Source organism: Musca vetustissima, unplaced genomic scaffold, assembly GCF_032173495.1.
Source record: "Musca vetustissima isolate MV318-11 ecotype Yass unplaced genomic scaffold, APGP_CSIRO_Mvet_v1 utg74704, whole genome shotgun sequence".
NCBI classification, from domain to species: domain Eukaryota; kingdom Metazoa; phylum Arthropoda; class Insecta; order Diptera; family Muscidae; genus Musca; species Musca vetustissima.
Window position 1 is genome coordinate 22637 of NW_026888410.1, and position 72089 is coordinate 94725.

A 72089-nucleotide genomic window follows, 5' to 3' on the forward strand; every position below is an offset into this window, starting at 1 on the left:
ATATCGTTTTGACACATTGAAATTTCCGTATGTTTCACATGACGAGTTCGATTTCCATCATGGTATAATAATAGAAGGTAACAGCAAGTGTTGTTGTACAACAAACGATACAACAACCACATGGAAATTTGTTTTTGTAAGTTATACTAGTGTCAACGTCGTTTGACAGAAAAATGTAAACAAACAAATAAATTATATTTATTTTGAAAATAAAATATTTTCGAATCCTCAAAATAAATTTTGAAAAACATGAATGAAAATCTATCAAATTCATATTTCTATCGCTTCCACAACTTTCTTATAATTGATCTATTGCCACTTATATGTGTAACACATATGAAAATGCAGGGAATTGCGAGTTATTCAATGAACAAGGATTTGCTTCCTTAAACTTTCCCAACAGGCATATTGAGTAAAATGAATACGTGAGGACATTTAATAAAGAACAATTTCGAATTGTATGCGTTCCCAATTTTCCTGTTGGGTGATTTTTAAAAACATAATTTGTCAAATTCATATTGACACTAGTATTACGTTGGAATCAAATCAGCTGGGACTTGCTGTTACCTTTTATAATTGTACCATGGATTTCCATATGTAAAAATGTGACAGCACATATGTAAAATACATATCGTGTAGAAACACCATAAATTAGAAAATAATTCCTTATTTTTTTAGGCAAGTTTCCGATAGAGGGCAATGTATTGATGCAGGAAGCTTAAATGTTCCCGGGGAACATACCAAATCATTTTTTCTTTTATTATACATTTTATTTTTAATATTAAATGCAATACACATAATTGTGTTCGTCCTTTGTTTGTTGTTTATTTAGGCGCAAATCAAATGTTTTCTTGAATCAGCTGTTTATTTGCTAAATCTTACTAAATGTTGTCTGTTTACTTTTCTCAGTATTATCGCAATCAGTATTTCGCTTATACGAATTTCCAATTAACCGGATTTTCTTTTAAGCGAATTATAGTGTTTGAAAATTCAACCGAAATATTAGTTTATAAGTTTTAGTTTCAATTAACCGTTCGCTTATCCGAATTCGACTGTATATTTTCTCCCGATTTTAAGTAAATGATGCGCAAAGAACTCATATCATATTGAGGCCAATATGCACAAAACATACTGAAATTAATATAACGTAACCTGTGACAAGTTTCTATGAGATTGGTTTAGATTTCAATATAGCTTTCATATATATTGTCGTCCGATTTAAAGTGGTGCACCAAACTCCTCATGTTTTTCAGATATGTATCCAAATTATCAACGGATGTCCGATTGATATTTTTGATTTACATTATTTTGTCCCATTGTAAGAAGCAACTCTATATCTTACCAAATGAAAAATTTAGTATGGGGTGCAAATGAGGGTCTAATTTCATGTAAATGACCCTTCAATAATGCGACATCTGTATAGATTAATCTGTTGAATATGCCCAATGTGGTGAAGGTTATCATGTAGTTGGCCCAATCCGACTTTACTACTTTCCTTACTAGTTAATTATGGAATACCCCATACTTTCCCCACCAGTTTGGATCTATGCATGGTATAATTATTACAAGGTAGGGCACAGCTACCAACTGATTACAATTTTTTCTCAAGGTGGCTTGTTCCATCAAATCAAAATACCTATTTTTTATGTGTGTACTATTTTGAATACTATGTCAAATAAATTCAAAATAAATTGAAATATATTCAAATTTAATTGAAATGAAAGTTTTGTTTTTAACATGTTCGTCTGGAAGTAATTACACCTAATTCTGTTTTTACACGAATTTGAAATAACACGAGTAAATACGAAAAAATATTTCTATTTTTACACGACATAATTTGAAATAACACGAATATAAAAAAAAAAAAAAAAAAACAAAATTAATTTTTTTACATGAACTATTTATTTATTGAAGAAAATTCTGGAATGCTTTTGCTCAAACATCCCTGCCTTAATTAGAGTAACAACCCTGCATGGCATGAATTTCTGATATGGCAACATTTTATATAATTCTGGTGTGTGTTCTGAGTTATGTCTATGTATGCGTAATTTCTGTTTTACGGGAAATAATAAGTTAACGCGAAATAAAACTCAATCTAAGATAATTGATTTCGTTCAAAAATCTACTGATGTCCCAACACAGTCGGCTAGAAATGATAATGATCAACAAAATCATTCCTGTGATGGCAGTGATATTGTAGTCTTTCGCAAACGTTTACGTTTATTATCAGACAGTGACAATAAATAAAATTGTTTAATGTTTAAATTTTTCTTATGGTTGTATTTTAAGCTATTTAAGATTTTTGGCAATGAATTTCTGGTATTATTTTTTTATGAAATCTAAATCTTAATTTATTTTATTATAATTTAGTTTATTTAATAAATTAAAACGAAAATAAATTCTTAAAATAAGTACAACAATATTTTTTTATATTATTTAGTCTAATTTTAACTTATTGAGGTTATAGAACCTCACCTTAAATATATATATAATTATATTTAATAAATAGCTCAAGGGTTTGCAGTAATTCATGTCAAAGCAATCCAACTTATAGTACGTTTACATTTAACCGGATTTCGTTAACCCAGTGGGTTTCAATTGTCAATTCCTTTGCATATATGTCAAATAAATCTCCATAAAGTAGGTTAACCCGGTAAAAAGTTCTAATGTATATGCCGTTTTAAACTTTAATTACAATTTTAAGCAATTGAAAAAATAATCAAATAAATATTCGCCGATTCTATAATATGAACTCCATTTTTTTAATCTCTTCTTATTTTGTTTCAGGATTCACAGACGGACATTTTATTTGAAATGTATATATGTGAATATATTCCAAATCCACTGCCAAGTTTAACCAAAATTTCTGAGTTTGTCTTCTGCTATGAACTTTATAAATGTACCACTGTAAAAATCCCCCTAGTGATTGGCAACTCTATACGAAATTCCCCCGTATTTCCATTACAACTGCAGCTAACTTCATATAGTATTTTTTAACATATGATATTATATTCACCATTGACAGCTGTCAATGGTGTCAAATTCACCTCTTCCAGAGAGCAAATATTTTGACACCGTGCAAAAGAGCGAGAGGGCAAGAACAAGAGAGAATTGTGTGTGAATGATTTGATTTTTTTCGAAGCAGAATCATTCATTGAAGATTTTTAAGCCGCAAGTGGTTTGCATTTGGATAGGGGCTGTGTTAAATAATACCCACAGAAAACAAATAATGCAATAGAGGCCGATAAAATCGACAAAGAATTAATCTGAAAAATACATATTTTCTGTTAAAACAATAGAAAAAGAGTCTTCATCATCAGCAAGAACGAGCAGTGTGAAAAGACAACGTGGTGGAAAGCGAACTTCTATACACAAAACAAAGATTTTTTTTGCAAATTTGTCGTGGGCCTTTTGTTTTGTCTTTCGGTGTGTGAACACTACGAAAATAAAATGCAAATTTGCCAATGAGAAACCTGTAATTGAATACAAATTTACAATAATTCTGAAATTATTCTAAAAACCAGCAAGATAATTATGTCTAGTGAAGCGCAACAACAACCACAAGATGCGGGGAATGAGGTAAGTGAAGAGAAAGTACAAAAAATTTTTAAGTCAAATGAAAAAATATAGAACTTGGTTAGAATGTGCATGGAATGATGTTAAGGTCAATGTAATCGTCAATATGAACACGTACGTAGTCGTCGCCTGATATTTTATGTCATAAAACAAATGGAACAGACGTGGAGATATTTTTCGTGGTTGGGCTATGCGGGCGGGCTGGCGTTCGCATCAACTCAAGTCATAATTAGAAGATTTAAATGGAGATTTCAAATGTAGAACAGTATAGGAGGCGAAGTCACAGTCATGCTGCAGCTGACTTTAGAAAATTCATTAGCATGTCATGTGCGCCATCGAACAACCGACTCATTGAATTGCTGAGAATAATTTTTTTATTGTGATCATGGCAATTTTTCACGTTCAATTTAATGTTCTTTTTGAAAACTTGATTATGATTATTATGGAGTAGCGATTTAAGGGTATGTTGTCATGAAATATGATTCTTTAGAATAATATTACTTATCCATGGAATTGTGCATTTTAATATTTAGATATTTCAAGTAGTTCCAATATATCCACAAAATAAGCAAGTAAAAAATCGATCCCAGTTTGTAGCTACCACGTATACGGTAGGTAAACAATGTTTTAAGATTTATTTCTTTAATAACATTTTATCTGCTTCTAGGGTTCTTTACATTACAAATATTGGAAATAAAATCTATATTAAGAGCAGTGTTCGCAAAAAAACGGTACACTATCGTAGTGTACCGTACCAGGAACACAAACACTAAAAAAATTTTAGCGTTAGTGTTCCGGTACACAAACATTAAAAATATTTTAGTGTTACTGTTCCGGAGCACAACGAAATTCGTAGTGTACCGCTGTCGGAGCACTAAAAATCGTAGTGTACCGCGGTCGGAGCACTAAAAATCGTAGTGTACCGCGGTCGGAACACTAAAAAATCGTAGTGTACCGCGGTCGGAACACTAAAAAATTGTAGCGTACCGCGGTCGGAACACTAAAAATCGTAGTGTTCCATTTGGCGGAACACTAAAAATCGTAGTGATCCACTTGGCGGAACACCTAAAATAATAGTGTTCCATTTGTCGAAAAACAAAATGATGTATTTATCTTTTTTTTTAGTATGAATAAAATTTATATTTTTATTGCTTTTCAATATACTTAATAAATACAATATTATTTTATATTTGTATTTGTTTATATTTTATTAAAAAATAGTAATATTATATTAACATCAACAGTTTACCATAATAACTATTTTGTAACTAAAAAAGGGCGTCTAGTGCCAACTCATAACTGAAAATTCCATTGAATTGCATTTTGGGTTATAATCGATTGCGCTCATCGGAAATATGAAATTCGACTTTTATATGGTACCTGTATGTGGTCTTGTAATATTTATCCCAAAATCATAAAACTACTTTTTTCATATCCGCGTAACTTGTACACTTCTTTTCATGAATAAGCAGGTAATAATTATGTTGATTGTGTGCCAATCATCAAATTTTGAATATTTTTGATAAAATTTCCTAAAAGTATGAATCATAGATGCAGGTATAATTTTTTTAAGAAAAAAATTTTCATACCAACATTTTACAAGGAGATCTCCTAATTTTATGGGAAAAATCGTGTTCGTTCTGTAAATTAATGACAATTTTATCCAAAGCTGTATAATTTTGTCACAAAAACTGGCCAAAATACCTAAATTTTGTAATTGCCAATAAAGTTATATTCATTTTTATTTTTTTATTATTTGATCTCATTTTACCTCAAAAAACAAAACAGACGTGTATGGTACACTACCAGTACAGTTCAAGTAAGTGAAACGCTACGATTTGTATTGTTCCGACCAGTGGATCACTACGATTTTTAGTGTTCCGAACAGTGGAACACTAACATTTTTAGTGTTCCGACCAGTGAACACAACGATTTTTAATGTACCGCAGTCGGTACACTACGATTTTTTAGTGTACCGCAGTCGGTACACTACGATTTTTTAGTGTACCACTGCCGGTACACTACGATTTTTAGTGTACCGCTGTCGGTACACTACGATTTTTTAGTGTACCGCAGTTGGTACGCTAAGATTTTCGTTGTGCTCCGGAACAGTAACGCTAAAAATATTTTTAGTGTTTGTGTACCGGTACAGTACGTTATTTTAGTGTACCTATCCACCTTGGTACGGTACAGAACACTATGGAACGGTACCATAATGTTTATTTTCGAACGCTGATTAAGAGACCGGTTGAAATCATTTTGAATATTTTACCATGGGTGACTTTTGGTGTACAGAATATATTTTTTCTTGTGAAAGACCACACTTCTCGAAATTTAAATTTAACATGATCAAATGAAACCAGTAAGGAAAGAAGTAAAGTCGGTCTATGCCGACTACATGATACCCTTCACAACTTTGGGTATATTCTACATAGGTATCATAACAATTTGAATTATAATTTTCAATTTCATGTCAATGCTCTGTCGATGTGATCTTTATCTATAAGTTAACCGGCTAACATCAGTCCATACACATGCCTTTCTGCAACCTATGCTAAATTTCATTTCATTCGTGCAGATTTGGAGTCGTTGGAGCTATGTATAAATCTGAACCGATTTTCACAAAACTTCGCACACATCATTCTAAACTTAGCACAGTACGCTATACCAAATTTCGTGGAAATCGAAAGATATATTGCGACCTTCGTGCACCATTTACCTTAAATCGGACGAAAATATATATGGGAGCTATATTTAAATCTGAACCGATTTTTACGAAACCTAACACACATCATTCCAGACTCAATACAGTACGCTATGCCAAATTTCGTGCAAATCGAAAGATATATAGGAAGTTTGGTGCACCATTTACATTAAATCTAACGAAAATATATATTGGAGCTATATCTAAATCTGAAGCGATTTCAACAAAACTTCACAGAGGTCAAACTGGACCCAACTCAGTACGCTGTGTAAAATTTTGTCTCAATCGGACAAATATTGAGAGTTTGGTGCACCATTTACAAAAAATCGGACGAAGCTATATATGGGAGCTATATATAAATCTAAACCGATTTCAGCGAACTGGACCCATAAAAAGTGGATCTATATTTATAATTTTTAGTGGAAATAATTGGTACCCAATAAGAACCCTTTGTACCATATATTAATGAATTCGATTAAAAACGCGCTCAAACCTCCAAAATAACGACATATTCAGGGTATCTTTATATGGGGGCTAACCGGAAAAAATGGACCAATATCAATAATTTTTAGGGGAGAGATTTGGTATCACCTAAGAGCCTAATGTACCAAATAAAAGTCAATTCGTTCGAGAAACGCGTCTAAATCCTAAAAAAATTGTAGTAGATTTCTGAGAGGAAAATATAGTAAAATAAGAAATCCTGACATTTAGTAAAAATTGTCTGGTAGAGCAAACATTATATTCTAACAATTATAATCCTTTCTCTTTAATCATCTTTTTCCCTTTCTTCATCTTTTATAGGTCGCCCCAGCAAATGGTGAGGCTCCCGTCGAGGGACAAGCCCAAGGTCAACAACAGCCACAGCAACCTCAATCAAAAATGGAATCATTCTTTGCAATGACAAAATCTTTAATTCTACGTGCCCTTATCATTTATTTTGTATCGTCGTTCTTTAGACGAGGTCAACCCGTTGCCAATCCCAATGCTAACGATAAATCACCAGCTGCCTCAGGACCTAAGCTGCATGCATGGAACTTCTTTGAAAATGGTACCCTCTACGATTTACATGTTTGGCTATCCGAAGATCCAGATCAAGTAAATTTTCAACAAAAATCAAATTTACTTTGGCTGCAGGAAGATCTAACATATGGCGATTGGAAATCGGGACCAAATCGTGATGGTCTCTATTATCATCATGTCAATGTTAAGGCGACACCACAACTAATGAATAACGGTTCGATTTATTTACATGCATTTGTCACGAAACAGGGTGAATCGCCCGATCCGAATGCGGCAAATTTTGCCCGCAATGGTGTGTTTGGTTATCAAACGAAACGACTGAATAAATTCAAAAAGATACGTGTCAATCGTAACTATAATCTGTTGGCAAGTGAAAAAGAGAAAATCGCCCAAGAAATTGCCCAGGCTAATTTGAAAGATACCATTGTATCGCATTGGCATCAAAATTTAACTGTCAACTTGGTGGTGGATCAAACAAATTGGGCTCAAGGTACGGTGCCACCACCATTGGATGAATATGTTAAATTTGTAGATGGTGGTAAAACATATTTGCCCATTGTTTTCATCAATGATTATTGGAATTTGCAACGTGATTATTATCCCATTAATGAAACAACACCAGAGCTGCCTTTACATTTGACATTCCAACCGATTGGTATGTTCAAATGGCAATTGTATGCGGCCCAGCAAATGAAAAATAAATTTGCCGGTAATATGTTGGGTGAACTAATGGCTTCGGGTGGTGCTGAGGTGAGTAAATTTGTCTTTAAAAATCCATTCCTTGAAAAATTATTCTTAAAAAAACCCACGCCTTGTTTGAGTCCTTAAAAAATTATTCGTTAAAAATCCACGAATCTGTTTGAGTCCTTAAAAAATATTCTTCAAAAATCCACGCCCTGTTTGAGTCCTTAAAAAAATTCTTTAAAAATCCACGCCTTGTTTGAGTTTTCCAAAAAAAATATTCTTAAAAAAATCCACGCCTTGTGTAAGTCCTCCAAAAAAATATTCTTTAAAAAATCCACGCTTTGTTTAGGTGTGAAAAATATTCTTTAAAAATTCACGCCTTGTTTAGGTGTGGAAAAAATATTCTTTAAAAAATCCAAGCCTTGTTTGAGTCCTTAAAAAAATATTCTTTAAAAAATCCACGCCTTGTTTGAGTCATTTAAAAAATATTGTTTAAAAAATCCAGGCCTTGTTTAGTCTTTCGAAAAAATATTCTTAAAAAAATCCTCTAAATAAAAAAATATTTGTATTTTTATTATTATTTTAAATTTATTTATTTCGTTTATTAATAAATTTTAATTTCCTCTTTTTCTTCCAGGAATCCGATGAAGATCAAGATTCTCTTAAGGAAACAATGTTGGAAACCAATATCTATTTATTGGGTCTCACCATTGCCGTCTCATTGCTGCATTCCGTCTTCGAACTGTTGGCCTTTAAAAATGACATACAATTTTGGAATAATCGTCAATCGTTGGAAGGTCTGTCGGTGCGTTCCGTTTTCTTTGGTGTATTCCAGGCTCTGATTGTGCTCCTCTACGTTTTGGATAATGATACTAATTTCATGATTCGTGTATCCTGTTTCATTGGCCTTGGCATCGAAGTGTGGAAAATACACAAAGTTGTGGACATCAATTATAGCAGCGACCAGAAGATATTGGGCATTTTCCCAAAAATTTCCTTCAACGATAAGGGTTCATATTCGGAAAGTTCCACCAAAGAATATGATAATTTAGCATTTAAATATTTAAGTTGGGTATGTTTCCCATTGCTGATCGGATATTTTGTTTATTCGCTGGTCTACAATGAACACAAGGGCTGGTACTCGTTTGTGTTGAATATGCTCTACAGCTATTTGTTGACATTCGGTTTCATTATGATGACACCTCAACTGTTTATTAACTATAAAATGAAATCGGTCGCTCATATGCCATGGCGCATGATGACCTATAAATTCCTCAATACCTTTATCGATGACATCTTTGCATTTGTTATAAAAATGCCCACAATGTATCGGCTGGGTTGCTTCCGTGATGATATCGTCTTCTTTGTTTTCCTCTATCAACGCTGGCAATATCGTGTTGATCTGAAACGTGTTAATGAGTTTGGTTTCTCCGGCGAAATGGTCGAAGAGGCTGCCCAAAAGAAACTCGAGGGCACAACGCCAGCTGTCAAAGATACTCCAAAATCTGCACAAGAAAAGAAAAAAGATTAATGTAAAAAATATCGAAGAAAAAAATGTTTGTGTGCGTTTTTTAATTTAATTTTTATTGCAAATTACTTGCGATATTTTTTTTAGCATTTTATTATTATAGAAAATGTAAATTTCTAGGAGATTTTAAATGAATTGCATCTGTATAGAATTTTATTAACAGCATGATGATGTCAGTTCATAGTTTTATTTAAACGAAAAAAAAACCAACAACAAAAAACAAAAGTGTATTTTTGGATAACTTATTAAAAACAAATTGTTGACCGACCTACATACATACAAAACGAAATAAAAAATAACAGCTTTGTTTTTTATGTTTATTCACAATTTAAAGAAAGAAAAAAAGAATTTAAAATAAGTTATATTCTATTTTTTGTTTTCTGTTCTATTCCAAACTGCATTAAAATGCGCATATCATAAATACAACAATAACTCAATAGTTAAATTTATTTTGTTTTATTTTTTATTTGATTTATTTGTTTTTTCTTGTAACTCACTTCTTGTGTAATTTTTGTTTTAGTTATCTGTTCTCATATGGAATTTACAAGTATTTATATACCTACATATAGATTTAATAAAAAAAGAAATGCTGCCCCAAAAAAGCAACAACAACCAAAACCCTAGGAAATTACCCAACAACAAGAATATACAAGAAAGCATACTTACAAATACATGAAGAAATGAAGAAAAAAATAAATAAAAGAACAAAATCAAAAATTAAAGATTGAGTCTTATCTTTATTGCTGTTTTTCTATTTAATCAACAGTTGTGAGATCTATGATAAGCAGGTAAAAGACATTTAATTGTTACTAAGTAAGTCATGGACCTAATCTTTTTCTTCATTTATTTATTCGAAATACCGTGAGTATGTATGTTGATGGATTTTCAACGGAGTCCATAAGATCATGGTTGACCTACTTAATTGAAATGAGTAATTGTTTTTGGAAAACAAATACAAATGAAATTAATTGCAAATGTAGGGAATTAGGACTAAATAATCCCAGCAAGCATTTTCTATCCAAAAAATATCCAAAAAGTTACTACCAGGCGATGAAAACACTCGTAGGCGATATCGTATTTTTAACAAATAAGTTATACCGTTTGGGAAGAAATGAACCACGTACTCGTTACCTTTAAACATGATCTTCTTCGTCACAGTTTGAAGTTAATAAAGCGACACTCCAAAATGACACTGTTTTGTTACCTTAATTATTATCGCCTTAGTTTCAGTTTTATCTTCGCCGTCATATTCACTTTCACTATTTTCCGAACTGCCATTCACATTAAAATCAATTGCCTTTTTTGATGTAGAGCTCTTGTTTGCACTGAATGATGAATGTTCCAAATGATTCTTCTGTACTTATAACCAATGAGTTATACATCCATGACCTTAAATCTATATTTTTCCGCGCCTCACTATATTATTTGATACAGCAATGAAAACGGTTTCAGGCCAAAGATTTTTTATAATGAAAATGTATCCACAAATTTTTATTCGATGACAAATATTTATAGAACGACAGTTAAATTATGAAACTATCGAATTTCCATCTTCATTCATTTAACTAAGTAGTTACTACAGACGACCGAAATTGGATAACAATTCATTTGTTATTGTAAAATTACGAACTATCACCCTTTTACAAAAAATAAGTGTTGAAGTAGATAATTATTTGAAGATGGAGTTAGAAACTCACTTCCAAATGCTTGCAGGGAATCTACTTGGTTTTTTCTCAACAACTGAACCTGCTCTAATCTTAATTAGAAAACTAAAGTGGTTGGGAAAGTGCAACCTTGACACGTAATATATCTTCTGTCCGATCTCTGTAGCCATCGATACAATTTCAAACTTACATTCTTATATTTTCTTGTAAGCTTTTCATCTCTCTTTATCTCCCCCTTCTTCACTCCCCTATAGATCTCTACTTATCTCTTTTTCATTTCATGGATGATCACAATACGTGACTGAACATCCCCAAACCTAACCTAATTGAAATAAGTAATAGTTTTTGGAAAAAATATGGAAATGAAATCAATTACAAATGTAGGGAATTAGGACAAAATAATCTACTTAGTATTAGTAGAAAATATTCTACAGATGAAGAAGGTAATACCGCTTGTAATCTGAACCGATTTCAACGAAACTTGCTAGAGATTAAAATATATTAACTTCAGTATATTGTACAAAATTGTGTGTCAATCGTACAAACTTTGGGTCTTAAGTGCACAATTTACATAAAATCGGAAGAAATTATAAGTGGAGCAATATCTAAATCTGAACCGATTTTTAAGAAAATTAACACACATCATTCTAGTCTTAATTCAGTACGCTATGCCAAATTTCTTGCAATTCGTAACTTATATAGGGATTTTGGTGCTCAATTAACATAAAATCGGACGAAAATATATATGGGAGATATATCTAAATCTGAACCGATCTCCATGAATCTTAGCACACATTCTAGACTCAATTTAATATATTATGCCAAATTTCTTGCAAATCGTAAGTTATATAGGGACTTTGGTGCACCATTTACCTAAAATCGGAAGAAATATATATGGGAGCTATATCTAAATTTGAGCCAATTTCCAGGAAACTTAACACACGTCATTCTAGAATTAATTCAGTGCGACATACCAAATTTCGTGTAAATCGAAATATATATAGGCTACTTGGTGAACCATTTACATAAAATCAGACGAAAATATATATGGGAGCTAAATCTAAATCTGAACCGATTTTCACGGAACTAAGAACACATCATTCTAGACTTAATTTTGTACGCTATGCCAAAATTCGAATGATTTTCAGGATTTGGTGTACCATTTACCTAAAATCGGACGAAAATATATATGGGAGCTATATCTAAATCTGAACAGATTTTTTCCCAATTTCAATAGGGTTCGTCCTTGGGCCAAATAAATGAGCTGTACCAAATCTCATTCAAATGGGATTACAAATGCGACCTGTACTTTGTTTACAATTTAACATCAAGAGACGGACGCACATTCATAAATCGACTCAGCAAGTGATTCAATGCATATTGTCAAAAGGAACCATTGGTCTGTTTCCGTACTATAACAGTACCATGGTACAATTATAAAAGGTAACAGCAAGTCCCAGTTGATTTGATTCCAACGCAATACTAGTGTCAATATGAAATTGACAAATTATGTTTTTAAAAATTACCCAACAGGAAAATTGGGAACGCATACAATTTGAAATTGTTCTTTATTAAATGTGCTCCGTATTCAATTTACACAATCTGCCTGCTGGGAAAGTTTGAGGAAGAAAATCGTTCTTCATGGAATAACTCGCAATTCCCTGCATTTTCATATGTGTTACACATATAAGTGGTAGTGGCTCAATTATAGGAAAGATGTGGAAGCGATAAAAATATAAATTTGATAGATTTTCATTCATGTTTTTCAAATTTTATTTTGAGGATTCGAAAATATTTCATTTTCAAAATTTATATAATTTGTTTGTTTGTTTACATTTTTCTGTCAAATGATGTTGACACTAGCATAACTTACAAAAACAAATTTCCATGTGGTTGTTGTATCGTTTGTTGTACAACAACACTTGCTGTTACCTTTATTATTATACCATGTAACAGTACGAGAACACACCATATGTGTCCATGGCATAATTATAGTACGTTTACATTTAACCGGATTTCATTAACCCAGTGGATTTCAATTGTCAATTCGGTTGGTTAACCCGGTAAAAAGTTCTAATGTATATGCCGTATTATACAAGGTAGTCTCATGTTATGTGTTTCCATTTTTTTTTCAAAAATTTGCTTTTGACAACATTCAGCTTTCAAAATTTAAATGAAAATATCTTTCCTCGAATTGTACGCATATCATATGTTCAGTGCAAAATTGCTGTCAACTGTCAAACCAAGTTCTATTGATACCCAGCTAGCGGAAGTCAGCTCTTTTTTCTCATGTCAAATGTTGGCCTTTGTTTACGTTTTCATTATGGAAGTAAATTCTCAATAATGTATTTTGACAGCATACTTGAGAAGCAGCAGATATCAAGCTGTTCTCCCTGGACGACCTTATTTATAGACCTGGTGTCAAACTAGCTCTCGGGTTTCGCTCTCTTTTAATGAACTTTGGAGTAACATAAAGTAACATTTGGTAACAATTGTTACCGACCATAAATCTTTTTCCACTCATAACTCCACAATTTCACTGATCTTGTTGCGGAGACCATTGCACGGAACAGCTGTATATGATGTTATTTGCTGCGTGTTTTGCTGTTGAGGGCACTGCTGGGTGTCTCGATTTCCTACGCGTAGGAAATCTTCCTACAAAATTAACAACTTTATTAACGGTCGTTATTTAATGGAATTGGCTGTAATTTGATACTTTAAGTTCCCATTGGGTAGATATATCCCTACCAAAAATGATCTATATGGGTCCACTTTTTAGGATGTGTTGGCTGTCGGTAATTGGGACACATGTTTTAATTGAATTGGCTCTAATTTGGGCGCCAAATCTTCCTACCAACAATTTAGCATGGGACAGCCCGCCATTTATGAGAGATTATTGGTATTTTAAACTTCAATGTTCTCTTAGTAAGTTTCGGCCTGGTCTAGTGATCATAGCACCGATAAACATTTTTTATGATAGTAGAAAATCAAGTCTAATTTGCTTAACTTAACCTTTAGTTTTCATGATGTCTGTCTAAGGTAAGTGCTTCGGCTAGCGTTGGGATTACCATTACTGTCAGCGTTAACACGATTTGGAGTTTGTAACCCATTAATCGGTCATCAAAATTATTCTTTAGGCCGTGGACTGTAACTCTTTCTCACAGGAGCATCCATGTAGTTAGTAATGTTCCGAATCGAATCGAATGAAACTAAATTTTAAACATACCTCAATCGGAATACTATTCAGACCTGCTCGATAGGCATTTTTTATATCTTCGGATCTTCTTCTGACACGCCTGGGGGAGTTTTATCCACTAAATGACGGTCACCCTAATCATTGTTGATGATCTGCAACCCAAGGCTTCGGGGGTTTTTTAAATAATAGGCGGGGGTTTTTTAAATAATAACTTTTTCGACGCCTATCAAAATATGCGTGTGGTTTTAAAAAATATTTCTTTCGATGCCTATCAAAATAGAAGAGGCGTTTTTTTTTTAAATAATATTTATTAGAGGCCTTTTGTAAATAATATTTTTTTGAGGCCTATCAAAATAGACGTGGGTTTTTTAAATAATATTTTTTTACTACGTTAACGAATGTTCCTTTATGATATTGAAAAAAATAGTAAAATCTAGATTCTTGCTGTGCGGGTACAGACACAAAAAGACGATCTTTCTTTAAGGCCTATCCAAATAGGTATGGTTTCTTTTTAAAATCAAAGTAGGACCAAATGATTCTTTAAACGAATATTTTTCAAGATCTACAAAAAAATTAAAATTCATGTTTACGACGCACTGACTAAAATCGTACCATTGTTTAGTACACAACACAGTTTGCTATCCCTATCCATACTACCACACAATACAACTGTGAAACATTTGACGTTTACAAGTGGGTGCAGAAAAACTAGAAAATTGTGCGTATATTTTACAGACGGAGTTTATTTTATAAAAATATGTAGAAAATTGTGCAAAAATCTTAATAAAATTAAGTGAAAAGTAAACTACAAACAACAAATTTCCAAAATTGAATAAAATACTCTACGAAAATATGAAATAAAGCCGTAAAAAAGCAAAACAAAATTGTTAAAATTAATGAATGTGAAGAAAAAAAAATTTCAGTGTGTATGAATGTTTTCTCTCTGTCTCGCTCTCTTCACAGATGAAATAGAGTAGAGTTCCCCCCACCCCTTCGTTTGATTTATGTCAGTGGATTGTTATTATAATATATCTTTACAATAGTACCGCTATAAACAGAGAGTGTGAGGACACATTTGCAAAATATAAACAAACCACAACAAAAAAGAGTATTGTGAGAGTGAGAGAAAATCATATGAAGCATAGAAGTAGTGCTGCCAGTGGAATTGATTTGATTTCCAAAACTATTCTTGTTCATTAAAAAGCCAATTGAATCTATTAATGCATCAAAATGTATGGCGAATGGGTATCATTGTCCGCACATATAACCGCAAACAGTTGTGCGGCCCAAAGTTGCAGTGTTCTAAATAAATTTCCAGCCAGCTCGGGTCGTGAAGTGACTGTATCGGTGGTTAAACAATTGGCCACAAACTTGGGTATTACTCAGAATGCCGAACCAAGTCATTTGGTTAAAGATGAAGAGGTAAGGTGTTGTCATGAATATTAATTGAAGAAGATATTGTATTTGTAATGGATTTTATTGTTGTAGATATGTATTATTTGATGGTTGTCATTTTTGGCTATTGTGGAGTGTTGTAAGGGAGGGTCTGTTATGGAGAAGGTGCCCAACAAACCAAAAGTTTTGAGAATAATATATTAAGCTTACTAACACAAGCATTAAGCTTGAAAGTCTTGAGAAAATCTTGAGAAATGTTTATTAATAATTGTAGAAAAATCAAAACGGAACCCTTATGATACAATTACTTGTGTAATATTACTAAAAGCTTATTCTTCAAATGGGAAACATTTGTGTACAACAATAGTTTCTCAATCATAGTTGAAAACTGTTTGTGAATTCACATTTTAACAATATTTTTTAATATTACTAAAAAAAGCTTAAGAACAACTATTATTATAAGCTTGTTCTCATGTGGTATTGAGATTTGATTACTGAATGGTATGTTGGGTGGCTATAACTCATGGTTTTTAAATTCATACAATAACCTTAATTAAGTCTATATCGGCATCAATTTAAAACAGTTGAAGTCCTTATATACTTAAGGGCCTTGTTCAATGAATAGCAATTGTCTGCTATTGTATAGTTATATAGCTAGTTACTATGTTCACTAGTTACTTTATATCCAAAAGTGACACACAAAATAGATAATTGACTTCATTTCTTGATTGAAAAAGCTATCTAATTCTGTAGTTACTGGTAATGCAAAAAGTATTGAATCGACAAACAAAACAAAAAAAAAATTGTCATTTCCTTCAGACTTTTTACAATTTTCAGAATTGTGAAAGCAATTTTTTTAAAAAATATTCTTTTAATCATATATAAGTCATATATATCCACGATATACAAGATGAAGTGCTATTGAATTAAAAATCTCGGAATCTTAAAAATACATATGATGAATCTTGGGTAAGTTTTGATATTGCAACACAATAAATACATATGTATGTAATATTTCAACATTATTATCTTACAGATTTTCAATAGATGTCACTCCAGAAGCATCCAACAGATTGAGAAAACAATTAAAAGTTTTTAATAGGTAAATATTCTCCAAAAAGATCCATATCTTTATTTATGTACATATATTTTGTAATTTCTATTTCAGATGCTTCAATATTTCAATTATTTCGTAGAAAACGGATGTTAAAAGCGGCCAAGAAACAAAAGAAATGCAAATGTCAATATGGCGGCGTAAAAATTCTGATAAAATTAAATGAAACATAAACTATGTAAAATATAAATTATGAAATAAATAAAAAATACAATTTCCGTATAACATTTATATTTTCAATTTTCCAAACTGTTATAATAGCCAATTTGCTATATATTTGTAACTAGTGACAATACTTAAAAATGGTATCCACCCAAATGACTGGTTACTGGTAATGCAGGCAGGGGACAATTGACTTCCCCAATGACATACCCATGTTAAATTAAACAGTCTAGGGCATGATGTGGTAACTAGTGGTAGTTACAGGTAATTAGTAAAATAACTAGTTCATAACCAGTTACTCGAACTACTGGGAATGCATGAAGAAAATCAAAATAGTTTTGATTTTGAAAATGAACCCCTATCAATCTGGTGAATAATATTCATTTTGAAAGTTGTCAGCAAATAATTTTGTGTACAAAAATAATAAAATTGTGACGGAATAAATAAACAACTGAATTTACGACTCAAAATGCAATTTTTGGAACAAAAATCTATTTTTTGGAATAGTGATTGAAGAGTTTGCCATACACTAGTCAATCTCACATATACAAAAAGGGGTTCATCGGCATGACGGCATGATTTATAGTGTATGGGGCCCTTAAATCATGCCGTCATGCCGATGAACCCCTTTCTGCAATTTTTACTACAGGTAGAGCTCGTCTTCCTGATCACGAAAATTTATTACATTCATGGGGAAGTCCATACTTCCAGATATATGAACCTGTTAAGTCATATGCTCATAAGACTTAACTTCGTCATTTATTGATCGATTATTGTAATATTGGCAGCTATTTAGAAAAGTTTTATATTCCCGGCAGAAAGCCGTCTATATATAAAAGGAAATTTTAATCGCGTAGACCAATTTTCCACCTGCCCACAGGAGAAAGAAATAATTTATACCATTGTAATCAGAGCCTCAAGACTACCTATTGTAAACATTTCAAAAAAATCCTCGTCCGGACCTAAACTAATTTCTTCCGGTTCTCTTGTCCAAACACCTACAGAGGAATAAAGTCTCAACCGGTTGTTGGGCCAACGATTTTTACAAATAGATACATAAAAATTATATAATTGGAATACTAGTTTGAGTTCTACTGAAATCAGAACTAGACTAGGCTGCAAACATAGAAGGAAAATACTGAAATAATTATCGCAATTAAATGCAAATACTTCTGCTGGTGGTGCCTTTGTCAATTCAATTTTTGGGCGAAGAATTTGAGGATTACGGAATACCGGATGACTTGCCCGTAAACTGAACAATAATTGTTGCAAACCGGAATTTTCAGCTATGCATAGCTGAAACACAGAACAAAAACACATAGCAGGACCAGAAATATGCAGCGATGAGTACAACGTAGAACACCGTTCCCACCACGATCGAATCGAAACGACCCAGATAAAGCTCGGTCAAGTATACTCAAGAACCATATCATTTTCCCCAGGTGAGCAAACCATGTCCGTTGATTTGCTCAATATCCTATTAATAATGGCTGGCATCGAGCAGAACCCGGGTCCCACTTCCACCGAGGTCACTTTAAGTTCAGTGGGTCATAACCGCATAACGTGCAATCTTGTCCAGGTGAAATGCAACCTAGGTGTCATCTAAAACGTTTCTCTGGATTAGCCAGACGTAGAGACTGGTCAAATAACTTTGTGGCGAGCTGTTGTCCCACAAACAGTTCAACATCCCTAAATACTGGGTGTAGTTTCTGATAATCTGCCAAGCACCAAGCACGCTGCTTATGTCAAAGGGAAAGTCCTCAGCAAAAATAAGGTCCTAAAAACTCTGACAGGTACCTATTCCTGGGGAAAAGATAAAGAGACTCTCATCATGACGTACAAAGCCATTAGTCTCTCTGTACTGAGCTATGCCAGCCACGTTTGGACTTCATTCCTAAGTGACACCCAATGGCACAACCTTTAAACGATCCAGAAGCAACATAATGTGTTGCTTGCCAGACAGTTCCTTCTGTCCTGCCATCTGTTACAACAACAACATAGAACAAAAGCACATATCCTTTTTACGGATGAGTTGAAAATTAGGTCCATTAGGTTTTCTAACTTACAGAACTCCATCAGGTTTTCTCATAGTGTCCCATTAGAAGATCATTATATAATTACGTAATTAGGTCTTAGAGTAAAATAAAGTTAGTTTACAAAAATAGCGCTTGTGGTAGATGACCATTACAATTTCTAGAATTTACTCCTATTTTAGATGGTTCTATTATCTCTTGTATTGTTTTTAAAATTCTTTCGAAATATATATATATATATTTTTCATTACAGGTCAATTGGTGTATGGATGTAATATGTTTTGGCCTCTCACTACCCCTGCAGGAGCATGAAACAATCAAAGATTGTGTCAACATCTATTGTGAATGGATGACTGCGTTGCATCCGCAACCTAAAATAAGTGTACCCAAACCAATATGTGAAGATGCTAATATGTATTGTCGTAAAATTATAAATCATTTTCATAATTTGTTTGTGCCTCGCCAGGGTGAAAGTAAGTATATTGACATTAGCAATTCTAAAACTCCATAGATACACTCTGTAATATAATTCCCCTGATGTAGCAACAGCTCGGCAAATAGTAATTGAGAACAAATTTTTTATATCATATAATCACAATATATCTCTCGTATATATAACACTTAACACTGTTTTTCCACTCATTTTCCTTTCAAGTCTTACCATTTATTTATCAAAAAGAGCTTGGTAGGTGTTGCAATGCTGCTAGTAAATCGTTTTTAATTTATTTTCAGTTTTCACTTTTATAAAAAATATAAATAATTACTTGAATTCTTTTTCATTAAATTTTAAAGGTGTTGATACAATGAGTCGTCAAGCGGTGTTGTGTCATCGTGTCCTGCGAACACTTCAACAAACTGCACAAATATCCCAAACTATGGATAGAGAGACATGGGAATCATTATTGCTCTTCCTCTTGGCAATAAATGAGACATTGCTGGCACCACCCACAATTAAAGATGATGTTGGCGATCAATTGTGTGAGAGGCTGTTGCAAGTCCTATTCGAAGTATGGTTATTGGCATGTGTACGTTGTTTCCCCTCACCATCGTTGTGGAAAACCCTACAAGAGTCGTGTGCAATGTGGCGACATCGTGTGGCTTTGGTCGACCAATGGAATCGTGTGAATATGGCATTAACAGCAAGGCTGTTGGAATTCACCTATGGTCCAGCATTTCCGGAATTGAAAATTTGTGAGTAATTCGTTATCTTTTCATAATTTAAAAAAATTAAAATCTTTTTATTATCTATTTCAGCTGACGAAGATGCCCAATTAATTCCCCTGGGAATGACCAATGATTGTGTGGCCCAAACATGGTATCGTTTCTTACGTACCATTGGTAATCCCATAGCATTATGTTCACCACACATTATAAGTAAATCATCACATTTTGTACAATGGGCTCTGACGCACGATAAAGGTGCCGAAACCTATCAACATCCCTGCCTGCAAGCACTTCCTTTGATATTCCTTAAAGCCATAAAGGGTATATCAAATCAAGTTGATGCTTTCTTAGGTAAGTTATTTTTTTCCAACATTTGTTTTCTTCCTTAGTTTCGACAAATTGTTTTGTTGTGGAAGGCGATAATTGAGTTCAGTGTGTAATTTAGGGCATTTCGATTTTTCTTTAGAATGGTTTATGGTCTATTTTGTAAATACATACATATATTTAATTAGTTGTTATTGTATAGTTTTCCAAATAATCTCGAGAAGTAAAAGAAAATTATATTTTTTACTGTAATTCGTATTTATAGCTATTTAGATTGTTAAGAGAACATTTTATTGTTAATTTTTTTAGAAGTTAAATTTTTAAATTTAAAAGGCAAAATTGAGGTTGGAAGATTAAGACATGTGACTATTTCAGATCCATAGGAATGGACTTATACTCTTACTTACATCACCGTTCCGAACCCAAAACTATCATGTCTATTTCGGTAGCGAAAGTTCTTCAGTAAATGGTGTACCATCCCTTATAGACCCACATTGAAGTTACCACCAAGCACGGAATCTACAACCGTTCCTTGATCCCTGTCAGAACCATAGGTTAGCTTTCAGTTTTTGGTTGATTCCTTTAGTCTCATTGATATTCTAGCTGCTTGAAATCTGACTTGTAAATCAAGGGACATTAGATTTATTACCGCATTTAAAGCAGCTTGAGGAGTGCACCAGAAATGAGGAGTGAAGCGGATCGCTGTGCACTGTCTATCTTGGACAACCGCGTCTTTCTTCCAAGCGCCGGCCACCATACAAGGCAACCATAGAGAGAATGGGAAATACGACTGTATCATAGAACCAGTATATGATTTTTGGTTGTAACCCCCAGCTTTTGCCTACAGAGTTCTTTTTTGAATAGAGCGCCATGAGACCTCTCTTTGTGCGTTCCTCTACGTTCCTTTTCCACTTTAATTGGTTGGAACGTTGGAATTTTCCGCTTTCTTTCGTGAACAGTACCAACTCTGTCTTCGTGGGCCGGGCCATGAGACCTCTCACTGTGCGTTCCTCTACGCTCCTTTTCCACTTTAATTGGTTGGAACGTTATAATTTTCCGCTTTCTCGTGAACAGTACCAACTCTGTCTTCGTGGGATTTACCCCTAGCCCACTCCGATAGCAGTTCCAGTGTACTTTGCATATTGTCCGAGATCGTTAGTAGACATGTACCGCCTATTTACACGACCACATCGTCAGCATAAGCCACAATCCTTGTACGAAGCGTGTCAAATTTAACAAGAATCTCATTTATCAGCAGGGGTGATATCACTCCGCCCAGCAGTGTACCCCTGTTGACAGATTTTCTTATGGAACTCTCTCCAATGTTTGCATTGATTATTCTGCTTTTTAGCATCACATCAATCCAATCCACCAGAGTGGAGGAGATTTCTGTGTATACGAGAGCTTGGTGGATAGATTCCAGCTTAACATTATTAAAGGCTCCCTGTATGTCAAGGAAGGATGCTAATGTAAACTCAGAGTTATCCAAGTTTTTCTCGATGCACCACTACGTGTAGGGCTGTATCGACTGATTTGGCTTGATATAAGCGACTTGCGAATTACTGATTTTAAGGGAATCCAAGTTTGTTCTAATTTCTACGTCCAGTAACCTTTCCATTGTTTTCAATAGAAATTAATTAGATTCGTCATATGTTTGTAGTCCTTAGGATGCGTGTGGCAGGGCTTTCCCGCTCTAGGAATGAAAACCACTTTAACTGGCGCTGCATTCTGCAACATCGCAGTTATTATGCCGTCTGGCCCAGGAGATTTGAAAGGTGTTTATCGCTCATACCAGTTTTGAATAAGTAATTAGACCATTTATGAGAGTTTCACTTTCATGAGTTTGAGCTTGATGAAGAATAGGAACATCCATGCTCAAGTCTCTACACCTAGGAAAATGGGTCCCTAATAGCAGGTCCTTATAAGCATTCCAATCAGTACGTAGTTTTGATTTACTAGCCTTGTTGTAAGATTTTCTTGCAATTTTACTAATGATTGTAATTTCCTTATTCCATCACACCGGCTAAGATTTTTTTCCCAGGATTGGTAATTGAACAAGAATTCTCATAGCAACTCAGGAGAGCATTTGTCACCTCTTTTACAGCTCTTTCAAAAACGTTGGTCGTACGAAGGTCACAACGTCCCTCGATTCCCGATGCTCTTTCAGCTCTAAAGCAGTTCCAATTTGTTCTCCTATAGCGTTTCTGTTTTACTCCGTTGAAAAATATCATCCTGTGGTCCGAAAATGAGCACTTTTCCGATACTTCCCAATTTCCAATCTCAGAGGAGTCCATGATGTCTATAACTTTACCCCTCGCGCTGTTTACAAAAGTAGCTTACTGGTTTAGACCTTGAAAAAATATTCATTGAAAAATCCATGCTTTCTTTAAGCCTTTTTTATAAAAGCCACTCCATTTTTAGGTTATGAAAAATTCACTCGTCTTATAGACTTTGAAAAAATATATTTCAGGCCCTGAAAAAAAAAATAAAGCCACGACTTATTTAGCCCTTGAAAAAAATTCCTTGCAAAATCCACGCCTCTTATAACCACTGAAAAAAAATTTGAACCTATATTGGTAAGTTTCTACCAGAAGATATTTTATTCTTTGTCACCAAAGTAACAAATTAGAGACACTTGAGATAGAAAATGCGGCTAGAATATGCCTAATATTGAATGGTAGTTTAACCTCTGAAACTGCTCCTAGGATGTATCAAAATAACTACAATTTTCGGCGTGGAATTATTTCGGAAGTCCTTTCTTATGCCGATATTACTCCGTCGAGGTTTGACATATGCATTGCGGATTTAAATTGTATGTTCTGAATGTTGAATCCGAATTTAAGACAATTTCTCTAATTTAGCCCAAAGCCACAATATTGGGATATGAATGGTTCTTTTTAATTCACCTCAAAATCATTAACCTTCCTTAATTTTGCCTTTTATGCTATTGGGTAGGTACAATATATGCGTATTTTTATCTGATGGTATACCATTAAATATACTTTTTTTCATTATATCTCTATATCACTTCTTTTTCCCTTCTTTACTATTTATCTTGCACCTTTTTCATTTTCCTAAACAAAACTTTATATTACACCCAAAACTATACCGAAATTCCTTTAAAAAAAAACCCGTCTTACCAACAACAAACCAAACCAAAAAACCTAGGTATTTATATAGCGCCACAACGTTCAGGCGATGATGGCATTACAAATCTAATGGATATACGTTCGGCATTAAATGAAGCCACAGCTACGAGCAGTGGTGGTAATAACACAACCGGTGGTGGTAATCATCACCAACATCATCACCATCATAGTTTCTTTCATCATCATGGCAGTATAAGTATACATTTGAATAGCGGTAGCAATAGCTCTGCTACAAATCAACAAAATACAAATAATAATTCGGCGGCGAATTCGAATCAACATCATCAGCAACAGCAACAACATTCGTCGACACAATCACATTTACACAATTTCATAAGTGGTCCAGCTAGTTCGGCTCTAAATGCTTTAATGGGTCATCATTATCATAATCATGGTACAGCTGCTGCTGCTGCTATGAATAACAACAACAATAATAACAGCAACAACAACAGCAGCAGTAACAATAATGTACAACCATCTGCCCTGACCTTGAGTACGGCATTGGCCGCTAATGTTGCCCAAACTAATTCATCTATACCACCGGCTAGTGGTAGTCAATCGGCTGGAGTATTGGGCTCGATATCATTTGGTTTACCCTCGGCCAGTAGTGGTCATGATCAACAGCAACAACAACATCAACAGCAGTATCATTATCATCAGCAACACAATTTGCCACATTCACCAACACCACCGCTACAAAGGCGTTTGGCAAAAAGTTTTAGTGTTGCTCCCAATTTGACACAACAAAAGGGTGCGCTAACTAACTAAATCTAAACCTATTTTTATTGGCCAAATACAATTTGTTTTAATACACAATTTTTTCAACACTACTACTATTACAATTATTTTTAAATGTTCATAATTCACATATTGTGTTTTCTTCCTGTCTCGCATTGCATTTTTTTCGTTATATTTTTTTTCTCATTTTGTTAATAATAATTTTATGTGTTCTACACCTGTTATGCTTTAAAATAGAATCATTTTTTATGTACTCTACACCACTAGATGGTACAAGAAATTAAATATAGAATGACCTACAATAAGACGTCATATCTGCCAAACAATTGACATCTTGTCATATAAGACGCCTTTAGTTCTCATCATTACTTTACATGGCTCTAGGCCGTGCAATTATTGGCTTTGTTTTGAGGTTTTGGATCCGCGTTCCTCTAGCCATTCACTAACTCCTTAATCGTAGTAAATCTGATGAATTTTATCGACTGTACCCACATTGAACAAGCTTGCCATCTTGTTCATTCTCATGAGAATTGTATATCCTGCAACCAGCAAAGACTAATGAATTTTGAAGTTGTTGCAGTTTGGCACTTTGTGCTCTTATTGTGTACTAAATCTCCACACTAAAATGTATCAATATCGGCCATCTTTTTCGGGTAGCCTCCATATAACGGTACTTCAAACTTTGTTGTTGTTGTAGAAGTTTATATGGATATAGTTTTCCTGTTTAAATTTGACGAGCTCCGAGGACGGCATTCAATCTGTATGCGTTCAGCGCTGCAGCTACTGCATCAGTATGAATGCTATTCAGACCTGCTCCATATGTAACTTGATCTAGATGCTTCCTTTTATAACGTTTAACCTCTCTCTCTCTAGATCATGCAGATCCTTCCTGACACACATGGGTGGTGGATCTTGTGCCTGAAGTATCCGAGCAGGTACTGCAACGAAAGCATATTGCTATGCTGACGTAGATGAAGGCCAACTCATGAAGATGGTCCACTGGTGTCGTGAGGGGGCAATCTGTCGCAGTTTCAGCCGGCGTTCTGACAGGTCTGAATAATTTTCCATTGCGTATCACTAATGTTCACAGACGAGTATGTTTATACTGTCGAATGTGACCCCGAGTATTTTGGGGTAGTTGGTGGTCGGAATTGTACGCAAATTCAACGGCATTCTCATCTCCGCAGTCTATGTGGTGAATAATGTGGCTGACGACTTCGTGGTGAATACTTTCATACCTCGCCTTAAATAAGGCTGCTAATTCGAGGAGAGAGGCTTTAACCTCACACATATGTCCTCAACAATGGGACCCGAAGCCATGATCGTACAATCATCTGAATATGTCAATTCAATTCAAACGAGAACCTAGCCCAAAGGGCCATGAGCGATTCCAAAAACTTTTTTACATGGACTACACTAAAAGCTTAACCCTTTCAGTGTTTTTGTCGAATATATTCGACATTTAAAATTACTCTCTTCCTTTGCAATTTTTCGGTTATCCTTTGTACCGTTACAATTGATGTCTTTGTTTTTGCTGAAAGACAGACAAAACTGTCCGAGGGTTAAAATAAGAATTGCTTTTTTGTTTCTAAACTCTGCGCCTTCATATGATTTTAAGTACAAAATTTTAGATTTTTATTAAAATTCATCATATCATAAACAACAACGATTCTATGCCGCCCGGAGGGCGTTAAATACCAGAAAGGCTTCGGGAACGACGTAGGTGGCTATCGACAAGTTGAGGACGATGATCAAGTACTCGACTCCGGGCTCGTCCAGCTGCTTCTGCATATACATGGGTATTCCGTCAGGGCCCAACGCTTTGGATGACCTCGCGTTACACATGCAACATCGCCGATTGTGAACTGTGGTGGTACATCCTCGGCTGGAAGAGATCTTATACGACGAAGTACTCTTCTCTTCGCCCTGTCGCCCTCGGATACTCGACAAACTGTCGGTTAAAATAACTCGCGCATCTCTTCGTATCAGTCACACTTTCGTCGTAAAATGTGATCATCCTTCATACCAGGGTTCGAGAGCGACTTAATCGTTGCTCACAGTTTACTTACTTCGGTACCAATGTTGCAACTCTTCAGGTTTTCCAACCATTTATTCCTCTTATGCTCCGCGACTAATCTTCTGACCTCCAACGTAAGTTCCCTGACCCTGGGATCTGCTGTGTTAGATCCACGAAGCTCATCACGCTCATTTGCTAAACCAACTTCTTCTGCTGGGAAATTGGGTCTCATTTCGGGTATTCTACCAGCAGGTATAAATCTTGCGGCTGCAGCTGTAATGATGCCTCGGAATTTCCTTTCTGCTACCCGTACATCAGAAGGAATGGAATGTTCTCTGAAGCGCTGGTTGGTGAACTCTCTGAATCCTTGCCAGTTGGCTTTCCTATGGTTAAGGAATGTGCGGCGTTCAGAGATGATGAAATCGGTATCGGAACTTTAAATTTTTGGTGCTTTTTGCTCGTTTTTCGACCGATTTCGCTGCAATTCAGCACATTGGTGTTTTATTAGGTACACAATCTCTCCACTAAAAAGGTCAATATCGGTTATTTTTCGGATATCTTCCAAAATTTCGTTATTTTAAAGTTTTGAAAGCATTTTTGTTACCGAATTTGCTGTAATAACCTTATTGAAATTGGAAAAAGTCGATTCAGATTTACATATAGCTCCCATATATGTTTTCGACCGATTTTAGGTAAATGGTGCACCTAAGACCCAAAGTTAGGCCGATTGACTCAAAAATTTACACAGGGTACTGAATTAGGTCCAGATTGATGTATGTGAAATTTTGTTAAAATCGGTTCTGATTTAGTATAGCTCCCATATATAGTTTCGTCCGATTTTATGTGAATGATGCACCAAACTCACAATAGTTGTCCGACTGACACAAAATTTTGCATAGCATACTGAATTAGGTCCAGTTTTATGTATCCGAAATTTTGTTGAAATCGGTTCAGATTTAGATGTAGCTCCCATATATAGTATCGTCTGATTTTGAGTAAGTGGTGCACCAAAAACCCAAAGTTAGACCGATTGGCACAGAATTTTGCGCAGAGCGTACTGAATTAGGTCAAGATTTATGTATCCGAAATTTTGTTGAAATCGATTCAGATTTGGATATATATATATATATATATTTATATATACTTGTCAGATTTTAAGTAAACGATGCACCAAGGACCCAAAGTATGGCCGATAGGAATAAAACGTACTGAAATTAGTATACCCTAACTTGTGACATATTTAGATATAGCCTCCATATATATATATATATATATGGTCAAAAATGGCCAAAATTTTCAAAACTTGTTATTTCAATATCAAGTTATTTTAATGTCTGATTTGAGCATTACAAATCCATCGGTCCACTCGTTCTGGTATTTCTCGCACATTTTAACAATATGTAAATGTAATTTGAAGCGAATTAAATAACCAATTTGGTCAATTCGGAATATTTCACGAAACCTACTTTAATCCGAAAATTGGATCTATGGGGCAACATCTTCTGGTATCTCAACACAGGTGGTATATGTTTCTATACCTTATATAGCGGATAATAACCTGTGTGTAATTCAGTAGACCTACACAGAACATAGGCTGAGGGTATATATCTGTCGGCAAATTAGTCATAACGGTAAAAGCGTTGCTGACTTTTATTGTGATGCAACAACGAAGACTTGTGAAATTATATAAGCAAACAATCAATCAATCAATATAATAAAATAAGTAATTTAATAATAAGTTAAAATAGTGGTGTAGGGTATTATTACCTGGTCGACTGGTACGTCGACTATAACAGCATTGTCTATAATTGTTCCTCAACAATAATAATAATAATTTACTCATTTATTCTTTTCTTTAATATTTTTCTGTGTGTTCCTTTTTTTAGAGCTTTACACTTTCTTTTACTGTTAATAATCTTACAACGTATTTGTTACTCGATAAGTGAATGAATATTATTTTGAATTACCATTTATTTGTATTCACACTGCTATCACCATTGTTACTTTATATTATATTTATCAATATTTTTGTCTCTCCTGTTTTATCTTCTTCTTTGTAATATTTTGACGCCCCACAATTGATTGTAGTTGATGTTTTGTTTTTTGTTATTATCGTTATATTTATATATTTCTAACATAGCATCAATTTTTATTTTTTGGAATAATATACACACAGTATTATTTTGTTCGTTTTAATAACAACAACGCGGAGTGTTTGAGTGAGAGAAGAAGGTAAACGTAATTATTTTCAATTATTATTTTTATTGTTCCCAATTTTAATGAATCAGTGAAGTAACAACATGTCACGCTTCAATATTCACCGCAAAAAAACAAATTCAAAGTGAAATTTTTTTCCAGGTGACAATATACTATAAATTAATTTTTAAATTCTCGGTTAAGGGAACATCAGAAAATATTGGTGATTAGGATAACAATATTTTCGGGTATAGCAGATACCTTATTGGTGTAGTATAGGAGGAAAGAACCTAACAACAGTTTGACCTACAATTCAATGTGAAATTATCCAATGCATAATGCTTCGGGATATATGAATATAATAAAATTGAATCACTGCAGACATTTAACATTTTCGCCAATTTTAAGAACTAAAGGTGTCCTGTCCGATAGATGTTCCAGAAAAATGTCAACAGAAAGAACAATTGAAGGGCTTAATTTTTAATAAGAACTAAAAATATTAAATTAATCGAAGTGGAGCTAGGAGGACTGGGTGATTTCCATTAACCAAAGCACTAGGTTTCCTGCAGAGTGTAGCCACATAATTTTGCCTGAAATCGAAATTAAGGATGCAATGATTGGTGATTTAGAATAAAGTTAAAAGAGGTGATCCATCCCATTACACACTTTCAATATTAGACCTAAACGCACTCAATCTACAGGTGGGGGAAGTGCAATTGTATGATTTTTTGCACTAATGTGGTATCCTATTGTCCGAGTCTCTACGCATCTACCGATTAAAAGCCGATTTAAAGCGGTTATCGAGAGTTTGTTGGTTGGCTTTCAATGATTTTTGTAATGCTCCTCCATCTAAAAGTAATGGAAAGGAATTCTAATTTTATGCATATTAGTGAATCCTGATAATTCTGTTTGATGGTTAAGATGCCAACCTGACAGTTGTTTTGGTGCATCTGATATAACGTCCACCCAACTCCATCATTGGCGATATGAGACTTTTTCACAAGAATACTCGTCATTATGTTTGAGATTGCAATGGTGGAATTTTGAGCAAGAGATGTCTTCAAAACACTAATACATCAATCAAAGTGAAAAACTTGTCAGAGTACCAAAAAAGGGTCCGATCGAATAAAGTACTTGCATGTCGTTTAGAAAAAATTGGGAATCGTTTAGAAAAATTGGGGCAATCCACAGGTAGGGGAAGTGCAATTGTATGATTTTTGCACTAATGAGGTCCTATCGTCAGAGTATCTACACCAACCTTTAAAGCGGTTATCGAGAGTTTGTTGGTTGGATTTCAATGATTTTTACAATGCCCCTCCATCTCAAAAGTAATGAAAAGGAATTCTAAGTTTATGCGTATTAGTGAATCCTGATAATCCTGTTTTAGGGTTAAGATGCCAACCTGACAGTTGTTTTGGTGCGTCTGGTATAACGTCCATCCAACTCCATCATCGGCATATACCGATATGAGACTTTTTCACAAGAATACTCGTCATTATGTTTGAGATTGCAATGGTGGAATTTTGAGCAAGAGATGCCCTCAAAACACTAATACATCAATCAAAGTGAAAAACTTGTCAGGTACCGGTTATGATCTTTGAAATTTAAGACGTTAGCCGGCGAAATTGTGTCACCTCGATTGACCTTAGCCATAAGTTGTTGTTGGCTCGGACGTATAATTGAATTGCTGATAGGAAGGACACTTATTTAGGATTCCGGGGACAATGCTGCGAATTTAGAATATTTCTATACCCGAATCTTAATTGTGCCAGAATCTAACGGGTTTGCCTAAGAAGAAGCCTCTCAGTTCGAAATTGCAGAAGGGTGTTGCAGTAAACAATTTTTGCATCTTTAGCCAGCTATGTCTTTGGAGGCCATCTGTTGATGCACTGATTTCATGGCGTTCGACCCTATAAAGTATATATTCTTGATCAGCGTAAAATTCTATGACGATAAAGACATGTTCGTCTGTCTTTTGTAATCACACTACCCTCTAAACGAATTGAGATAGATTGCCAAAATATTGCATTTTTGTCTGCAGGCAGGTCATGTTCGAAGATGGGCTATACGGTTCACGTTGAGGCATAGCTTCCATATAAGTGGCAAAAGGAAACGATATGGATACATGATTCCTTTTGAGAATATGCATAGAATCACTTTCTGAGTCGATTTATGCATGTTGGTCCGTCCGCCTGTTGATGTTAAATTGTAAACAAAGTACAGGTCGCATTTATGATCCGGATGAAATTTGACAAAACTCATTTATTTGGACCAAGGCCGAACCCTATTGAAATTGGGGAAAATCGGTTCAGATTTAGATATAGCTCCCTTATATATTTTCGTTCGATTTAATGTTAATTCGATCGCACGAAATTGGCACAGCGTAATAAATTAGGTGTAGAATGATGTGTGTTAAGTTTCCTGGAAATCAGTTCAGATTTAGATATAGCTCCCATATATATTTTTGTCCGATTTAATGTAAATGATGTGCCAAAGCCCCTATATTTCTTTCGATTTGCACGAAATTTGGCATAGGGTACTGAATTATGTCTAGAATGATGTGTGGTGAGTTTCCTGAAAATCGGTTAAAATTTAGATATAGCTCCCATATATATTTTCGTCCGATTTAATGTTAATAGTGTACCAAAGTCCCTATATATTTTTCGATTTGCACGGAATTTGGGATAGCGTACTGAATATAGTCCAGAATGATGTGTGTTAAGTGTCGTGAAAATCGGGTCAGATATATATATATATAGCTCCCATATATCCGTCCGATTTAATGTTAATGGTGCACTAAAGTCCACATATATCTTTCGATTGTCACGAAATTTGGCATAGCGTACTGAATTAAGTCTAGAATGATGTGTGTTTCGTGAAAATCGGTTCAGATTTTGATATAGCTCCCATATATATTTTCGTCCGATTTAATTTAAATGGTGTACCAAAGTCCACGCATACCTTTAGATTTGCACGAAATTTTGCATAGCGTACTTTATTGAGTCTAGAATGGCGTGAAAATCGGTTTAGTTTTATATGTAGCTCCAATATATATTTTCGTCCGATTTAAGGTAAATGGTGTACCAAAGTCCCTATATATCTTTCGATTTGCTCGAAATTTTCCATAGCGTACTGAATTGAGTCCAGAATAATTTGCGTTAAGTTTCCTGAAAATCAGTTCAGATTTGGATGTAGCTCCCATTCATATTTCCGTCCGATTTAATATAAATGGTGCAACAAAGTCAATATATATCTTTCGATTTGCACGAAATTTGGAATAGCGTATTGAATTAAGTCTAGAATGATGTGTGTTAAGTTTCGTGAAAATCGGTCCAATCGATCGGAATATCGTGTATCATGTTTAATCGATTTACATAAATTTGTCCCATTGTACGCAAACGAAATGAAATTTAGCATAGGTTCCAGAAAGGCATAAATATTACATATTTAAGTTCGCTCAATTTCATGTCAATGTTCTTTCGAAAAGGCGGAGTCTGTTAGGAGGCATATGTAGAATATACCCAAATTGGTGAAGGGTATAATATAGTCGACCCAGTCGGACATTACTACTTTCCTTACTGGTTAATTTTTGGTCATTCAAACCCCTTCTAGATTTTCACTTTCTACGGTAGATTTTTCACAAACATATTTTTACATTTTCTAAAAAAAATATTCATAACTAATACAATAATTTATTATTCCAACGGCTGTCAAATTGATAAACTCGTCTAACTAAAAAACCTATGAATTTAAACTAATGTTAAAATCTATGTGGCTATTATCCAATAGACCTGCTCCTAATGCCCTTGGAAATATCACCAATTATCAATTCGATACTTTTGATTTTGTAATGCAATCCAGTATTCCCAAAAGTTTTTCATTATTCGGCACTTACCTATATGGAGAATTACCTATGATAGACAACCAGGCTAAAATCAGGTCTGATTTTACAGCAAAATCTATAATCCATTTCTGCCTTTAAAATCGAATTGTTGAGTGCTTGCTGAGGAAAAGTGCTTGGGCTTGATAAAATATAATCCTGCACTCAGTTTGCTTTTTGACTAGCTTATTTGTAATTAAATGTAGGACTGAGTCAAATAAGTATTTTGATAATATTCGTACTAACTCAACTTGACAAGTTTTACCAATTAACATTGCCCTTAGCACTCCACTGCATGTGTTATGTATCTACATCACTCTGTACTTAACATTTCTCATTTACGAAGTTCACGAAGTTTGATAGTAGCACTTCTATTCAAATATGAAATGTAAACATTTGGAACAATTTTTCAAATGTTTGAACTCATTCTTACACATTTTCACAGAAGCTTGCCGTATTAGAATTAGAGTTTTAGTGTAACACAGACCTGCTGCTGTTGCATGTGAAACCATAAACACAGTTAACCGGCTTTTTTTCTCCCTTTTGAATCTAATCAGGTGATTGATATGCGTATTTTTTCGGCATCAATTAATGGAACACGTCACACCGTTCATATTTATTATAATCCATATAAGGGTACTTCCAAAAAATGGCTCGAAACAAAACAAAAAAATATCATTTTACCGCTAAAGCCAACACAGCTAAGTAGTCTACTTATTTTATTATTGCTGCTGCCGCTTCACAGAGCATGTGTGGTGTGGAGATAGATCAGTGGTTTAGAGAAGTTATAGACGAATGTGAACCATCGAACGTAACAATACTATTTTTTATGGCTACAAAATAAGGTTGGCCTGCCACCGGTAGGTAGTTGTGAATTATTTGTTTTAATTGAAAGATTTGTTTATTTTTAAGTGGACGACAACAACGACGACTAGTTGTGATGTGTGTAATTTATTTTTTTCTTGTTGTTGTTTTTGGTTTTTTTGTTGTAAATAGAAAGTTTTGTAATTGTAGTAGCAATCATTTGTTTGCGGTAGGAAATTTGAAATTATTTTCATTCGGAAAAATCGCATAAACCACTAGAATTTAACGTGTTCGATATTTTTTGTAGTGATAGTAATATAAATAATTACGTTTCAAACTCTCCTCGCCGCTTTGTTGTAAAGTATTGTACCAGCACCAATTTTAACCCGCTCTCTACTTGTCCTGCATTTTTATATTATTAATATTCCTTTTTTTTGTTTGCCTATATTAATTTTTTAGGCTTAAGCAAATCCGCTCTCATTGGCTTGACAACATCAAGATCATCAAACGCAACTGCAGCGCCAGCTCCCTTAACGCCAACCTCTGGACCGCCATCCAGCAGCAGTTTGGGCTGTATGTACTACTAACTACGAAATTAAAAATTCAATCCAAAAAGTAAAACTAATCTGTATATCTTTCATTCCAGCTTTACCCTCCTTGGGTTTGGAACCCAGACCTCCATTGGCTGCCACCCGACCTAAATGTAACAGCATCTTACATCTGTTCGGTGAATGGTTGTTTGAAGCGGCCCACATTGGGGGTGATGCTTGGCTAATGAATACCAAAAGTAAAAACACAATTTTCGAATACCCTACTCCATCATTTCATTCATTTTTCTCTTCTCTCTCTCTCCTTTCAGAACAAGCCAGTGAGGCCAGTAAACGCCCCTCCTCGATGATTATGGAAACTCGTAAGGGTAGCATTTCTTTGTCACAACCAAATTCCCTTAACGACCCCTCAAGCCTGCCGCCCACATTGACTATCGATAAATATGAATCGGGTCGGGCTGAAGCCATTGGCACCCTGTGTAAAATATTTTGTGCTAAAAAAACTGGTGAAGAAATCCTCCCCGTTTATTTGGCCCGATTCTATATGGCCCTGCAGCAATGTTTGAAAATTACCGAAACTAAAGAATGTGATGAAACATTGGCCAGTATTCTATTAAATTCCGCCGATCTATTTCGTTTAGATTTAGATGGTGTACATGTACTGTTGCCCTCATTTATTGCAGCATTGGAAATTGTCCTGCCCGCAAAAGATTTGAAAATTAAAAATCAATCAATGCAATTTAATAAAACCGATTTGCGGCGTTCCGCCATACAAATTTTACTATCGATTTTGACACTACCATTGCATTTTCAAACACTGCCCATACGTGATTTAACCAATGAGACTTCGGAGAGGTGAGGAAAAACTCTAAAAAAAACTTTTAAATTAAATTTCAATTTTGTTTTAATCTTTTTTTCAGGATTACAACATTTTTACAATTGAAACCCCGTCTAATAAATATTTTAATGAATGCCCTACAAGTGGAAACGGATGCACAAAATACCCACATGTTATTAGGTGGCCTATTACTAACGGTACAAGATGCTGTTACCTTTGAAGAAACTGAAAGTCTGGGAGATCATTCGAATCTTCATGGTGGTTCACCTTCGCCTGGTCATGGTAATGCTGAATCGAATATTCTTAGCTCGGGTGAGTTATATTTTAAAGAGAAGAGGGGCATCATGAATTTGCCATGCAATTTTTCATATAAATATTATTTTGGATCATTTAATTTCGTATCGAAAATATATTGGATAATATATTTCGTAATTGAAATGTAGTGCATGATATTCTTTGTGTGTATTTGCTCATATCGAATTTGTATGTTTGGGAAACATCCCGAGAGTGACATCCCGAAGCGAAGAGTACTATATCGTGATGTTGCAAGTGTCATCTGAAGCACTACATCATAAAAGCGTTGGGCCGAGTGGAATCTCTATGGTAATAGGTGGATTATCTGGCTAAAGTCATTAATTTGTCGATAGCCAACTATAAAGTTCTCGAAGTCTGTGCAATGGGCAGAGTGGGTTCGCTACTGTTCCCAGATAAGGGCACCACCACTATCCTGTTACGAATAATCAGCATGAGCTCGGTAAGCAACAAGAGTCGAACACTAATCAAAGCATTACCTAACACAGGACGGTGTCAATCCTGCCATACTGTTAGAGGACGTCGATAATTGGATTTCGGCAAAATAAGTATTTGGAAAGTTATTCGAATCATTAACTCGTTTTAGCATTGTCATAGCATTATCCACCCACGCTAAAAGTTTCGAATTATATTTTCCATCGTAAACTTTTGAAATATCACCTTTGTCGGAAGGGAACAGATATGGCGATATAATTATTTGTGAAGGAGGAAGAGGTTAAAAAGGAGTCCGACGGTGTCTGTTTTGTAATTATTCGAATTAATCTCCCTATTCTCTACTGCTGTTCGTGAGAGAAGCAAAGGGGGCAGACCAAATTTCACCATTCTATTCGAATCGTCATGAATACTTCCCGAGCTATGTGCGAACAATCTTATGATAAAATAAAAAATAAAATATCTGGCGCATCTCTTCAAAACAGTCACAGTTTCGTCGTTAAATGTAACTCAGGTCCTTCTTACCAGGATTTGAAGGGAACTTAACCGTTGCCCAAAGTTTACTCACAAGAGGACCAATGTTTGCTGCACTTCAGCTGTTCTAATCACTAATTTCGCTTATGCTCCGCGATTCATCTGTTGACCTCTAACGTTAGTCAGTCTAACTACCACCGCTAGGAAATTAGGTCTCATCTCGGATATTCGACCAGCAGCTATAAATCTAGTAGCTGTTGTGGAATGGAAAGTTGTCTGAAACGATGGTTGGTGAATTCTCTGAAAACCTGTCAGTTGACATTCCTTTGATTTATGAATGTGCGGCTTTCAGGCGGTCTGTCGATGGAGGCAATTATGGGGGGAGAAGGTCTGATCCAAGTGAAATGAGGGCCCAGCAGTTAATGACTGTGACTTTCTCCCATTATTCTGAAAGGCGCATCCTCATTTCCCGAGCATTAAGTGGAGTTATAAATTTCTAGCCAACCAAGATATTCTTCCGATTCTCATTTATTGGCTTTCGAAGATAGCTGCCAATAAATTGCAGAAATGATTGAAAGTCGGTTGTAGAAACAGCAACGTACGGCGTTCAATTCTGCAGATTGGATTGCTGTTGAGGAGAACGCGGAGACGTGTTCCGTATTTCAATGAAGAAGGTAACGTCGTGGATAAAGTTTCACTGTGTATTGATCAGCAAGAGACAACGTAATCCCGTTCATAGTAGTCTCACAACCGGACAGAACCACGGTTTTGCTTGAACCCGGCTGGGGCCAAAAAAATCCTGAAGAATAATTTATGTGTCTCGCAATTTCCTTCCACCATCCCGAATATCAGGATGTTTTGATCTGGTGAGATATTTCTACTTTGGAATAGCTCCGTTCATTATGTAACTAATATTAATGAAAGTAACATCCATACAAATGTATTATCCAATATATTTTTTTATACGGAAAATATATTATCCAATATTAAAACTATAGGAATATACTATAATATCCAAATCTCTTATATATTTTGTTCCATTTATATTTATTTTGTTGATTTTTTTTTAATTTGCATTTCTTTATTTTTGTATTTATGTTTTTTCTTTTCATCCCTTTTTGGCTTTTTGTTGATTTATTTATTGTAACACCCCCGTTTACATTGAGAGCTACAGCTTGTTCTGAACGATCTGCTTCAATAGCTAGTGTTGGCAATTCTAGTTTAGGTGCACACAGTACTGCTACCATAGGTAATTCTGTTGCCGCTGGTTCAACAGCAGCTGATTCGTATCATGGTTCGGGTACATTAAATGCCCGTGATAATTCATCGCAACATGAATATCCGAGTTTGACGATATTCGATGATTTGCCATTGGATGTTTTGCACGAATATGAAACAGCTACTAGTTATGGTAATATAATTATGATTTTTTTTTTATAATTTAAAAATTTCTTTTTTCATTGTTACTTTTCTTTCTTTCCTATAATTTGCTAATTTTCCTTGTTTTTATTATAACCAATAAATTGTTAATTTGTTTTATATATTAAATAATAATATCGTAACTCATCTTGTAGATAATGCCCATGCACTATTTGTTCGCGCCACATATTTGGTATGTCACCGCTTGATTTCATCATGGAGAACGGATTTGAATGTTTCCCTGGCGGCATTGGAGCTACTTTCGGGTTTGGCTCGTCTCTTTATACGTGATACAGGTATGTTTATTTTGAAAATTAAATATATTTGTTTTTATTTATTTTGTTGTCTTAAAATATTGTTTTTGCATTGTTTTGCTAATATACAAATATTTATATCCTTGGTTTTGGGGCTGATTGGTTTATGTTGTGTTTATTTATTTTCTCTCTCTCTACATTCCCAGCATTTGTTTCTTGTTTCTTATATTCCCATTTTTTATTATTTAATTATTCTTGGTTTATCTATACCCCTTCTCCGCCAACTTATTTTTGTACATATAAATATATAATTTTATTATTTGTAGCGGCGTGTGTGTATGTGTGTGATTTATGTTGTCAATATATATATTTTTGCAAAATCCATTTTATATAGAGGGTGTTAAATTATATGAATTTCATATTTCGACTTTTTGGTGGGTACGAAACAACTTTGCATTTTATTTCGTTTATTTCACATGTAATTCAATTCAAGGCGAACGAGCACATTTAAGAACAGAATTACAATATACATCGTACACAATTAACTTTACCTTAAAATATAAAACAACCCCACTATTTTACAGATCGCATACAACCAAATTTTTCTGTTTTTTAGTGTTTACGAAACCTTTTTGACTTTTTAGTATAGGTCCACTGATAGATAACGGTGCCACTCAACGTTTAACGTTTTAACGTTTTAAGGTTCATAGTAACATTTCTGCACAAAATTATCTATAAATACTGGTCTAATAAGGAGATCAGGAGCAGCTCGCCTTCACAATGATAAATTCGTCAAATTATATGTTGCATCTCCACGTTTCCAAGACAGTAAGGTCTATAATTCGAAATTTCGTTTCTTCTCATGTGATATTCACATTATCTTTATAAGTCTTTCCGAACGATACGATAGGTAAGGCAAGGTTATAATATATTCATCTGATTCATACAGGCCGATTTCACTTTTATCACCACCAGCGAAGACTCTTGATGCATTACTCCACCCCAGCATTAGGAAAAGCTATCCAGTTGCATGGGTTTCGGAAGCAACACAGCAAAATAACAGCTTAGCACGCCATCTCCACGCATAACAGTCATTCATGCCACACTGTTTAAGGACATCGAGAACACTTTTCTTTCGGTCATATTTGAAACGTTGTGTAGACGCCATTCGTACGTTGATTCAAACCCCGAAGAGTGTAAAAGGTAGTTCTTCATAGTGGAGTGATATCTCCGAAACTGTTTAACATTTGCCTTTCCGGTATTACTCGTCCTCCAGATTGAGGGAGGGCGCACGTAACGTATGCAGATGATTGTACGGTCATGGTGTCGCGTCATATGTGTAAGGTTGAACGCCTATCTCGCCTTTTACATTGACTGCGTCGAGAGGCACACAATTTCGACCACCAACGACCCCAAAATTCTCGAGGTCACATTTGCGATAAGTTGAAAAGTACAAACAAGGTCCTGAAGTCGGAAACAGGGGGCTGGTAACGATCCCATGTTGACCTCTTGCGGTACCAGCGCGTTCCACCAATACTAGTGCTACACAATCGAGAAGTATTCAGTCCTGTCAAAACGCCGTTCTGAGAACTGGAACAGGTTGCCTCCTTATGACACCAGTGGACAATCTTCATTAGGAGATGTATATACTTCCCTTACGCCATCATAGAAATATGCTTTTGTTGCAGTACCTGCTTAGGTGCTTCAGGGACAATCATCCTACCAATCATATGGTGGATAAAACGCCCCCACCCGGGTGTGTCAGAAAGGATATGCATGATCTAGAGAGAGAAAGAGAGAGATGTATAATAATAAACCAGTAAGGAAGGAACATTGACATGATATTGAATGAACTTGAATATGTGATCTTTATCTATATGTGAACCGACTAACATCAATCCGTACATATATTCTGAAACCTATGCTAAGTTTCATTTCATACAGGCAGATTTAGAGTCGTTTGTGTACAATGGGACAAACTTATTTAAATCGATTTGTAGCACTCTTCAAAATTTAATCTCAATCAGACACCCATGCGAAATATATATGGAAGCTATGTCTGCATCTACACCAATTTTAACAAAACGCAATAACGTCATTCTAGTCTCAATTTGATACGTTGTGCAAACGTTCGTGTCAATCGGACAACCATTAGGAGTTTGGTACACCATTTACCTAAAATGGGACGAAAATATATAGCATATATATATATATATATGCGGGAGCTATATCTAAATCTGCGACCTGTACTTTGTTTACAACATAACATGTACAGACGGACGGACATGCATAAATCAACTTAGAAAATGATTCAATGCATATTCTCAAAAAGAACGGTGTATAAAAGAGGGAATCTATAGATGAAGTTACCATTTGAACAGGTCTAAATAGCATATTGATGCAGTTGCCGCAGCGCCATCTAACGCATTTGATGAACTTCAGCTGCCCAACAAACCGGAGTAATTTTGGCCGAATTACGTAAAAGATGGTGCAGTCGTCCCAACTCGTATTGGGTACTGATTAATGACCACGTGGAGAATGTATGACCAGCACGTACAGAATGTTAGACCTCACATTCAGCCTTTTCCTTTTGATTTGGGTTAGGTTTCGGATCAGAAGTAGGAAGTCAGAGATAGTGAGCTTCGCTGATTCCACTACTTCATTCGATTTAGAGGTCTCCTGGAAGATATTTAATCGAGCAGCTGGATTCGGGAGGGAGATCCTATCCATTTGGACCTCAAGATGGAGTGCGTGCGAATAGATTCTTTCGAACTTCCTTACGAATCTCATCTTGCCCTTTATGAGGTGAACATCCCTCTCCGAAAGAAAATTCGCGTCTCGAACCATGAATTTGCGAAGATACGAAACAGCGCGTTTGTAGTGCCTCGCGTCAGATACTTCTCGGGTCTTTCCAACCTTTGAGCCGCTGTCCGTTGCTGGGGTCTCGACAGATTCCCTATCGTCGGACATCGCCTCCGTCGCAAATTGCTTTTGAAGTTTATTGTAGACAAGTGCCGACGCAGGACCTGTTGGAATCAGAATTGAATTCGGTCGGTCAACGGTCTACGCTTCCTTCGTTTAGGCTACAACAATCCCCTGTGTAGACTTGGCCGGGATCACCGTGGTGTTCAGCTCATCATCATCAGGATGAGATTTAGTAGCAGTTCCTCCGGAAGCGTATCCCCACATTGTTCTTCCGGTACAAGTATGTCTAACTGGTCGAAGATTTCCATACTTTGCTTCTCTAAACTATCGCGGATAGCGTTAAGAGTCCCGTGTAGGTCCTCCCCTCCGAGAACTACAGCCCTGTCATCAGTCCTGACTTGCTCGTTTGCCAATAGAATTGCCGGTTCGTCAACGTTGTTCGGGGTTGAAGTTAATGCGCTTGTAACAGATACAACTGCAGGAGCCAAGGCATCCACACCTAGAAAAGCTGGATCACAATCGCTTGATCTCGACGACACGTGGCTTGTGATCTCACCAACGATTGCCGCCGGTACTGGCCTATTAACTCCCTGTACCGTAACTTTATTCCTTTTACTCTTTTTTTTCCATCGTATTAATAATTATGGGCACTATTTAATTAATTTAAGGGCACTAACCCTTTTTGGTCCACCGGTGATCCGAAGATCCTCAAGAATTTCACGAAGTGCAGAGAAAAGTTGACCTAGGTCAGATTCAACTTGAAACATCGTAGTAGCAAACTGTTAATGTTGTTGATCTTTTGTGTGATGTGGGGAGATAATTATATGCACATCATGGATACACCCTTCCCATCTACAACCCGGGAAGACGCGTCTAGTAGGAGATTGGTTATAGGTTAACCATGATGGATTTTTGGCAAAAATATATATGTTCCTTAAACCAACCATCTCTAAAGATTTTACCAATTTAATACGTAGCCTGACTTCTTACGTCTCTTGTGTCCTTACCAAACCGTTCAGTGGCTGAAGATTTAGGATTACGCTCAAAGCAGCTTGAGTAGTACTTGGAGGAGGAGTGATGCAGTAGCTGTACAGTATTCAGCTTGGTCAAGAGTGCTCGCTTGTCAAGCCCCTGCAACCATACCCAGAAGGGTCTACGATCAAACAAGACCCAAGTCTTACTCGGCCAACGTCTTTCATCTCAGTCCATTGCGTACAAGAGCTTATAAAACAACAGCAATAAGACGATAACCACCGCAATTCGTGGTGCCACATTAATTTGTGCCCTCAGTCCATTGTGAAAAAGAGCTACCACAAAGCAACAACACGTTAATTTGTGATCAAAGACTGTTCCGAGGTATTCGGCTACTAATGAGAGTGCCAAATTCTCTTCATTCAATTCAACATGACCAATACTTTGTAACTAGGTCTAATGCAAACCATTAGAACACGAATGTCCATATTAACACCTCAGTCTTATGGTGTCCACAAATAACAGGTATTTCCAACTGGAAAATCTAGTAAATTTCCACCTAGTTGATCGAGTGTTTTGCTTCCGGAATCCTCTCTCAATATCCGTTGACAATCCACTGTGCAACAGATTTTATCTTTGTGATAACATTTTTTAAATTTATTCACAATCTACGAAATTTATTAGTGTAAATAAATATAAGGTTTTCTGAGCAAGAATTGGTCACTAATTGAAAAGTTCTAAGAAAACAAACGAATATCAATATATTGCCTTTGAGGATCATATCCAAAATCTTATGAGTGTCAATTTTGTAGAATAGATTCGGATAATTGACCTTTTGGGTTAGTAGGTGCAAAAATAATATTCTACCACAGACCATGTGTTCCATTTTGTCGCCGACTGAAAATTTCGTAGATGAATTAAATGGTTTAAAATTATTAATTGGATTCCTAGGCTCTTTATATAAAATGGATACAATAATTTGCCTATCATTTTTTTTTAATTTCCATTTCAACAACATCATCATTTACTTTCATCAAATGTATAATTACAAAAAAAAAACCCTAACAAACTAATTTTTCTTTCTTATTTTTATTCTCTCTTCCTTTAATGATAAAAAATACTAACTAATCCTGGGAATTTGTTTGAATATTTTAATAAATAATATTTATAATATTATTATTTTGTAATTTTTATATTACCCATTAATTAAACAAAAACAAAACCATTAACAAAACCTGCTGTTGTGTTCCATACAAATCATATTTGTAATATAACGAACATCGATCATTCATTGCAATAAATCATTTCATACATTCACCCCAAAAACAACAACAATAACACTTATATACTACTTATTGTACAAATAAATTATACACAAAAAATGTGAAATGCTCTGCAGCTCGGAAATTTACTAATGGTAATGAATAATTCGAACATTTTTAACTAACATCGGTTGTTTTTCTTCTTCTTTTTTTGTTTTTTTCTCTTCTTTTTTCACGAAAAAATCGAACATTGTTAATAACTTTTTTAATTATATATATCATACAACAATGCACACACATACACCTACACGTACATATCACTATTATGGAAATATGAAATATTATTTCAATTCCGACAATTCCATTTCTTCTTATAACTCCTTCTTATTCTTCTTCGGTTCTGATGGTCTCATGTGTGAACCTAACAACTATATATAATATTTTAAATAATTTTGAATTTTCAATTATCATTTGGGTCCATGATACGGGTTATATATTATCACCAAACATTTTTCCATATTTTTTTCTCTGTACATTTTTGATAATCCGAACAAATAATGAAAAAAAAATCGGAACAAATATCTTCACACAAAAATATACACATAAATAAATTCAACCTAAAATTTGGTGGTTGAAATTAAAAAAAAATTGTTGTACAAATCGTTTTCAAATTGAATGCAACCAAACATACAACCATACCAATCATATACAAATACACCAACCAACCAACAACAACAATCAAAAAACATAAATAGAAACCTTAGTCAAAATTGAAGAACCAAGTCAAAATCTTACGATAATTTCCACAGACGCCTTGGAATGTAAACGCGCCGTCAAATGGATTTGTGATTATATCTGCTATCAGTGTTCGAGACCGCCACAGGCACACAGCAAAGATTTGCACAGCACCATTGTTGCGGCATTCCAATGCACATCGGCCTGGTTGATGCAACATCCCTACTTGTTGCAGGATAAAGATTGTCTACAGACCGTATTAGAGGTGGTTGAATTGGGTATATCGGGTACCAAGAGTATTGGTAAACCTGGTGATATACCGAAATTTAAAGATGAAAAAGAATTGAAACCAGCTTCTATGCGTGTTCGTGATGCTGCCGAGGCACTGCTGACAATTATTCTGGAACAAGTTGGTTATTTTCCAAGTGAATGTGGCCCGGAGTCGATATCATCGCTATTGGATGAGGTAGCATTGATGAAACATTGCAATTCATTGGATTCGTCAAATGGTTCTTCGATAACCACCGAACAGGCAATATCGAAATTTAAATATTTTGTAACGGAAAATTCCACGATTTTGGCACTGCTGGAAGAACCATTGGGTAATGATCAGGATCCACAGCCAACGGTGACATGTAAGTATTCAAAACAAAAAAATATATTTTAAAAAATCATAAACCTGTTTAAATCAAGGCCTTGTTTGAGTGCCTGAAAAAATCTTCTTTTATAAACCCAGGCCTTGTTTGAGTGCCTGAAAAATCTTCTTTTATAAATCCAGGCCTTGTTTGAGTTCCTGAAAAAATCTTCTTTTATAAATCCAGGCCTTGTTTGAGTGCCTGAAAAAATCTTCTTTTATAAATCCACGCCTTGTTTGAGTCCCTGAAAAAATCTTCTTTTATAAATCCAGGCCTTGTTTGAGTGCCTGAAAAAATCTTCTTTTATAAATCCACGCCTTGTTTGAGTCCCTGAAAAAATCTTCTTTTATAAATCCAGGCCTTGTTTGAGTGCCTAAAAAAATCTTCTTTTATAAATCCACGCCTTGTTTGAGTCCCTGAAAAAATCTTCTAGAAATCCAGGCCTTGTTTGAGTCCCTGAAAAAATCTTCTTTTATAAATCCAGGCCTTGTTTGAGTCCCTGAAAAAATCTTCTAGAAATCCAGGCCTTGTTTGAGTCCCTGAAAAAATCTTCTTTTATAAATCCACGCCTTGTTTGAGTCCCTGAAAAAATCTTCTTTTCCTGAAAAAATCTTCTTTTATAAATCCACGCCTTGTTTGAGTTCCTGAAAAAATCTTCTTTTAAAAATCCACGCCTTGTTTGAGTCCCTTAAAAAATCTTCTTTTATAAATCTACGCCTTGTTTGAGTCCTTTAAAAAATATTCTTTTTTAAATCCACGCCTTGTTTGAGTCCCTGAAAAAAATATTCTTTTATAAATCCACGCCTCAGTTGGCCCTTGAAAAATATTCTTTAATAAATCAACGCCTTGTTTAGGTCCCTGAAAATATTCCTTAATCCACGTCTTATTAGGTCTTCCGAAAAGGGTTTTTTTCAATTTGTCTCTCTTTTTCGCAGTACTGATCCGTGGCCCCTTCGGTCGCCATGCCTGGACCATGCAATTGCGACATTTGCCACGCAGCAAATCTGGCACTAAATACCATGCCGTTAATCCTGGTCGGCCGATACCAATGAACGAAGTACCGCAACGTATTGAATTCGATCAGAAGCATTTCCCCGAAGGTGTGGAAAAGGTGACTCCCTGTGTTGCTGATTTTTCAATCCCTACCTTCGAACAGATACGCGAACAATATGGTTCGGAAAGTATTAAACAATTGGAAACGATGTTGGAAAATCAAACTATACATGAAAAATTGGCATGGGCTGAGACAGACAATAGTTCCGATTCTTTGTCACATGCCCAGGAGAGTATACCACCACCGGTGTGTCATGAATTTCAGGCGGCTCGTTTATTTTTATCGCATTTCGGCTTTTTGACATTCGAGGAGCGAAATCCAAATAGTCCTGCTGAGTCATTGGGAGCTCCACCACAAAGGCCCCTTATTGTTTTGGACACGAAGAGATCGAATTTTGCAGCGGAATTAAATTCTTTGGATAAGCTAAGTGCGAGGACTTATGATACGGTACATGTATTCTATGTGAAGGCGGGACAGACCACGGCGGAAGAAATTGTTGGCAATATGAGTGAGGAAAATGTTCGCAGCTTGGATCCGCATTTTGGTAATATGTTAATGACTTTGGGTAAGTGTTTGGAGGATTTTTTAGTTTCCTTGGAGAATTTTTGATTTTAACTTCCATTTACTTTAGGCTGGCCTGTTGATATTAACGAACATTCCGGCTGGTCTGGTTTGGTTAGCACCTCGTGGTTTTTGAAATCGAATTCAAACAAAACTGAGGACAAATCACAAAATCGCTCAGCGGGTCCAATGGATTTCAAATTCAATGGTGAATCTAAGGTATTATATTGGGCAGATGTCTCCTCGGAAATTGCTTTTGTGGTCCCAACAGAATGGAATTTGCGATCCGAAGTTGATGGCTGCTGTCAATCATCAACAAGTGGTGATACTACCAATGTTTGGTCTCGGGCATCAGTTGATGTTGGCAATGTGGTTGATGCTAATAAAAATTCTGCACAACGTTCACGTAATCTTTCATTGGAATTGGATAAATCCAAGGATCCGGTACCACCAACACGACGCAAGGCAAATGCCATGAAACCGGGTCTGTTGGCACAACCACCGGCTAAGATTTTCCTCGTTTGGTTGGAGTCATTTGAAGATGTTTTGAATTTCCCCATTGGTAAGTGCACAAGGGATCTATTTAAGAGGATTTTAAATTTTATTTCTTGTAATTTACTTTTTTATAGAGGAATTGCTGCCCTATACCAAAACCGGGGAGGAATCAAATATTCTCCAACTGCCTAGAGCTGCAGATGTCCATGTGATTTTCATTCATGCCCTACAATCGGGACTGCTGAGAGTAAAATTACAAGGTCCCCCGGGACGCATGAGTTTTGCCACACCCCTGGTAGATGGTATGGTATTAAGTCGTCGTGTTGTTGGCAATCTTGTACGGCAGACTGCCCACAATATGGCCAAGAGAAGGCGACTGGATAATGATAAGTATGTCATCCCCATTTTTCTTTTAATTGGAATTTTAGTAATTAAAATATTTCCTTACAGTTTCCAACCACCCCATGTTCGTCGCCGCCTAAAGGTTCAAGATATTGTACAAAAATACAAAATGGATTTGTCCGAACCGGAGCTGTTGGCTCATCTCTTTAAATCATCTTTTTGAATACAGTATTTTTTCAAATCCCCAAATACGCATTCGCAATTTATTAGTAATATTTAAAGTATTTATTATTTTGCCTACCATTTAAATTAGCATAAACAACAACAATGTACTTTTAAAGTATAAGAGTTTTTGTACTATTTTAATTTTTTTGCATTACAAATGAAATTGCCTTTATTCTTTTGGGTAAATGGGTTGTTTCTTCCAACTTGATTGATTTGATATCCTATATCTCTTGTTTAGTATTTTTATAAGGACTTTGTTAAACTCCAATACTATGTTTAGTATTATATTTTTCTGTAGCCGGTAAAATTTTTCTAAGTACATTTTCTTTTGCGATAATAAATAAAATACAATATATTTTTCTAACAAAAACTGATTATGTTTTAATATGTTTAATAAATCCAGGTCTTGTTTATGTGTTGAAAAATATTCCTTAATAAACTTGTTTAGGCCTCGAAAAATTTTCCTTAGTAAATCCTAGACTTGTTTAGGCCTTGAAAAATATTTCTTAATGGGTGACGTAGGGGATGATAGATACCAAGCGACGGCTCTGATTGGCTTTAACATGGCGAAGCCCAGGCTTATCTTGCTCCTTCTTTCATCTCAATTGTGGACACTGACCTCCCGCGGTGTCACCTGGATAACTATTTTCATCATACATTGAAATAGAGAGCTAATATGTGCCGCGAGTTCACCCATAAGAGCTATAAAAAATGGGTTGAGGCGTCGGGTTAGTTGCCCACACTCGGAAAACCACTCTTACTATAAAAAAGCAACCACTCTTACAATGAAAAAGAAAACCAAACCCAATGTTGACGACCCCCGCAAACGTTTAAAGGACCACGATCTGCGAATCTGCACTTGGAATTTGTGCACGTTTTGCAGTTTTCGCCTTGGCGGATGTACTCGAGAAATACAAAGCCGATATTATTGCCTTACAAGAAATGCGATGGAAAGGACTGGCATAAGTAAATCAGATGATTACGCCCTGTATTATAGCTGTCATGAAACGAGACATGAATTTGGCTGCGGATTTATGGTTAATAGGATAATAAAAGACCTCGTCTCCAGATTCACTCCAGTAGATGAGTGAATTGTCATAATCCGTATAAAAGTGAAGTTCTTCTACATCAGTCTTATTTGCGCCAATGCTCCGACGGAAGACAAAGATGAACAGACCAAAGACATTTTTTACGAGCGCCTAGAAACTGCATATGACCGCTGCCCTGGCCATGACATTAAAATCCTGCTAGGAGATTTTAATGCAAAAATCGTAAGGGAAAATATGTTTGTTCCCACTGTCGGAAAATTCAGCCTCCATGAAGAAACATCCGACAACGGCATGAGGTTGATTAACTTCGCGGTAGCAAAAAACATGGTAGTTAGCAGCACCAGATTAAAGTATCTCGATATCGACACAAGGCCACCTGGATTTCTCCTGATCAGGCAACGAGAAATCAAATTGACGATGTTGTGATAGACTGTAGGCATTCGTCAAGTGTTTTAGAAGTTCGATCGATGCGAGGAGCGAATATCGATTCGGACCATTACATTGTGGCAGCCAAGGTTCGCGCCCGGCTTAATGTAGCAGCAAAGGTGCGATGAAATGTAACACGAAAACTCGACGTCGAAAAGCTGCAAGCACAACTGATAGTAGAAGCGTACACCGCTCAACTTACACACCTGCTTGACGAAAGCACCCCTTGTCCCGATAATAGTATAGAAGCACAATGGCAAAGAATTACCCACTCCCTACACACTGCAACAAAAGCAACACTTGGGTACCAAGAACCACAATCAAGAAACCCGTGGTACGATCAGGAGTGTCTTGATGCTACTCATATGAAAAACGCAGCGTATAGGGCAACCCAGCGGACAGTACCAACACGTTATGCGATGGAGAACTATCGGGAAAAGGAGAAACGTGTTTTCAGAAAAAAGAAGAAAGAGCAAGAAAAACGTGAGCGTGAGCAAATCGAGATGTACAGGAGTCAGAATGAAGTCCTAATATATTACCACCAAACCGAAGGTTTTGGTGCAGGCACATCCTCCTGTAGGGATGAAGAAGGAACCCTGGTGACATATACAGACAGCGTGCTGAGGATCTGGAAGGAGCATTTTGAAAAACTTCTGGTATCAAATAGTAGCGGTGAAGAGGATACCCCAGAACCAATAATAGATGACGGTATAGAGTGTATACCACCTTGAGAATAGCAATCAATTGGCTGAAGAATAATAAAGCAGCAGGTGCGATGGGTTACAAGCAGAACTATTCAAGACTGGTGGTCAGATGCTGGTAAGGAGCATGCACCAGCTGATTAGTACAATTTGGCCAGAGGAAAGCATGCCCAATGTTTTGAACCTTAGCGTCTTGTGTCCGTGCACAAAAAAGGAGACAAGACGATATGTGCCAACTATAAAGGAATGAGTCTCCTTCGCATCGCATATAAAGTGCTATCCAGCGTGCTGTGTGAAAGACTGAATCCAATGGACCATACCAATGCGGCTTCAGACCTGGCATTTTCAGTCTGCGCCAAATCCTGGAAAAATCACAAAAAACGCATCGACGCATTCCACATATTCGTCGACTATAAAGCCGCATTCGTCAGCCCTATCCGTTCAGAGGTATATAAATCCATGTCTGCGTTTGGCATTCCTGCAAAATTAATTCGGATATGCAGGATAACTCTAACTGGCACAAGATCAGCAGTTAAAGTCGGAAAGGACCTCACGGAGCCCTTTAATACCGAACGAGGATTCAGACAAGGTGACAGTTTGTCGTGTGACCTTTTTAACATCCAGCTGGAAAAGGTCATATGAGAGGCAAAGGTGAACAGAAATGACACTCTGTACACCAAACAACACTAGTTACTCGCCTACGCCGATGACATCGACATAATGGGTCGAACATTGAGAGCGGTAACCGCCACCTTTGAACAAATTGAGAAGGAGTCTGCCAAAGTAGGTCTGACAGTAAACGGCAAGAAGACCAAGCTTATGGTATCAACGCCCAAGACGACCAGTAGACTCGGACCAACTGTGGAACTTGAGAACTACAGCTTCCAGGTAGTCAAAGATTTTATATATCTTGGTACCGCCATAAATAAAACGAATGACATCAGTTTTGAAATTCGGAGAAGGATTGTGATGGCCAACAGATGCTACTACGGTTTGAGTAAGCAACTCAAAGTAAGTCCACATCACGTCAGACCAAACTACCCGTGCTATTATATGTATCTGAAGCATGGGTACTTGGAGTGTTTGAGAGAAAAATTCTCCGAAAGATCTATGGGTCGATCTGCGTAGACGGTGAATATCGCCCTCGAATGAACCATGAGCTGTACCAGCTATTCTCGGACATCGACATCGGATGAAGATGCCCCAGCCCAAAAGGCATATAAAAGCGAACCAGCTGATGGTACATGAAAAGGGGAAGGCCACTAATAAGATGGAAAGATCAACATTGCCGTTGTCCTCCTCAAAATGGAAAAACTGCGCAAAAGACTGACGCGCCTAGAAATCTTTTCTAAGCTCGGCTTATGGAACGAAAGTTCTGTCACAAGCCAGCTAAGTAAGTAAATCGTGGACGTGTTAAGGTATTGAACAATATTCTTTAATAACCCCTAGACTTGTTTGGGCCTTGAAAAATGTTCTCTTATAAACCCAAGACTTGTTTTGGGCCTTGAAAAATATTTTTTAATAAATCCACGCCTCTGTTGGCCCTTGAAAAATATTCTTTAATAAATCTTAGATTTGTTGATCTTTGAAAATGTTGTTTCTCTTATTTTACCCTAAATACTTGTTGCTAATACAAAGTTTTTCTTTTTTATATGACCAGCATAAATTACCTATAACTCCCTATAAAAATAATTTTGTGCCAATGTTAAGAAAACCCAACACCACTCACTCTAGTCTTTCTTTAGTGCTGGTGTTTTTGTAGTTTGGAAGTTTTGTTGTCATTGTGCTGCATCCTTTAAAATGCCACCATTTGTACATAGTTTGTCTACTTTGTAGTTAATTTATGATCTCCTAACTTTAAATGTTTAAGAATTGAAAGAGAACGAACACACACACGTACTCACACACGGCGTAAAAGTAAAACATGTTCTGATTTCCAGACACAATAAAGTGAATCTTCTTAGTCAACGTTCGACTGCGAAGAAACAAATTCCTCATGTGAAAGTCAGCAAAAGAGGAACAATCAAACATACAGACCAAACCAAAAAATGTTACAATTTAAGCCTTAAGGATTACATAACAAATAAAACATAGTCCACACTTTTTACACACACAGAGACATAGGCGAGCGGGCTAATGTTCCTATGTACCAGTTTTGTTAGTAATTCGGGCTAGTTCTGAAGTGTTGGTGGTGTTGACCACTACAGCTTGGTAATGAATTTAGTTTGCGATGCTCCCCATTAATGACTACAAAGTGGACAAACTATTGGCAATTCTAAAAAAATTAAGCGGCAGCATTCGAAGTTAATATTTAATGGGGGGCCTTAAATAAAAATAATATTTTTCAAGGCCTAACCAAGGCGTGGATTTATAAACGATTTTTTCGGGGCATTCTCATTCATTCGCACAACATGGCCTAGCCATCGTAGTCGCTGCAGCTCAATACGACTGACTATGTCGATTGCCGCGTATAAATTGTAAAGCTCGTGGTTCATTCGAAGCCTATATTCACCGTCGACGCAGATAGGCTAGTAGATCTTTCGGAGAATATTTCTCTCAAACACTCCAAGAGCTGCCTCAACTGCTTGCGCAATACCCATGCTTCAGAACCATATAATAGCACGGGTAGTATCAGCGTCTTGTAAAGTGTGCGTTTGATCTGGCGGGAGGTGGTCTTGTTTCTAAACTGTTGGCCATCACAATCCTTATCCGAATTTCAAAACTGATGTTATGGCGGTACCAAGGTATATAAAATCTTTAACTACCTCGAAGCTGTAGTTCTCAAGTTCCACAGTTGGTCCGAGTTTACTGGACGTCTTGCGCGTTGATTCCATCAGCTTGGTCTTCTCGCCGTTTACTGCCAGACCCACTTTGGCAGACTCCTTTTCAATTTGTTCAAAGGTGGCTGTTACCGCTCGCAATGTTCGACCCATTATGTCGATGTCATCGGCGTAGGCGAGTAAAATGTGTTGTTTGGTGTACAGAGTGCCATTTCTGTTCAATTTTGCGTCTCGTATGACCTTTTCCAGCAGGATGTTAAATAGATCACACGACAAATTGTCACCTTGCCTGAATCCTCGTTCGGTATTGAAGGGTTCCGATAGGTCCTTTGCTTCTTTAACTGCTGAGAGCACTTTATACGCGATTGGAAGGAGACTTATTCCTCTATAGTTGGCACATATCGTCTTGTCTCCTTTTTTGTGCACGGGACACAGAATCTTGAGGTTCCAATCATTGGAATCATGCGCCAGCTGATTAGTACAATCTAGCCAAATTGTACTAAAAAGCTGGAGCATGCTCCTGACCAGCATCTGACCCGTCGGCTCCTTCTGCTTTATTGTTCCTTAGCCGATTAATTGCTTTTACGACCTCATCTTGGCTAGGTGGTATACACTCTATACCATCATCTCTTATTGGTTCTGGGATATCTTCTTCACCGCCACAATTTGATACCAGAAACTTTTCAAAATGCTCCTTCCAAATCCTCAACACGCTGTCTGTATCTGTCACCAGGTTCCCTACGTTTCTCCTCTCTCCTTTTCTCCCGATAATTCTCCATCGCATTACGTGTTGTTATTCTCCATCGCATTACAGGTTCTCCATCGCATTATGGGTTGTCCTATACGCTGCGTTTTTCACATCAGTAGCATTAAGACACTCCTGATTGTACCATTGGTGGTGATTTTTGGTATCCAATTGTTGCTTTTGTTGCAGTTTAAAGGGTGTGGGCAATTCGTTGCCATAGTGCTTCTATACTATTATCGGGAAAAGAAGTGCTTTCGTCAAGAAGGTGGGTAAGTTGAGCTGAGTAATCCTCGGCTACCTGTTGTGTTTACAGCTTTTCGACATCGAGTTTCCGTGTTGTGTTAGATCGCACCTTTGGTGCAACATTAAGACGAGTGCGAACCTTGGCTGCTACAAGGTAGTGGTCCTAATTGATATTCTCTCCTCGGATCGACCGAACGTCTAATACAATGGATTAATGCCTTCAGTCTATCACAACATGATCAATTTGATTTCTCGCTCCTTGATCATATTTTATATGATCATAATATTTTTTTCAGGGACCCAAACAAGGTCCTTAATTGGGGCCTTAGTATATCCTGTCAATACGTCCCTGTATCTCTGCGTAGAGATGTTGTAATTTGCCGCACAAACATTATTAAAACTTTGATTTCGCCAATTTAAAACCATAACAATTCACATTCTATCCAAAATGTAGTAACAGTTAAATATGGACTGCCAACAGGGTTGCCAGATGGTATGGTGGATACAGGGTAGGTGTGGGACATAAATACATCAAAGTCTTCCAAACCGTATGCGAACTTTTGATGCTTAAATATTGATGATAGAGAATTAGTTATCCCTTCCCATTCAAGGATCCCGATATTTCTAAAACAAGTGCCCAGTTTAAGACCACTGGGGTCCTGAATGAAAATTTTCGAACAGCCCCTCTAAATTATGTTTTGAACAATTTTTTATCGAATATATCAAACCCCAAATAACCCAATATAACAGTTCCATAATGTTACTTCGAACCTCCGCATTTCTTCACCTACATGGCAACCTAGTTAATTGGTTCCAAAATGACAACAACAATTTCCTTTAAGTATTAACAGCAACAACCACAATAAATATATGGTCTACAAATTTGTGGAAATTGAAGAAGACGATGATGAAGTAGAAAAAAGACGAAGAGATCGAAGTGGAAGCAGAAGTAGAAAAGGCGAAGCAGAGGTACGTGTTATTGAATTTATGAGCCATATATTGCAACATTTATCAAAGTGATAAATGGCACTGGACATAGTCAAGTCAAGTAGTATCACATACATCTCTACTTTTCAAGCAAAATTTAACAGCATCCAAACAACAACAACAGTAACGCCAACAATAACATAAACAGTAACAACAACAACAAACAGTTACAAAGCTTTAGGACGATGAAGGCAATAATGAAATGTGGAGCGAACAATGACGACCATGGGATACGCTATATCGAACCTCAGTAGGGACTAGCTTATTTCGGCGGGACCTTTATAATGAAGCACGAATTCTTTAGGTCTTGAAAAAATATTGTTTAAAAAATTCACGCCTTGTTTAGGTCTTGAAAAAATATTGTTCAAAAAATCCACGCCATGTTTAGGTCTTGAAAAAATATTCGTTAATAAATCCACGCCTTGTTTAGGTCTTGAAAAAATATTCTTTAATAAATCCACGCCATGTAGGGTACCAAAACGACTAGAATTGTAAGTTTTGGTTTTGGGGGGAAATATTATACTTGCGTTTTAATTAAAATCATTTACAGAAAGTATTATTTACTTTATTTTCAACATTGTTGTTGGTGTTCGTGTGTTATTGCGGGTTGAATCTGGAAATTGTCGTTTGAGTCTGTAATGTGGTGTTGGTGATTTCATTTGCCTGGTCATCGTGTTCTGAATTTACTGGCCGATTGTGAATTGTTGTGCGTAATCCGTTTTTTGTTCCCGCTCTGTCCATCTTCGTCTGAATAAGTGTGGCCATGACTTTGTAGTTCAAGTTCCAATTTCCAAATGCAACAAAAATTGTTGGGTGGCCAAAGAAACAAGCCGGCCCCAAATAACCATGCATAGAAAACCGTTTTATTTCGCTCTCCTTCTAAACATTTTTGTAAGTGTTTGCATTCGGCAGTCAGACAATTCAGGTTGTCAGGACGCTGCCGTCTCCGTCGTCGCTATTGACCATGGAATCTATGGCCGTTTTAAAGATTTGTTGCAAAGATTTGAAGTTCCGGTAATGAGAAGTAATAAATTTTGGTCGCCAATATGTAATCTGAATACAAAGTTACTCAAGCTGTTTGCCAAACTCAATTGGGAATATGAACAAAAACAACAACAAGAACAACAACAACAAAAATTTATAAAATAAATGTGTAATTGATTCCCCCAGACATGTATGGACAGCTGCATTTGTTTCGCTTGTTCGTAGTCGACCTTATGTCATAAATTTCAATATAATTGATACGAAGTAGAAAAAATTGGTTTGGATTTTTTTCTAAATATTTGTAGAAGTCAAATTTATGACATGAACATGAACTGTAAGTGGTTTTTAGATATTGAGATAACGATCTCTTAGAATTTAGCGGAAATTTGTTTAATAAATTTTTTTTGGGGCCCAAAACATGGTGGGGATTTTTAAAGAATATTTGTTCAGGGATCCACAGAGGCGTGGATTTATTAACGCATATCTTTTCAGCGACTCACAGAGGCGTGGATTTGCTAAAGGAAATTTTTGTCAGGGATCCACAGAGGCGTGGATTTATTAAAGAATATTTTTCAAGGGCCAACTGAGGCTTGGATTTATTAAAGAATATTTTTCAAGGGCCAACTGAGGCATGGATTTATTAAAGAATATTTTTGCGGGGATCCACAGAGGCGTGGATTTATTAAAGAATATTTTTTCAGGGATCCACAGAGGCGTGGATTTATTAAAGAATATTTTTTCAGGGATCCACAGAGGCGTGGATTTATTAAAGAATATTTTTTCAGGGATCCACAGAGGCGTGGATTTATTAAAGAATATTTTTCAAGGGCCAACTGAGACGTGGATTTATTAAAGAATATTTTTCAAGGGCCAACTGAGACGTGGATTTATTAAAGAATATTTTTCAAGGGCCAACTGAGGCGTGGATTTATTAAAGAATATTTTTCAAGCGACTCACAGAGGCGTGGATTTATTAAAGAATATTTTTCCAGCGACTCACAGAGGCGTGGATTTATTAAAGAATATTTTTCCAGCGACTCACAGAGGCGTGGATTTATTAAAGAATATTTTTTTTAGGGATCCACAGAGGCGTGGATTTATTAAAGAATATTTTTTTAGGGATCCACAGAGGCGTGGATTTATTAAAGAATATTTTTTTAGGGTCTTACAGAGGCGTGGTTTTATTAAAGAATATTTTTTAGAATATTTTTTCAGGGTCCACAGAGGCGTGGTTTTATTAAAGAATATTTTTTTAGGGATCCACAGAGGCGTGGATTTATTAAAGAATATTTTTTCAGGGATCCACAGAGGCGTGGATTTATTAAAGAATATTTTTTCAGGGATCCACAGAGGCGTGGATTTATTAAAGAATATTTTTTCAGGGATCCACAGAGGCGTGGATTTATTAAAGAATATTTTTTCAGGGATCCACAGAGGCGTGGATTTATTAAAGAATATTTTTTAAGGGATCCACAGAGGCGTGGATTTATTAAAGAATATTTTTTAGGGATCCACAGAGGCGTGGATTTATTAAAGAATATTTTTTTAGGGATCCACAGAGGCGTGGATTTATTAAAGAATATTTTTTTTAGGGATCCACAGAGGCGTGGATTTATTAAAGAATATTTTTTTAGGGATCCACAGAGGCGTGGATTTATTAAAGAATATTTTTTTAGGGATCCACAGAGGCGTGGATTTATTAAAGAATATTTTTTTAGGGATCCACAGAGGCGTGGATTTATTAAAGAATATTTTTTTAGGGATCCACAGAGGCGTGGATTTATTAAAGAATATTTTTTTAGGGATCCACAGAGGCGGGGATTTTAAAGAATATTTTTTCAGGGATCCACAGAGGCGTTGATTTATTAAAGAATATTTTTTCAGGGATCCACAGAGGCGTGGATTTATTAAAGAACAATTTTTTTAAAAACTCAAACAATTCTTAAATCATTATTCTCAGTATATTTCAAAACAGCAATATTATTTCTGTCAGGGGTCATTGTTCTGTTAAAAACAAATTAGCACTATTATGATTACAGCTCTTCTCCACACAAATCTTCAAAAAAAAAATAGTAATTAAAATTTCTCATACGACCTCATGGACATCAGTAAAAACCGTACAACAAAAAGCAACAAAAAATTTAGAAACAACCAACAAACATAAAAATCACAACACTTTAAACCTTAGCCCGACGACCATAGAATTCCAAAACACTCAAAATAAAACATAACTGGAAATTAGTGCTATTTTCCTTGTGGCTAAGCTACGGCACGCTGAACTAAGCTGAGCCACTCATAAAAATCGAACGCGAACTCGACATTTGCACTTTGTTGTTTAGGGGGGCCGGCGTCGTTTTTCCGCACCATTCGCCATTTATAGGCCACGAAATTCATTTTCTAGCCAGAAGGAAGGCACATTTTTTCGTGTGTTTTGTTTTTGTCTTCAGCTGGAATGCATTTTGCGATCTGTTATATGGCCAGTTTTTTTTAGTGTTTTAGATTTTGTTAGTCATAAATTTTGAAATTTGTATGAAGAAAAAAAAAAAAATAAAAACAAAATAACAGAGCATGAATTTGTTTAGTATTTGTGTAATGTTTAGAATTGTTGTTGCTGGGGTTTTGTGTTGAAATGTGTTTTTTTATTATTGAATAGATAATTCGATTTGGAAAACGATTAGAAAACAAGAACATTTATTGATTTTGTATTACTTTACACTAAGAGATAAAAAATATGTTGTTGTAACACATCAGAAATCTGTTATGGACTTCGATGTGAATTCCATGTACTATGGTATATTACATACGACAGGCAAGTGAATCGATTCCGATTCTTTAGATGAAATGAACATTAGTCCTCTTGTACTGAATTCTGGGAGATGTCTAGGGGACAACTTTGTGAAATGTTCAAACAACGACCATTGCGGGTGCTGCGGAATGAAAGGAAGGAGCCCATTGAAAACCTCCTGTAACTTCAAGCTCATAGTTGGTAGATAATACTGGGTGAGGTAAAAAACCGGCAAAAAAGTCAAACTCCAAATTTGGGATTTTTTTAATTTTATTGAATGAAAGCAAAAAATTTCGGAAATAGCATCAAATTTTAGAATATGTTTAGATATGTTCGGCCAATGAAACCGTCACAAGCTGCCGAATGTTGCTCTGCGGTATTTCGGCCCATTCCCGGCGAGGAGCTTTGTTGAGGTGATCGACACTTTTGTTATTTTTTAGTGCCAACCTTGCTTTCCAAAATACTCCAGGCACAATAGTCCAACGGATTGGTATCCGTAGATTTTGGTGGCCATTGTGCGCTGGAAATGAAGCGAGGAATCTCATTTTATAACCATTCTTGGTTGGCGCGAGCTGAGTGCGATGGTGCTGAGTCCTGGTGGAATGTCCAAGGAGTGCAGCCAAAATGTTTGCGTACCCAAGGCTTCAATACACCCTCCAGAATATTTTCGCGATAATATTCGGCATTTATACTGATGTCACGGTCGATTAATACGAGCAAAGAGCGACCATCGGCTGTTATGGCGGCCCACACCATCACCATGGCCGGCGCTTGGGTTCTGGTGGTCAACCGAAGGTGCACATTTTCAGCTGACCTCATTGGCCATTTAACCCGATAATTTTGTTTACAAACTGCGGGACAACGAATTGCGATATGTTCACTTGTATATTTAACTTTGTTTTTGGACTTCGACGATTGCGATAGCCAACACTATCCTTCTCCGAATTTCAATATTGATGTCATCAGTTTTATTTATGGCGGTACTCCATATAACGATGTCATCGCCTACGGCAATTCTGCCATTGCCTCTCGTATGACATTTTCCAGCACGACAAACTGTCACCTTATCTGAATCTCCGTTCGTTATTGAAGGGCTAGGTCCTTTCCGAGTTTAACTGCTGACCTTGGGCCACTAAAGTTATCCTGCATAGCCGTATTAATTTTGCAGGAATGCCGCACGCAGAAATGGTTTTAAACACATATGAACGGATAGGGCTGGATTTGTCGGGACAGAAGCCGCATAGGAGCGGTCCAATAATATCGTTGACCATTGGCTTCAGTCGTCCACACAGCACACTGAATAGCACTTTATATGCGACGGGAAGAAGACTAATTCCTCTACAGTTGGTACATATCTTCTTGTCTCCTTTTTTGTGCACGGAACACAGGATGTTGAGGTTCCAATCATTAGACATGCATTCCTCTAGCCAAATTGTACTAATCAGCTGGTGCATGCTCCTTACCATCGGCACCTGCTGCTCTATTATTCTTCAGCCGATTAATTGCTATTCTGACCTCATCTTGGCTAGGTGGTATACACCCAATACCGTCATCTGTTATTGGATCTGGGGTATTCTCTTCACCGCTACTATTTGATACAAGAAGTTTTTCAAAATGCTCCTTACCGATCCTCAGGACGCTGTCTATATCTGTCACCACGTTTTCTTCTTCATCTCTACAGGAGAATGCGCCTGCACCAAAGTCTTCGGTTTTGTGTTTTACTCGTTGGTAAAATTCCCGGATTCATTCAGATTTCTGTACATCTCGATTTGCTCACGTTTTTCTTGTTCTTTCTTCTTTTTCTGAATATAAGTTTCTCTTCTCTCATTTTCTTCCCATAATTCTCCATCGCATTACGTGTTGCTACTGTCTGCAGGGTTACACGCCGATTTTTATATCAGTGGCATTACGACACTCCTGATCGTACCACAGGTTTCTTAATAGTGGTTTTCGGTACCCAAGTGTTGCTTTTGTAGGGAATGGGCAATTCTATTTTAATATCGGGACAAGGAGTGCTTTCGTCAAGCAAGTGGGTAAGTTGAGCGGAGTAGGTTTCTGCTATCCGTTGTGGTTGTACCGTTTGATTTTTCGTGGTACATAAGATCGCACATTTGATTCTACATTAAGACGGGTGCGTACTTTGGTATTGGTCCGAATCGATATTCGCTCCTCGGATCGATCGAACGTCTAAAACACTGGGTGAATGCTTTCCGTCTATCATAATATGATCGTTTTGATTTCGTAGTTTGATCGTGAGAAACTCAGGTGGCCTTGTGTATATCAAGATGCTTCAATCTGGTGCTGCTAACTAACATGTTTTTTGTTGCCGTGGAGTGCATCAACGTCATGCTGTTGTCGGATGTTTCTTCATGGAGGCTTAGGTGGGGCCAAAAATATTTCCTCTTCCGATGTTTGCATTAAAATCTCCTAGCATAATTATAATGTCATGGTTAAGGCTGCGGTCATATACTTTTTCTAGGCGCTCGTAAAATATGTCTTTGGTCTGCTCATCTTTGCCTCCCGTCTAAGCATAAGTACAAGTAAGACTGATGTTGAAGAACTTCATCCACTACGCCACCCTTAGTTTTTATGTTAGATTAATGGTAACTATTGAACAAAAGTTTACCTTTTTGTGTGTCTCAGCGATTACGAATTACGACTCAATGTCCAGTAATTTTTTTACATAGTGTCCATATAAAGTCCTTACCGAACCTCTTTCGGTCCCGTCAAATATTCTCCCAGGACACAACAATTTAATTTTGTTGTTGTTATCTCACGTTAAACCAAGCAGTTTCATTTCTTGCACTGCAGTCACGTTAATTAATTCATAAAAATTATGATATCATATTAATTTTCAATAACGTATAGGGTCAATTATTTTCTGTCGCCCCAAAGGAAGGGGACTTTGGAAAATAAGCGACAATGAAATTAATCTTCTACAGGCTGGAAACGAATCAATTCCCAGCAAACAATTGACAGCAATATGTAAATAATACCGCATATATAATTAATTGAAATAAGTGAAACAGTGGAACCTTAAACAAGATGACACTTGTTTTAATCCTCTTGGTGACACAAAGCATCGCCTACTTGATTGCTACTTGTATTCGTTTCGTTGGTATTTATACCCTTCACCACACTGTGGTACAGGGTATTACGCCTTTGTGCATATGTTTGTAACAGGCAAAAATAATCGAGATAGACCCATGGTTCCTCTTGAGAATATGCATAGAATCACTTTCTGAGTCGATTTATGCATGTCCGTCCGTCTGTCCATGTTAAATTGTAAACAAAATACAGGTCGCATTTATGATCCGAATTGAATGAAATTTGGCACAGCTCATTTGTTTGGCCCAAGGACGAACCCTATGAAATTGGGAAAAATAGGTCCAGATTTAGATATAGCTCCCATATATATTTTCGTCCGATTTTAGGTAAATGAGGTACCAAAGTCCCTAAATATGTTTCGATTTGCACGAAATTTGGTACAGCTTACTGAATTAGGTCTAGAATGATGTGTGCCAAGTTTCGTGAAAATCGGTTCAGATTTAGATATAGCTCCCATATATAGTTTCGCCCGATTTTAGGTAAATGGTGCACCAAAGTCTCTGAAAATCATTTGATTTACACGAATTTTGGCATAGCGTATTGAATTAAGTCTAGAATGACGTGTGCAAAGTTTCATGAAAATCGGTTCAGATTTAGATATAGCTTCCATATATAGTTTCACCCGATTTAAGGTAAAGTCCCTATATATCTTTCGATTTGCACGAAATTTGGTATAGTCTACTGAATAAGGTCTAGAATGATGTGTGCTAAGTTTCGTGAAAATCGGTTCAGATTTAGATATAGCTCCCATATATATTTTCGTCTGATTGAATGTAAATGGGGTACCAAAGTACCTATATATCTTTCGATTTGCACGAAATTTGTATAGCCTTCTGAATAAGGTCTAGAATGATGTGTGCTAAGTTTCGTGAAAATCGATTCAGATTTAGATATAGCTCCCATCAGCAACGTACACAGGATTTCATTTCGGGGGGGGGGCCGGTAGTACAAAATGAAAAAAATCGCTATTGCAATCATAGATTTACTGTGAAAAAAATTCATTCATGCGTACGTCCCTGGCTCCCATATATATTTACGTCCGATTTCAGGTAAATGGTGCACCAAAGTCCCTGCTAATCTTTTGATTGGCATGTATTTTGGTATAGCGTATTAAATTAAGTCTGGAATTATGTGTGCTAAGTTTCGTGAAAATCGGTTCATATTTAGATATAGCTTCCATACATAGTTTCGTCCGATTTTAGGTAAATGGAGCACCAAAGTCTCTGAAAATCATTCGATTTGTACGAATTTTGGCATAGCGTATTGAATTAAGTCTGGAATGATGTGTAAACCTCCTATAAAGAGAGCAGGATACCGAATAGCGTGTGTCAAATTTGCTTTAAATCGAGTTACACAAATCTGTCCCACTGTGCGCAAACGACACTAAACATGCTCAAATGAAATGCCAAAAAAATGAAATCACATATTTAAGTTCGTTCAATTTCATGTCAAATGTACCCAAAGTGGTGAAGGGCATGATATAGTCGGCTCAGTCCGACTTTACTACTTTCCTTACTGTTTTTTTTGTATTCCGGCTAAGTAAATGATTGATCTGCAGTAGTTTGTCCTTTGTGATTGAGGCTGCCATCTATTGTTGCACAATAGAATGTTTACAGTGGTTGGTGTCCTTGTGATTTAGTATTGCCATTTTACTCTAGGTGGCACTAGCTCCTACCTATTTAGAGGCGGCCATCTAAAAGCGATGAAAATATGCAAAGAAGCGATGTCTACTGGAATTTTTTGCAGTGGTTGGTGTTCTTGTAGATTTAGTGTTTGCCATCTTCCTCTGGTGGAACTAGCTCTTGTCTATTTTGTGTCACCCTTTGGGGTCGTTGAGTTCCCTTCTTAATTGGTGTTAGTTCTTCGTTCCTCTTGGGAGCATAAAGCATGGTCATCCAACTCGATTACTCCTAGTATTAGTTTCGTTAGAGTTTTTTGTCTTCCAGCTTAGTAGGTAATTGATCAGCTATAGGCTGTCCTATGTCACTGAAGCTGCCATCTATCGCTGTATAAAAACGCCTCCTGAAATTTTGTGCAATAGTTGGTGCCCTTGCTGATTTAGTTTCCGATCTTTCTCTGAGTGGTTCTACCTATTTCATGTCACCGTTTGGGTTCATTTGGTAGTCGTTGAGTTCCTTTCTTATATAGTGTTTGAGTGGTGACACTTTTTCGCACCTCTTGGGAACATAAACCATCGCCTTCCTACTAGATTAGTCCTTGTATTAGTTTCGTTAGCCAGTTTTTTTACATTCCAGCAATGTAAATGATTGATTGGCTGTCCTATGTGATTGAGGCTGACATCTATCGTTGCGTAGAAGCGATGCCTTCTGGAATTTTGTGCTGTGGTTGGTGTCCATGATGATTTAGTTTACCATCTTCCTCTTGGTGGTACTAGCTTCTGCCTATTTTGTGTCACCCTTTGGGCTCATTGGCAGTCGTCGGGTTCCTTTCTTATTTAGCTTTAGGGTGGTGACACATTTTTGATCCTCTTGGCAGTACTCGATTAGTCCTTAAATTAGTTCGTTAGTCATTTTTTGTATTCCAGCTAATAGATGATTGATCGGCTGTAGGGTGTCCTACGTGATTGAAGCTGCCATCCATCGCTGCATAGAAAAAATACCTCCTTGAAATTTTGTGTATTGGTTGGTGTCGTTGGTTATTTAGTGTTGCCATTATTTTCTACCTAGATTGTGTCACCCTTTGGGGTCCTTTAGCCGTGGTTGGGTTTCTTGCTTATTTGATGTTGACATTTTCCCCTGGGTGGCGCCATTCATGTACTGTGTCAACCTCATGAGTTGATATTGATGTAGAGGTTTGTTAGGTTATCTAGAGGGGGTTGTACGCCTCTTTATACAAAACAGAACATTTTCAGGTCGGCTAATTATTTCCCATACAAGTTATAGGGAAAAGTATGCCATTATCTCATTTTTTGAATTATTTCAATATTTTTCAGATTTTCAAATTTCCACTGTATTTTATTGCCGCATTACCCGCTCCAAGAACCTACATACATCATTATATAGTTTCATGGTTTCATTCTCTTCCTACAATTGACCGATCATTGATCACTAAATTATGCATAGCCATAAACCTTCGAACTATTGAATATCCGTTTCCGTCGAATATATATTTTTTTTGTTTGTTTGGCTGGCTTTCAGCTAGCCTTTCCAGCCCGTGAGCCAGCCTGACTTATCACAATGACCATGGTCATGGCGATTATGCTTAAACGACGACCCAAAACCCAAATGGAATTAAAAATAATGTGATATGTAATCCCAACGAGAGAAGAAAGAAATAATGAAAAATCGCCAGCGATATTTCCCACAATTCATACAAGTTATAAATCAAGAGCAAGACACCAACAACAAAAACAACAACACTAAGCAGAACAGAACCGATCATAGCAAAAAGAATAAAAAAAACGACGCAGAAGAAGAAATATAAACTGAACACCAGCATCGAGAAACCAAATAAATATTCACTCATGCAATCGTAAACAAATCTATGCAAAGAAAAATTAGATTTCAACGATTGCCAATGACGACTTTTTCCAGACGCCTATTTTTTTGTTCTGGTATCCGAACTTCTTTCTTTCGTCGTGCTTTCTTGAGTCTCTCTCCTCACAGTGACCAGTCTTAATGTAATGCTTCATACAGCCAGAGGAGCAGGAAGGTAATGTATAATGGTGCCGGTGGAATTATGTTGTTCTGGGGTACAGTGGTGCGAAATGCATTCGGAATGGCAGAAGATTTTTAGGGACTTACACCAAGGAGTGTATTTATTAACGTACATTTTTTCAAGACCTAAACAAGGCGGGGATTTATTAAAGAATATTTTTTCAGAGACCTACATAAGGGGGGGTTTATTAAAGAATATTTTTTCAGAGACCTACACAAGGAGTGGAATTTTTAAGGAATATTTTTTCAGAGACCTACACAAGGGGGGTTTATTAAAGAATATTTTTTCAGAGACCTACACAAGGAGTGGATTTTTTAAGGAATATTTTTTCACAGACCTACACAAGGGGGGTTTATTAAAGAATATTTTTTCACAGACCTACACAAGGCGTGGATTTATTAAAGAATATTTTTTCAGAGAGGTTTTTTGTATAGAAGCAATAGCTTCTGGGGAGAATATCCCAACAAAAACTAAGGGAAGTGATGAGGATCAGTGGCGTGATCCGAAACTATAGTCTTCCCTGCCTTAGTCCTCGGCAAACAATGCCATACATTCCCCACTAATAAATAGTTGTTCTTTATAAAAACGACAAACTGGGATTAAGCCTGACTATTTTGCAAAAACAGAATACTTTTTGTTAAATTTGGAGAACTTCGTTTTCACTGTTCCACTTTTGGACAATGAAAAATAAAACTGAAAGCAAAACAAATACAAAAAAAAAAACTGCTTTAAAAAATATCGAAGTGATGCTAGAGATGAGATAAAATAGTAATAGAAATCGATACGACAAGATATAATGTTGTAAATTTTCAAACTTAAGACTTAATATTTAACCAAACCAAAAAATGCAGCAACAACAACACAAAGTAAACTTGATTTTTGCTGAATACTTTTTTCGTCTTAATGTTCTTTCAAAGCTGTTCTCAATCTCTTATTTAAAACTTATAACCATTCAATTGAGGAGGCCATTTATAATAGGGTTGCCAACCCTCTACCATGAGATAAAGTTGGTGGTCCTTTGAAAAAATATTCTTTAATAGATCCACGCCTCGATTGGTCCCCAAAAAATATTCTTTAATAGATCCACGCCTTGTTTGGTCTTTGAAAAAATATTCTTTAATAAATCCACGCCTTGTTTGGTCTTTGAAAAAATATTCTTTAATAAATCCACGCCTTGTTTGGTCTTTGAAAAAATATTCTTTAATAAATCCACGCCTTGTTTGGTCTTTGAAAAAATATTCTTTAATAAATCCACGCCTTGTTTGGTCTTTGAAAAAATATTCTTTAAGAAATCCACGCCTTGTTTGGTCTTTGAAAAAATATTCTTTAAGAAATCCACGCCTTGTTTGGTCTTTGAAAAAATATTCTTTAAGAAATCCACGCCTTGTTTGGTCTTTGAAAAAATATTCTTTAAGAAATCCACGCCTTGTTTGGTCTTTGAAAAAATATTCTTTAACAAATCCACGCCTTGTTTGGTCTTTGAAAAAATATTCTTTAATAAATCCACGCCTTGTTTGGTCTTTGAAAAAATATTCTTTAAGAAATCCACGCCTTGTTTGGTCTTTGAAAAAATATTCTTTAAGAAATCCACGCCTTGTTTGGTCTTTGAAAAAATATTCTTTAAGAAATCCACGCCTTGTTTGGTCTTTGAAAAAATATTCTTTAATAAATCCAAGCCTTGGTAGTCCTTGAAAAAATATTATTTTATATGTGGCAACCCTTACCAATATCGACCTCTCCATAGATAACAAACTGCAAATAGGCAATGAAAAAAAAAAATAATACACCCAATGGACGGACAGACATTAAAAAGTTTGAATATCAAGCAACATAATAAACATATCTCGTCGTACTCGCCCGTTGACGTTGTCGTTTTCCTTGATGTTGTTCTTATTGTTGTTGTTGTTGGTGCATTTATACCAAGTTCATTGTTGTTGCCACGGTTACATCTTGAATAACAAACATTCAAAGATTTCGGTGGAGAAGCTGCCCAGCCAGCGGCGGTGGCGACCAGCAACACTACCATCACCAATGTTGGACCTGACCGACCAGACCAAAGAATGGATTCATATTCTAAATGCAATGGCAGGAGGAACAAATAAGGAACACCAGCAACAAGAACAACAACCATGGCTCTACACCATTGTACATTACAGTAGAAAGACGTAACGAAATCCGAACACGATCATAATCTATTTTATCATTAATAATTGAAATTTTTACCTAAAAATATATTCAAAAGAACAAACAAAGACAACAACAGCAGCAGCAACACCAACAACAATAACAATAGAAAATGTCTTTTGGCCATGTTTCGACATGGCAAATGCAATTGTTGTTGTTATAGTTCGAGATGGTAGATCAAGAGCAAGGATTTGAATGATTAAATAAAATTTTGTTCCTGAGACAATATATATCATAACAAATTTTTCGGGTTCAAGAATCCAGAGATCGCAGATTACTTTTTCAGATCCTTTACAAGGCGTGGATTTATTAAAGGATATTTCTGAAGGAACTTTATAAGGCGTGGATTTATTAAAGAATATTTCTGAAGGGCCATTACAAGGCGTCGATTTATTAAAGAATATTTCTGAAGGACCTTTACAAGGCGTGGATTTATTAAAGAATATTTCAGAAGGACCTTTAGACAAGGCGTGGATTTATTAATGAATATTTCTGAAGGACCCTTACAAGGCGTGGATTTATTAAAGAATATTTCTGAAGGACCTTTACAAGGGGTGGATTTATTAAGGAATATTTCTGAAGGACCTTTACAAGGCGTGGATTTATTAAGGAATATTTCTGAAGGACCTTTACAAGGCGTGGATTTATTAAAGAATATTTCTGAAGGACCTTTACAAGGCATGGATTTATTAAAGAATATTTCTGAAGGACCTTTACAAGGCGTGGATTTATTAAGGAATATTTCTGAAGGACCTTTACAAGGCGTGGATTTATTAAGGAATATTTCTGAAGGACCTTTACAAGGCGTGGATTTATTAAAGAATATTTCTGAAGGACCTTTACAAGGCATGGATTTATTAAAGAATATTTCTGAAGGACCTTTACAAGGCGTGGATTTATTAAGGAATATTTCTGAAGGACCTTTACAAGGCGTGGATTTATTAAAGAATATTTCTGAAGGACCTTTACAAGGCGTGGATTTATTAAAGAATATTTCTGAAAAACCTTTACAAGGCGTGGATTTATTAAAGAATATTTCTGAAGGTCCTTTACAAGGCGTGGATTTTTTAAAGAATATTTCTGAAGGACCTTTACAAGGCGTGGATTTATTAAAGAATATTTCTGAAGGACCTTTCAAGGCGTGGATTTATTAAAGAATATTTCTGAAGGACCTTTACAAGGCGTGGATTTATTAAAGAATATTTCTGAAGGACCTTTAGACAAGGCGTGGATTTATTAAAGAATATTTCTGAAGGACCTTTAGACAAGGCGTGGATTTATTAAAGAATATTTCTGAAGGACCTTTAGACAAGGCGTGGATTTATTAAAGAATATTTCTGAAGGACCTTTAGACAAGGCGTGGATTTATTAAGGAATATTTCTGAAGGAACTTTACAAGGCGTGGATTTATTAAGGAATATTTCTGAAGGACCTTTACAAGGCGCGGATTTATTAAAGAATATTTCTGAAGGACCTTTACAAGGCGTGGATTTATTAAAGAATATTTCTGAAGGACCTTTACAAGGCGTGGATTTATTAAGGAATATTTCTGAGGACCTTTACAAGGCGTGGATTTATTAAAGAATATTTCTGAAGAATCTTTACAAGGCGTGGATTTATTAAAGAATATTTCTGAAGAACCTTTACAAGGCGTGGATTTATTAAAGAATATTTCTGAAGGACCCTGACGAGGCGTGGATTTATTAAAGAATATTTCTGAAGGACCCTGACAAGGCGTGGATTTATTAAAGAATATTTCTGAAGGACCCTGACAAGGCGTGGATTTATTAAAGAATATTTCTGTAGGACCATTACAAGGCGTGGATTTATTAAAGAATATTTCTGAAGGACCTTTACAAGGCGTGGATTTATTAAAGAATACTTCTGAATTACCCTGACAAGGCGTGGATTTATTAAAGAATATTTCTGAAGGACCCTGACAAGGCGTGGATTTATTAAAGAATATTTCTGAAGGACCCTGACGAGGCGTGGATTTATTAAAGAATATTTCTGAAGGACCCTGACAAGGCGTGGATTTATTAAAGAATATTTCTGAAGGACCCTGACAAGGCGTGGATTTATTAAAGAATATTTCTGAAGGACCCTGACAAGGCGTGGATTTATTAAAGAATATTTCTGAAGGACCCTGACAAGGCGTGGATTTATTAAAGAATATTTCTGAAGGACCCTGACAAGGCGTGGATTTATTAAAGAATATTTCTGAAGGACCCTGACAAGGCGTGGATTTATTAAAGAATATTTCTGAAGGACCCTGACGAGGCGTGGATTTATTAAAGAATATTTCTGAAGGACCCTGACAAGGCGTGGATTTATTAAAGAATATTTCTGAAGGACCCTGACAAGGCGTGGATTTATAAAGAATATTTCTGAAAGAAGGCGTGGATTTTTCTGAAGGACCCTGACAAGGCGTGGATTTATTAAAGAATATTTCTGAAGGACCCTGACAAGGCGTGGATTTATTAAAGAATATTTCTGAAGGACCCTGACAAGGCGTGGATTTATTAAAGAATATTTCTGAAGGACCCTGACAAGGCGTGGATTTATTAAAGAATATTTCTGAAGGACCCTGACAAGGCGTGGATTTATTAAAGAATATTTCTGAAGGACCCTGACAAGGCGTGGATTTATTAAAGAATATTTCTGAAGGACCCTGACAAGGCGTGGATTTATTAAAGAATATTTCTGTAGGACCTTTACAAGGCGTGGATTTATTAAAGAATATTTCTGTAGGACCTTTACAAGGCGTGGATTTATTAAAGAATATTTCTGTAGCACCTTTACAAGGCGTGGATTTATTAAAGAATATTTCTGTAGGACCTTTACAAGGCGTGGATTTATTAAAGAATATTTCTATAGCACCTTTACAAGGCGTGGATTTATTAAAGAATATTTCTAAGGGCCTGTATGAGGCGTGGATTTATTAAAGAATATTTCTCAGGGCCTGTATGAGGCGTGGATTTATTAAAGAATATTTCTGTAGCACCTTTACAAGGCGTGGATTTTTTTAAGGACCTTTACAAGGCGTGGATTTTTTTTAAGAATGTGGATTAAGGACCTTTACAAGGCGTGGATTTATTAAAGAATATTTCTGTAGGACCTTTACAAGGCGTGGATTTATTAAAGAATATTTCTGTAGCACCTTTACAAGGCGTGGATTTTTTTAAGGACCTTTACAAGGCGTGGATTTTTTTTAAGAATGTGGATTAAGGACCTTTACAAGGCGTGGATTTTTTAAGGACCTTTACAAGGCGTGGATTTTTTAAGGACCTTTACAAGGCGTGGATTTTTTTTAAGAATGTGGTTTAAGGACCTTTACAAGGCGTGGATTTTTTTAAGAATATATTTTAAGGAATTTTACAAGGCGTGGATTTATTTAAGAATATTTCTGAAGGACCTTTACAAGGCGTGGATTTATTAAAGAATATTTCTGAAGGACCTTTACAAGGCGTGGATTTTTAAGAATATTTCTGAAGGACCTTTACAAGGCGTGGATTTATTAAAGAATATTTCTGAAGGACCTTTACAAGGCGTGGATTTTTAAGAATATTTCTGAAGGACCTTTACAAGGCGTGGATTTATTAAAGAATATTTCTGAAGGACCTTTACAAGGCGTGGATTTATTAAAGAATATTTCTGAAGGACCTTTACAAGGCGTGGATTTTTTTAAGAATATGTTTTAAGGACCTTTACAAGGCGTGGATTTTTAAGAATATGTTTTAAGGACCTTTACAAGGCGTGGATTTTTAAGAATATGTTTTACGGACTTTTACAAGGCGTGGATTTTTTTCAGGACTTTTACATGGCGTGGATTTTTTTCAGGACTTTTACAAGGCGTGGATTTTTAAGAATATGTTTTAAGGACCTTTACAAGGCGTGGATTTTTAAGAATATGTTTTAAGGACCTTTACAAGGCGTGGATTTTTAAGAATATGTTTTACGGACCTTTACAAGGCGTGGATTTTTTTCAGGACTTTTACAAGGCGTGGATTTTTTTCAGGACTTTTACAAGGCGTGGATTTTTTTCAGGACTTTTACAAGGCGTGGATTTTTTTCAGGACTTTTACAAGGCGTGGATTTTTTTCAGGACTTTTACAAGGCGTGGATTTTTTTCAGGACCTTTACAAGGCGTGGATTTTTTTCAGGACTTTTACAAGGCGTGGATTTTTTTCAGGACCTTTACAAGGCGTGGATTTTTAAGAATATGTTTTAAGGACCTTTACAAGGCGTGGATTTTTAAGAATATGTTTTAAGGACCTTTACAAGGCGTGTATTTTTTAAGAATATGTTTTAAGGACCTTTACAAGGCGTGGATTTGGTTAAGAATATGTTTTAAGCACCTTTACAAGGCGTGGATTAAAAAGGCAGTTTCATTATATCCCAAAACCTAAACTTGGATAACCAAAGGGAGGAAAAACCATGCCAGTTGGAATTGTAGAGCGAAACAATAGTGGTAAAGAGCTGGATATGAAGTAAATATGGTGTGCAGTGAAGAAAAAACTAGAAAACCTAAAACATACACACGACCATTTGACTAGTTTTAGCAATGCACAGTGGGACTGAAAAAATATTATATTCTATTCTAGTAGGTCCTTAAAAAGTATTATTTAAAAACTGAACGCCTTGTTAAAGCTTACAACTATCCCTTGAAAAATCTACGCCTTAAAATGCCTTGAAAAAATATGCTTTAAAAAATCCACGCCTTGTAAAGTTCCCTGAAAAATTATTCTTTAAAAATCCACGCCATGTAAAGATCCTTGAAAATTATTGTTTAAAAAAATCCACACCTATTAAATTTCCCTGAAAAAATATTCTTTAAAAAATCCCTTACAAAGGGGCCTTAAAACATATTCTTTGAAAAATCAACGCTCTGTAGAGGACCTTAAAAAATATTCTTTAAGAAATCCACGCTTTTTAAAGGTCCCTGAAAAAATATTCTTCAAAAATCCAGGCTTTGTAATGGACCTTAACAAATATTCTTTAAAAATCTACGTCTTGTAAAGTTTCCTGAAAATTGTTCTTTAAAAAATTCACGCTTTGTAAAGTTTCCTAAAATATCATTTAAAAAATATCTCCCACTGTGCCGCTATAAATAAGATACGGTACTTACAATAATTTTACAATAATAACATCTAAACAACAACAAAAACGTTTTTGTTGTTGTTCTTTTTTCCTGCTCAAATGTTGTCTTCTAGCGTAACTTCGTACAACAGCAACAACAATGACATCAAACAACAAAAAAATGACCACAAAAACTGATATAGAACCAAAGTCACATCCGAATCAACATCATAACAGCAACTGTTTCTCTGTTGAGTACCAGCATCCATTCCGAACAACAACAAGATTTGGAGGAGGCAACATCGCTGCCGTCATCATCATCATCTGGGCCGGCAGCAGCCGCACCAAAAACAGCAGAAGCATGGAGAATATCAGTGTTCGATGTGCGATACCAGTACTAACTTCAACTACCAGTTGTTGGCGGTTGTGGTCTAGTACTCAAAAAATAAAAAAAAGAAAAAAAACTTGGGCTAGCTGGAGCAGTTGACGATTGTTGTTGTAGTTGTTGG

The 72089-nt window shown here is 36.1% G+C and overlaps 2 protein-coding genes across 2 annotated transcripts; both read left to right on the top strand.

Moving 5' to 3' along the window:
• Positions 1 to 3495: 3495 nt before the first annotated feature.
• On the top strand, positions 3496 to 9521 carry LOC133336246 (putative lipid scramblase CLPTM1). Its single transcript, XM_061544529.1, has 3 exons — positions 3496 to 3579; positions 7082 to 8050; positions 8622 to 9521. Exons 1-3 carry the CDS (start codon positions 3535 to 3537, stop codon positions 9513 to 9515), a joined length of 1908 nt encoding a protein of 635 aa, XP_061400513.1. The 5' UTR covers positions 3496 to 3534; the 3' UTR covers positions 9516 to 9521.
• Positions 9522 to 15594: 6073 nt separating this feature from the next.
• On the top strand, positions 15595 to 46835 carry LOC133336245 (ral GTPase-activating protein subunit beta). The gene is made up of 14 exons (XM_061544528.1): positions 15595 to 15794; positions 19330 to 19549; positions 19869 to 20267; positions 20331 to 20591; positions 33995 to 34135; positions 34208 to 34751; positions 34817 to 35046; positions 37127 to 37363; positions 37527 to 37667; positions 43594 to 44154; positions 45090 to 45773; positions 45840 to 46331; positions 46399 to 46654; positions 46715 to 46835. Exons 1-14 carry the CDS (start codon positions 15603 to 15605, stop codon positions 46827 to 46829), a joined length of 4473 nt encoding a protein of 1490 aa, XP_061400512.1. The 5' UTR covers positions 15595 to 15602; the 3' UTR covers positions 46830 to 46835.
• The last annotated feature ends 25254 nt before the right edge of the window (positions 46836 to 72089 follow it).

What these genes read in the sequence shown, in the direction of transcription:
- LOC133336245 (XM_061544528.1), top strand. Translation starts at nt 15,603, where the DNA reads ATGTATGGCGAATGGGTATCATTGTCCGCACATATAACCGCAAACAGT. An exon ending in ATTTCCGGAATTGAAAATTT is followed by an intron (nt 20,268 to 20,330) that starts GTGAGTAATTCG and finishes TATCTATTTCAG; the next exon opens with CTGACGAAGATGCCCAATTA. An exon ending in TCAAGTTGATGCTTTCTTAG is followed by an intron (nt 20,592 to 33,994) that starts GTAAGTTATTTT and finishes CTTTCATTCCAG; the next exon opens with CTTTACCCTCCTTGGGTTTG.
- LOC133336246 (XM_061544529.1), top strand. Translation starts at nt 3,535, where the DNA reads ATGTCTAGTGAAGCGCAACAACAACCACAAGATGCGGGGAATGAG. An exon ending in CACAAGATGCGGGGAATGAG is followed by an intron (nt 3,580 to 7,081) that starts GTAAGTGAAGAG and finishes CATCTTTTATAG; the next exon opens with GTCGCCCCAGCAAATGGTGA. An exon ending in TGGCTTCGGGTGGTGCTGAG is followed by an intron (nt 8,051 to 8,621) that starts GTGAGTAAATTT and finishes TTTTTCTTCCAG; the next exon opens with GAATCCGATGAAGATCAAGA.